Source organism: Puma concolor, chromosome E4 (genome assembly GCF_028749965.1).
Source record: "Puma concolor isolate L17-30 chromosome E4, mPumCon1.1.hap2, whole genome shotgun sequence".
Taxonomy (NCBI): domain Eukaryota; kingdom Metazoa; phylum Chordata; class Mammalia; order Carnivora; family Felidae; genus Puma; species Puma concolor.
Genome location: NC_141683.1, coordinates 7,450,905 through 7,522,791, shown reverse-complemented (window position 1 = coordinate 7,522,791; position 71,887 = coordinate 7,450,905). Strand labels below are relative to the sequence as shown.

Genomic DNA, 71,887 nt, shown 5'->3' with positions numbered 1-71,887 from the left:
GCTGTGGTTCCATACAAATTGCACTATTATTTGTTCTAGTTTTGGGAAAAATACTGTTGGTGTTTTGGTAGGGAATGCATTGAATCTATAGACTGCTTTGGGTAATATGAACATTTTGACAATATGAATTCTTCCAATCCATGATCATGAAATATCTTCCCACTTGTTTGTGGCATCCTCAGTTTCTTTCATCAGTGTTTTATAGTTTTTAGAGTACAGGTATTTTACCTCCTTGGTTAAGTTTATTCCTAGGTATTTTATTCTCTTTCGTGCAATCGTAAATGGTGTTGTTATTTTAATGTCTCTCTCTGTGACTTCATTGTTGTGTTTAGACATGCTACTGATTTCTGGGTATTAATTTTGTATCCTGACACTTTACTGAATTCATTTATCACTTCTTGTAAAATTTTGGTGGAATCTACAATTTTCTAAGTGTAGTGTCATGTAATCTGTGAATACTGACAGTTTAACTTCTTTACCTATATGAATGCCAATTATTTCTTTTTCTTGCCTGATTGCTGTGGCTAGGACTTCCAGTAATATGTTGAATAAAAGTGAGGGGCACCTGGCTGGCCCAGTCAGTTGAGCGTCTGACTCTTGGTGTCAGCTCAGGTCATGATCTCACAGTTCGTGAATTCAAGCCCCTCATCGGATTCTACTCTACCAGTGCAGAGTCTGCTTGAGATCTCTCTCTCTCCTTCTCTCTCTGCCTCTCCTCTGCTTGCCCTTTCTCTTTCAAAATAAATAAACTTAAAACAATTTTTAATTAAAAAAAAAAAAGTGGCATGAGTGAATATCCTTGTCTCCTTCCTGACCTTAAAGGGAAAGCTCTCAGTTTTTCACCATTGAGGATGATGTTAGCTGTGGGTTTTTCATATATGGCTGTGATTATGTTGAGGTACGTGCCCTCTAACTGCATTTTGTTGAGAGTTTTTTTTTATCATGAATAGATACTGAATCTTGTCGAATGCTTTTTCTGCTTCGATTGAGATGATCGTGATTTTTACCTTTCATTTTGTAGGTGTGGTGTATCAATCACATTGATTGATTTGAGAATATTGAACCATCCTTACCTCCCAGGAATAAATCCCACCTGATCATGGCGAATGATCTTTTTAGTGTATTGTTGTATACAGCTTGCTAATATTTTGTTAAGGATTTTTGCATCTATGTTCATCAGGGATATTGGCCTGTAGTTTTCTTTTTTTGTGGTGTCTTTGTCTCGTTTTGGTGTCAGGGTACTGCTGGCCTCATTGAATGAATTTGGAAGTTTTCCTTCCTCTTCTATTTTTTGGAATAGTTTGAAGAAAATAGATATTAACTCTTCTTTAAGTATCTGGTCGAAATCACTTGTGAATCCATCTGGTCTCGGCCTTTTATTTTTCGGGAGTTTTTTGATTACAATCCCTTTGGTATGTAATTGGCCTATTCAGATTTTTTCTCTCTTCCTGGTTCAGTTAAGATTGTATGTTTCTAGGAATTTATCTGTTTCTTCTGGGTTGTTCAGTTTGTTGGCATACGATTTTTCATAGTGTTGTCTTATAATCCTTCATATTATATGTAACATGCATTATTGCCTTGAAGCCACACAAGAACCCTGTGAAGTGGAAATTATTATTATCCTAATTTTATAGTTTTGGAGATGGCGGGAGGGTCTGCACTCCTTACCCGCTGTGATATCTGGCCTCCTGTGACAAACACAGTAATTTCAGACACTGCACTAGATCAATCCAGGCATCCTGCCTTTCTGAGAATGAACCTTTTTTACAGCTTGAATTATCTGTCACCTGGACAGAGATCCACCTGGCACGATTTCAGGGACATCCCTGTGAGAATGCAATGTTCCCAAATGACTTAAGAGAACTAAAGCAGGTTTGGGCTTTGAAACGCTCCTATGTTACAGTAAAACTAAGTTGTTTCCTCTGAACAGTTGTATGTTCTGACCCCAGTGGACCAGGTGGGAGACAGGGGTGTTGCTGAAGAGCTACTGGTGGGATCAGGGTAAAATCCAGTGATTTTCATTTAGAGAAATAGTTTCCCTCCTCTTTCACTCCCGGTGGCGACAGTGAAGAACTTGTCTGACATCCCATCAGTGACAAAGTGGCCCTACTCACGGTCTTCTAAGATCTCACACTATCGTCTGCAGAAAGCTTCTTACACGGTCCCTAATGCATGATTTCCTCCAGCAGGTGGATTTAATACATAAATTTCTGAAAGAAGAAACTGGTACCAGTAGGAGGGTGTAAATGATTGGTATTTATCCATGTTGAAAATTGTGTGGGATTAAAGTGGGAATTTAGGGCTATTACGGTCAGAAGACCCAACGTTGCCTGAAAATACTCTAACACATGTTCCTATTCTGGCCAGGTTTTAAGCTTCGCTAGCAGAAAGGAAACCAAGAGTAGTTCTGTTGGTGTTGGTGCTGGTGTTGTTAACAACTTTGCAAGTGCTTGGTTCCTCAATGAAAACTTTGTTAAGGGTCTTGTGACAAACTTTTAAAATACCGGGGTTTTACCATGCTTTGGCCGGCCACATGGAGAAAGTAAGTTAAGAAGAAAGAATTGGGGTTTTGAAAAGTTTATCCACAGGGATATATAGCAGAGAGGAAAGCACAGAAGAGAAGCAGCCAGCAGGGGGTCCCGAGGACACCATCTGTCATGAGGTCACATGGAGGAGGAGGGAGGAAGACGGGAGGAAGAGGGAAGACTGCAGGGGAGAAGAAAAGTTCTCTACCTTCTTGGGACCCCTGGCTGGGTCTGAAAATTTAACTGACAAAAACAGATTAACAGGAGAAGAGCATGCACATTTATTTCATATACGTTTTATGTGACACAGGGGCCTTCCTAAGCAAATGAAGACTTGAAGATTTGGGGAGGCCCGAGTATTTTGATGCTGGGATTGCTGAAGAGTGGAAAGCCATGGACAGATAGGATAAAACAAGGAGCAAAATGTGGCAAATGGGGGAACCTGGCAAGACCTGTTCCTTCCAATTCTTTCTGAGCGCCTTCATCTCGGAGAGACGGATGGTCCTTTCCTCCGGGTTTAGGAAGGGCACGTCTCATGTGAGGGTCTTATGGCTGCTTGAGGAGAACAGGCAAGGGGAAGGTCAGAGAGACTTTCCTGCCTCTGCCATCTTACTCTAATCCTTTAGTTTAAGGTATTCAATATGCCTACGTGCTATATTTTGGGGTAGTGTGTCCCAAATCCCACCAGGAAGGGGGGCTATGAGAGGGAATAAGAGGAGCACACACTAAAAGATCATGTCTTGCTTGAGTCAGCTTAGCACGTGAAGGCAGGCCACACACAAAGCCCCCTGACCACAGCCACCCATACCGATCCACACCCCGGAGCCTCACCAATCGGATTAAAATCTTCTCCTCCGGTGAGAAACAAACTAAAGAAAAGAAGAGTTCAAGTTTGGGCCTAAATATAGAGAGAAGGGCCCTTACTTTACGCCTTTTTAAAGGTTACTTACACGTCTTTTGGTCAGATGATACAAACAGTACAATACATCAGTTGTTCCTCTTTCAAAATTTGTCTAAGAGTTTACAGGTCAAACGGACAGAGGAGGTGAGACGGCATTTTGAAGTGCGCACTTTCAAGTACAACTGACTCTTGGGCAACACACGTTTGAGCCGCACGGGTCCACTCACACGCAGATTGTTTCCTACCAACACGGTACAGTGCTGTGAGTGTATTTTCTCCTCCTTACGATTTTCTTCGTAACGTTTTCTTCACCCTAGGCTACTTTGTTGTGAGAATACAGTTAGTAATCCACATGACGTACCAAATATGTGTTCATCAATTCTTTATGTTATTGGCAAGGCTTCCGTTCTACAGTAGGCTCTTAGGTGACGGGGGAATCAAAAGCTATACCTGAGTTTTCGACTGAGGCGCCCCAACCCCCACGTGGGCCTAGGAGTGGTAACAGCTTCCTCTATCCCCCGCTGCTACGGGTTACTGTCCTATTCCTTACGGTTTATCGAAACTCTGCCTACACTTTTGTAATTAGTCCTTTTGACAAGCAAGCCCTCTTCCAATTATCCCAATTTGAGTGTGCCATCTGCTTTCTTACTGACACACTAGTATTGCGTGCTTGATATAGGCCAGGAAGCTCCTAGGGACTTCGCATAAGTAAACTTGTTTAATCCTCATTGAATCCAAAAACTAGCTACAGTTATTTAACTCGATTTCCATAGACGAAGTAAGGGACGTCAGAGAGTTTAAATAACTTGCCTAAAGTCACATCGCCAGTACATGACAGGTGCTTGGATTAAACCCAAGCAGCTCAGCTCCAGAGCCCCTGCTCTTAGTCACCATACAATACTGCCTCTCAAGTAAATGATTTTGGATCCATGTGATGGGATACAATACAGTATTTACGATGAACGACATAGACAAATGGGAATCATTATGAGAGATCTCAAAAGTCTATAGTTGAGGAAAAAAGAAAGTCTCAGAATCTTTCCTTCTTATGCGTGTTTTTAAAAAATGTACAGAACTAGATTTAGAGTGTTTACAGATATATGTGTATAGATATGCTTATACATAGTAAAGCATATGAAATAAAAATGATATATATTTATATGCAGCAAAGCGTAAAAAATGATTTAGATATGGGACGCCTGGGTGGCTCAGTCGGTGAAGCGTCCGACTTCGGCTCAGGTCACGATCTCGTGGTTTGTGAGTTCGAGCCCCGGGTCGGGCTCTGTGCTGACAGCTCATGGCCTGGCGCCTGCTTCAGATTCTGTGTCTCCTCCTCTCTCTGACCCTCCCCTGCTCATGCTCTGTCTCTGTCTCTCAATAATAAATAAATGTTTAACAAAATGATTTAGATACAAACTAAATGTATCATAATGATTTTCTTGGTAATGCAAGAGAATGTGTCTAAAGAAGAAAAGAAAGGGGATTTCAACTTCACCTGTGATGATTTATTTGTTTTAAAAAAAACAAAACATTAAAGAACCTGAAAAAATAAGACAAAATGTTAGCAAGTTTTGATTCTAGGTCATGAGTAGATGACCCAGTAGATGAGCGTTGCTATGTTATCCATCACACAAAAACAAACCTTTATAAAAGCCCAATGTCAAAAAACAAACAGCAATATACAAACGTTGTTGTATAGATAAACAAACGTGAATAGCAAATAAGAGGTGAAGGTATGGAGATTGAATGTGGAAAAAATTCTTTAAAGAGTTTTGATCACAAGGGGAGGAGAGGTAGAGGGATCTCAGCACAGGGAGCTGAGATCAAGGGTAAGTCCTCGAAGATGAGGGACACTACGGCAGGTTGAATGGTAATGGAGAGTGAGCCAGAGAAAGGGGAAGACTGATGATGGAGAAAACAAGAGGCGGGTTATCCAAGGGAGCAAGGCCCCTGGTAGCTTCAAGGAAGTAGGTATTTGAGGACGGGAATACAAAGGAGTTCATTTTTGAAAGTTTCAAGTTCTATTTTGTTCTCAAATAAAATATGATGCCAGACCTTGAGGAGAAGGGGTCAGATGGTTCTTTCAGCAAGTGGGAAAAGGAACTTACTAGCACAAGCGAGGAGACTTGCTGGGGAGAGCTGAGTACCATTGGAAGGTGTGGATCACAAAATTGACATGAAACCTGTCTCCCCATGTGAAAACCTATACAATTCTCAAGGATGTGCGATTGCTCAGTGAAATTGGACTTGGGTTTTTCCATATGAACAAATAGGAGGGAGCAGGTGTCAACAGTGTGGGCAGTGTTTGCCAAAGAGCGATCATACTTTAGTTTCCTGAGGTCTCACCTGAGAGAGGAGGGGGGCAGGCTAGTGAGGAAGTAGAGAGTCCAATAGACTGGTGATTGGATGAGGTCAAAAGATTGTTTTAATGGGGTTGCTCCAATCAAAGAGAATGAAATCTGGCCATTTGCAACAACATGGATGGAGCTAGAGTGTATCATGCAAAGCGAAATAAGTCAGTCAGAGAAAGACAAATGCCACATGATTCCACTCATACGTGGAATTAAGAAACAAACCAGATGAACATATGGGATGGGGAGGGGAAGAGAGAGGGAAACAAGCCATGAGAAACTCTTAAAGGTAGAGAACAAACTGAGGGTTGATGGAGGAAGGTGGGTGGGGGATGGGCTAGATGGGTATTGAGTATTAAAAAGGGCACTTGTCGGGATGAGCACTGGGTGTTGTACGTAAGAGACGAATCCCTGAATTCTATTCCTGAAACCAACATTGCACTATACGTTAACTAACTAGAATGTAAATAAAAGATTGGAAGCAAGAAAATAAGGGGGTTACTCTGTTAATTAATCTTGTAGAAGAAGAGATGGTGGCATGCCAGGAAATTTTCATTTTCTTTCTTTCTTTCTTTCTTTCTTTCTTTTTTTTGGGGGGGGGGGGGCTGGGAATACTGCTGTTCCACACGAAATCCGTTTTGTGTCCTGGAGAGACAAAGATAATGAGTAGTGCTCAGTGTCTGCCAATCTTAGAGGATGAGTTGGTCTTGTGAGAGCAGGGAGGTCTATGAAGCCACGGTGTATAAAGCAAGGGAGAAAATGAAATTACCTCCTAATCCTGAAATCCACTGAATGTGAAGACAGACAAGACAAGACAAGACAAGACAAGACAAGAGAAGACAAGACAAGAGAAGACAAGACAAGACGGAAGGGGAAAGGGAAAGAGAAGGGAGGGGAAGGGAAGGGAAGGGAAGGGAAGGGAAGGGAAGAGAAGAGAGAAGAAGAGAAGAGAAGAGAAGAGAAGAGAAGAGAAGAGAAGAGAAGAAAAAGAAAAGAAAAGAAAAGAAGAAAAGAAAATCCTCAAATTCGAGGAACAGCTCCATTTCAGTTAAGCCCAGGAAGTGGCAGGAAGGGTAAGAGAGGAAGCTAAAGATAAGGCAAGCACGTGAATGTGTCAAGTGCGACAGAAGAGCCAGCAATATGAACGGGAGAAAGGGTCAGAATAGCATGAGGTTAATAGTTGACGAACAGGAAGGCTTTACTTCTGGACGTGCCTGAAGTCAAGAGGATGTGAAACATGGTGATGTTGAAGCCTGGTCGTATCTAAGAGGAGGGGGCGTGGGGTCTGTGGCTGAGTTCTGGTTGCTTAGGTTGGGTGGCATACCGGTTCCCAGGACAGGCATCCCCTCAGGTTACGTGCAGACCTTTGGGGGAGTGATGAGCACGTTGCTGTTCAGTCTTCACAGAGGGTCTGGCGATCTACGACAACAGCAGGGCCGCCTAGTACAGCTGTGGGGGTTGCCCTCTGCACAAGAGCACACGGCAAGAAAGGAGGCTGGGGGTGAGACTCTGCCAGATCCCCACCAACGAAGCTGTGCAGTTAGATGTTTCTCCCCCCGCCCCCCAGAACGGCCCCTCTTTTCCAGTCCTCACGAAGGCGCTAGCCCTGGGCGATGCTATAATATTTGGAGGTATTGCCATTTATTTAATTGACTCACTTTGTATTTTCAGTCACAGATATTTACTGATACAAGTACTCCATTCTACATGCTTTGGGGGACTCGGAGACAAGACACGCTCACTAGCCTCAGGGAGCTGACATTCTGCTTCCGACCTAGGGCACAAATGGCTGTACCCTCCCAGATTCAGAAGCGCAGCATGCTAGAAACAGAAGAGCACTTGGAGGCCTTCTCTCCAAATCCCTCACTCAGATGTGGGAACCCAAACAAAGCAAACAAGTAAACAAACAAAAAACCCCACAAAACCACGAAAACAAAACAAAAAAAATACTTGCCAGGAAGACGGAGGTAAAAGATTGGAAGATACACCCTTCACCCAAAAGCTCCTGTTTATTTCGTAGAAGAGGGAATTAAGTCCAGACATTTTGGCTCAGGAAGTTCAAGAAAGGCCTTGTTTTTAAAATGTCCTCCGGTGCTAATTTGGATAATATTTGTAGTGAGAACGTGGACTTACAGAACGTTCTCCCAACAGAAATGATTTGTCAGGGGAGGAAGCTGTTCTCCAGGGAAAGGACAGCCTTTTCAACAGCCACGGCTGACCTTGAGGATAAATACTACATCAGGGTAATGATAGCAGAAAAGCAGCTCTCACAGAATTATGTTGGCTGTCTGTGCCCTTTAGAGACAGAGCAAGGCTCCTCGTTTTCAGTGTCTTCTAGAAGCAAAAAAGCATGGAGTCTGGACCCAATTCCATCCTTCTTCTGATTTAATATATGTAGTGAGAGACCCCTGCAATTTCCATGGGAATTATCCTGTTCTCCCGCTGAGTGCTGTTCAGATACAGTGAGGCACTCCCGTATCTGAACAGAGAGTTCTAGCCATCAAAATATTTAATAATTTAATAAAATACGGGGTTGCCAGTTCCAATTCTTCCATGAACCAAGTAGAAAGAGTGAATGGGAATATTTCCAAAGCTTCTGTGCTCCCACCTCCTCCTTTTTTTTTTTTTTTTTTTTTAAATTTTTTTTTTCAACGTTTATTTATTTTTGGGACAGAGAGAGACAGAGCATGAACAGGGGAGGGGCAGAGAGAGAGGGAGACACAGAATCGGAAACAGGCTCCAGGCTCCGAGCCATCAGCCCAGAGCCCGACGCGGGGCTTGAACTCACAGACCACGAGATCGTGACCTGGCTGAAGTCGGACGCTTAACCGACTGTGCCACCCAGGCGCCCCTCCCACCTCCTCCTTAACTGAGAAGACTAGGGCTCCAAAGACACCTGCTCATCTTCTGTTCCCTTCATCACACATTTTCCTAGAATTCTTCTTTCATTTTCCTTCCACTCTGTCTCAGCCAGATCGGCCTCCTTTCCCAACCTCAGCCGGCCCACCCCACTCACCCTGTAGACATACTCATACCTCATTCATCCTTTTAAAGATAATTCTTATCCTTAGTGCTGCTCAAGTTACAGACACTTTGCTCCTTCCAATCACCCCCAAACCTCTTGAAAGAATAGGCTTTACTCCTGGCTTCAACTCCCTCAACTCCCATTCGTGAGCAAATTTCTTAAAAGTGGAGTTCTGCACACACAACTTCGCAGACATTGTGATCCTCAGGATCAGGCTACCAGCGGGGATAAAACGTGTGACAAAGTGCACCCCACTTCCTCCCGCTTCATCCCAGCTCGGGGTGGGGGGGGACTCTTCCTGTAGGCCTTCCATATGCACAATCCAGATTTAAACTATTTATTCCCCATCCCATCCCCCATGTTCCACCAGCACAAGACAAGACGTGCTTGAAGACTAGTGCATCTAGCATAGCCTGGCAGACAACAGAGGAACCTGTCCATCCTACGGCCTCTGAAACCCAGGACACCTGGTTAAAAATTCCCACAGGGGGCACCTGGGTAGCTCAGTCGGTTAAGCATCTGACTTTGGCTCAGGTCATGATCTCGCACTTCATGGGTTTGAGCCCCACGTCAGGCTCTGTGCTGACAGCTCAGAGCCTAGAGCCTGCTTTGGATTCTGTGTCTCCCCCCTGCCACCCATTCCCCACTCATGCTCGCTCGCTCTCTCTCAAAAATAAACATGAAAAAAAATTGTTGTAAGTTTCCACAGGAGGTTATTCTACAAAAGAACTAAATTCTATAACCAGCCCAACTTTTTTTTTAAGAAATATAAAAATTTGTAAAATGTACTCCCATAGATCTTTGCTGAAAAAAACTACTAAAACAAGAAGGAAAATGAGCTGACAAAGAGTGGGAGACAAAAAGCAACATAAGCAACAAAAACAACAGAAAATCAGTGTGACGTAAGAATGTACTGGAAGGGTAAACTTCCATTAACTTACTAATTCATGGATTTTTTTTAGTATAATTTATTGTCAAGATAGCTAACATACAGTGTATCCAGTGTGCTCTTGGCTTCGGAAGTAGATCCCATGATTCATCACTTACATACAACACCCTGTGCTCATCCCAACAAGTGCCCTCCTCAATGCCCATCACCCATTTTCCCCTCCCCCACTGCCTCCCCCTATCAACCCTCAGTTTGTTCTCTATATTTCAGAGTCTCTTATGGTTCGACTCCTTCTCAGTTTGTAACTTTTTTTTCCTTCCCTTCCCCCATAGTCTTCTGTTAAGTTTCTCAAATTCCACACATGAGTGAGAACATATGGTATCTGTCTTTCTCTGCCTGACTTATTTCACGTAGCATCACATTCTCCAGTTCCATCCACGTTGCTACAAAGGGCCAGATTTCATTCTTTCTCATTGCCACGTAGTACTCCATTGTGTATATAAACCACAATTTCTTTATCCATTCATCAGTCAATGGACATTTGGGCTCTTTCCATAATTTGGCTATTGTCCATAGCTCTACTATTAACATGGGGTACAAGTGCCCCTATGCATCAGCATTCCTGTATCCTCTGGATAAATTCCTAGTAGTGCTATTGCTGGGTCGTAGGGTAATTCTATTTTTAATGTTCTGAGGAAACTCCACACTGTTTTCCAGAGCGGCTGCACCAGTTTGCATTCCCACCAACAGTGCAAGAGGGTTCCCATTTCTCCACATCCTCGCCAGCATCTGTTGTTGCCCGAGTTGTTAATTTTAGCCACTCTGGCTGGTGTCAGGTGGTATCTCAATGTATTTTGATTTGTATTTCCCTGATGATGAGCGATGTTGAGCATCTTTTCATGTTTTTTTTTTCCTTTAGCTGGAAAATACCAACAGGTGAGAAGGAAGAATTATACCCAAGTAAGGTTTTTGTTTTATTTGGAGGGTGGATAGAGACAATGAGTAATGTTGAGACTGTTAAAATTAATTGACTGTGTATTAAAAATCTATGAGTGGCCATTAAATAATAAAATGTATAATTACCAAATGAGCAAAGCATAATAAAAGGAATAAAGAAACTCTGTCTCAAATAGAAGGTTAGAAAAAAGGAAAGTGTTAATGCAAAATAAGATTGTAAAAACACATTCAAATATATTATTGATCAAATGGAAAAAAACTATACTTACCAATTATTAAGGGACATAGTTTATCAGATTTGAAACATAAAGAGATATGCTATTTAATTTTAAATAAAGTAATAAAGACCCAGAAACGGCGAACAAAGGCAAGTAGTAACCAAAACAAAGGTGAGGTAGAAATGTTAATATCAAACAATACAGATTTTAGAGCAAAATTAATTGGGAGAGACAGTGACAGATTTATAAACAGATTTTTTTTTTCAACGTTTATTTATTTTTGGGACAGAGAGAGACAGAGCATGAACGGGGGAGGGGCAGAGAGAGAGGGAGACACAGAATTGGAAACAGGCTCCAGGCTCTGAGCCATCAGCCCAGAGCCCGACGCGGGGCTCGAACTCACGGACCGCGAGATCGTGACCTGGCTGAAGTCGGAGGCTTAACCGACTGCGCCACCCAGGCGCCCCAAAAACAGATTTTTTTTTTAATTAAAAGGTATAGTGCTAATGATCTGGTGAGCATTTAACAATATAGTTTCATAACATACAAAGCAAATACTATCTTAGTCACTGGAAGAAATTGAAAAATCCATGTTCAATTGGGAAGTATTAAAATATCTCCATCAGGAACTAATAAAGAGACATAATGAGTAAGCATGGATAAGGTTTGAATAAAAGGGATAATTATAAGAAAGATGCGTAGAACCTTGTACACCCAATAAAAAGAGCACATATATTTTTCTAAGCGTATGAGGAATATTTACTAAAACTTGACGTATACGCAACAGATTTTAACAGAATTAAAAATCAAAGACCATATTATCTCAACTGCCATGTCATCAAAGTCCATAATAAAAAATTTTACGTTAAAAATTGTACTTTTAGAAAGTAAAATGCAGTAGGGGGCACCTGGGTGGCTCAGTCGGTTGAGCATCTGACTCTTAATTTTGGCTCAGGCTATGATCTCACAGTCGTGAGATTGAGCCCTGTGTCAGGCTCTTTGCTGAGCAAGGAGCCTGCTTGGGATTCTCTCTCTCCCTCTCTCTGTACCCCTCCTCCAAACTCTCTCTTTCTCTCTCAAAATAAATAAATTTTTTGAAAAAAAGAAAAAAGAAAGAAAGTAGAATACAATAACTATAAGAACCCACACTTTTTTTTTTAGTAATCCTGGTTAAAAGGATAGTATACTTAAAAATATAAAATACTTGAACTAAATAATATATCAACATTGCATAGTGCAGCTAAAATAATATTAAAGATCAGACAATTAATGCCTTTGAGTAGAAAAAAAAACTGAGTACAATCTAGCCAAGTGTTTAAATTATAAACTAATTTTTAAAACGTACACGATAGGGGTGCCCAGGTGGTCAGTCAAGCATCTGACTCCTGATTTCAGCTCAGGTCACGATCTTGAAGTTCGTGAGTTCAAGCCCTGCGTCAGGCTCTGTGCTGACAGTGCAGAGCCTGCTTGGGATTTTCTCTCTCCCCTCTCTCTCTGCCCCTACCCCACTCGCATGCTCTCTCTCTCTCTCTCAAAATAAATAAACTTAAAAAAATAAATAAAACATACTCAATAGAACAAACATTTAAAAAATAGAAGATAGGAAACAATAAAGATACAAACACCGAGTAATAAAATAGGAAACAAAAGACATAACAAAAAACATAACAAAAATTAGTTGCTTGAGAGGCTAACAGATAGAATAAACTTCTGGAAAGAAAGGAAGAGAGGAAAAACAAAGAAACAAAGAATACCAGGGTGGAGCGGCATAAAAACACAAAGTAGAGATTTTCTAAAAATTAAGACGTGATACAAATAAACTTGGACACCTAGATGAAATGGACAACTTTCCAGAAAAATGCCAATTGCCAAAATTGACCCGAGAAGAAATAGAAGACTAAATTAAATTTGTGGCTGTTAGTAAAACTAAAATGGCAATGTAAAATATACTCTTTCAAAAAACCCGAAGTCCAAGTAGCTCTTCAAGTTTTATTTACTACATTTTTACAGAACAGATGTGGACCTCTATCTTTGTATTTATTTTTCTCTGTCTCCTGTGCTAAGAATGGTGTATTAGTCTCTGATGATTAAGGTGTTTCTATCAAACAGAAGGGTGGTTGCTGAGTTTGTTATATGGTATAAAAAAATCTATAATTTTAGCATTTCCATCATGAATTGTGGCTGTTAAGCCTTAAAAAGTATTTTCCATTGCCACGTTTGATACTTTTTGGCTTGAATTCTTTGTATTAGATCAGAATCAGTTCTCCCACTTTGCTGTTTTTGTACCTCCCTTTAGGCCTTGGTCCTTCTCTTTGTTCTTAACTTTTCTCAATAACTTTGTGTGTTCCTCGACTACAGAATATAGTTGGGTTTTACTTTGTAAGTCTAACGAGAACTTTCCTTTTAATAGGAGATTGACACCCACTCACATTTACTGATACAACTTAAATTTTTGGTCTTAACTCTGTCACGATATTGTATGATGATGTGTGTTTTGTAGCATTTTCTAGTTTTCGTTCTCTGTGAAATGTCTATTCTCTGCTCTTTAATCTATCATCTTTCTTTTCATTTTGGTATGTAGAAGGGTTTGTGTTTTTGTCCTAATGGTTACCTTTGTATGTGTACTGTTCTTGGTGCTTTCATTCCGTTTCTTTATTTCACCTGTTCCTATCTCGCTTACCAGATTTTGTGGGGATCCTTTACCACTGACCCGTTGCCTCGCCAACAGTCAGTGACCCAATTCTACTTTTCTCTTTCGTCTCCTTTCTCCCATTTCCAGTTCCATCATTTGTATAAAGAAGTTTTGCATAGCAATATGGAAAAGCCAATCGGTGAAAGAACAGATTGTTTTAAAACCGAGAATAAACTACAGGAAGAAAACAAGTGTTGCAGCCACAAGTATGAACAGAAGCTCAAATCCACGAGGCATTAGAAAGGTACAAATTAGAATGGTACGGGGTTTTTGTTTGTTTTTTGGTTTTGCCTAGCCAAAAAAAAAAAAAAAAGGGGGGGGGGCAAAAAACTAAAGCCTGGCAAATGTCGTATATTGGGGAAAGTGAGAGGAAAATGATGCTTCCGTGCATTCCCTGCTGGGGGTCCAAATTGGTCTGACCGCTTTATAGTTTTGTAGTAGAACATCTACCAATTACACTTTGTAGAATACATTGTAGAGCGACTCCTCCCTCCAGGAGACGTAGTCAGGAATATTAATTGAAGTCCTTTTGCCAGAAGCAAACACTTGGAAATGACCCGAGTGCTCAATAGTAGGTCTGCAGAGAAATGCAACTATGTACGCATATAATAAATTCTCTCCAGCAATTGTAAGAGATAAACTGGAGGTAGAGCGTGACCTCCTACTTGCTGTGTTAGTATTGATGCTTTTTAACCCTCGACAACTTCATCTTCATTTAAAAGATCAGAGTGGGGGCACCTGGGGGGCTCAGTCGGTTGAGCGTCCGACTTCATCTAGGGTCACGATCTCTCAGTTCGTGGGGTCGAGGTCCGCGTCAGGCTCTGTGCTGACAGCTCAGAGCCTGGAGCCTGCTTCGGATTCTGTGTCTCCCTCTCTCTCTGCCCCTCCCCCGCTCATGCTCTGTCTCTCTCTCTCTGTCAAAAATAAATAAACATTAAAAAAAATAAAAAAAAAAATAACAACCTGTTGACGGGGCGTACTTCTGGGCGGCAGATTTACAAATTGAGCCAGTATATCAATTAAAAAATTCATCAGAAAGAAAGAAATCGGGGCGCCTGGGTGGCGCAGCCGGTTAAGCGTCCGACTTCAGCCAGGTCACGATCTCGCGGTCCGTGAGTTCGAGCCCGGCATCAGGCTCTGGGCTGATGGCTCGGAGCCTGGAGCCTGTTTCCGATTCTGTGTCTCCCTCTCTCTCTGCCCCTCCCCCGTTCAGGCTCTGTCTCTCTCTGTCCCAAAAATAAAATTTAAAAAAAAAAACGTTGAAAAAAAATTTTTTTAAGAAAGAAAGAAATCAAGCAGCTATTATGGGCGCTCTTAGCTGCCCTTAGGGCGAAACTCAGAAGCCAGAAGAGGGGGATCAGTGGGTGGATGTCTGTTCACCATCCACAGGAGCCCAGAGGTTTCCAGATCAGAGATCCTCCCCACCAAGCGCCATCGTGGGTTACAAAAGGCATCTCGGGACACGTGGGTGGCTCAGTCAGTGAAGCATCGAACTTCAGTTCAGGTCATGATGTCACAGTTCTTGAGTTCAAGCCCCACAACAGGCTCTGCGTTGTAAGAACAGAGCCTGCTTCGGATCCTCTGGCTCCCTCTCTTCTCTGCCTCTCCCCTGCACATTCTCTGTCTCTCAAAAATAAATAAATGTTTTTTAAAAATTAAAAAAAAAGGCATCTCAATAAATGTGTTATCAATAATAGTTACACAGGAGCACCTGGGTGGCTCAAACCATTGAGTGTCAGACTCTTGATTTTGGCTTAAGTCAGGATCCCGGGGTCACGGAATCCAGCCCTGAAGAGGGCTCTGTGCTGAGTGTGGAGTCTGCTTAAGATGCTCTCTCTCTCTCTCTCTCTCTCTCTTTTTCCCTCCACCCCTCTCCTTCATTCACCCATTCTCTTTCGAAAATAAAAAGAAGATGCGTCTCTAAAAAATAATAGTCATAATAGTTCAATAGCCAGATGCATGGTTTAGTTAAGAAAATGAATCACGGCCGTTCTGTGGGGTGGGCGGGAAAACTTTCCATTATCCCCACTACTTCCGGTTCCGTAGCCAATTCCTGCCTCTGAAGTACCTAGCGCTTTGCGGTCTGTGCCTCTGTGGCATCCTGCAAAACACACGGATACCTTTTGGAGTTCTCTGAATTCTACTCCCTGCTTCTTTAGTAACCACTCCTAACCGCCCCTCTCGGCCTTTTACAAAGACATCGAAACCGCTCCGAATGTGACCCCCTGTTTCCCTCTCCCTGTGGTATTATATAGCTTTATATATTTTTCATACGTTTACTATCATTTTGAGGGATGTGCAGGCGGGAGAGGAGAAGAGCATTGTTTTATTTGTTTTACAAAGAACTCCAAACTTATTTTACGAGTGTAATGGTTAATTTTATGTGTCAACTTGACCTGGTCACAGGGCACCCAGATATTTGAGGAAACATGATTCTAGGTGTCTCTGCAGGGTGGTTTTGGAAGAGATTAACATCTGTTTTTTGTTTTTTTAATTTTTTTTAATCTTTATTTTTGAGAGAGAGACAGCGCGTGAGCAGGGGAGGAGCAAAGAGAGGGAGACACAGCATCGGAAGCAGGCTCCAGGCTCCGAGCTGGCAGCACAGAGCCCGACATGGGGCTCGAACCCACGAACTGTGAGATCGTGACCTGAGCCAAAGTTGGATGCTTAACTGACTGAGCCACCCAGTCGCCCCCGAAGAGATTAACATTTGAACCAGCCAACCTGTTTGGCCTCCCCAGTGTGGGTGGGTCTCATCCCTAAGGACACGAGAATTCATTCTCTCTGCCTATCTTCGCTGGGCCCTGGGTCTTCTCCACGTCTTCAGATTTGGACTCAGACTGGAAGTCTAGCACAGGTTCTCCTTCTCAGGCCTTTGCACTAGGACTGTATGTCACTGGGTCTCCTGGGCCTAAAGCTTGAGGAGGGCAGGTCTTGGGATGTCTCAGCCTTCGTAATCACATAAGCCAATTCCTTGCAATAACATACGTGTATATTTATATATGTGTATATATGCCCATGTTTCTCTGCAGAACCCTGAGTAATACAATGAGCAGGCTCAGTTGCACGCGCTCAGGCTATGCCATCCTTACGGAGTTTTAGAAACAAAAAGGGACTGACTTCTTATTTATTTCTATTGCATTTTTGCATCTTTTTGTGTTTTGGGTTCCGGCCCACCTTTTAGTATGACTGAGACCATTTTGATTCTTGAATACCCCACCCGTTAGTCACATGAGTTCCGGATCGGCCAGAAACCTGCTTTGATCTTCAGCCCTGGCTAAGACATCACCCTCCATTGCTCTACATCGCTTGTTTTTCGTATTATGCTCTCCTCGAGGATCCTTAAATAGCAAGCGGTAACTTAAGCTCTTGCCCCAAAGAGTCTCCTCTGCTAGTCTAGATACGCCCAACCTGAGACTCAAGGTCAACAACACTGTTCGTAATCTCTACGAACACTGCGTTCCATCGTGCGCATGAGTTGACCTGCAGGTGTTTGCGCAGCCAGGAAATGGCAGAATCTGGACAGTTGCATTTAGCGGAAGCAATATCTGTAAATGTCGACATGCCTGATGTTGTGCTAAGTGCTGGGGTTACAAAGGTGAAGGTGACAGGGTTCCTCGCTAATAAATATATGGTGTAGAGCTGTGGTCCTCAAGCCTTTTTGATTACAAAGTATAGTCAGAAACACAGCTCATCTAACGACCTTGTTCATACACCCACATTGATAATTAAAGCAAAAATTTCAGGAAACAATGTTTAAGTTTCTTCATGCAATGTACTTGCAGATGTGTCTGCTATAATCTATTTAATTTAGAACGTTAGATCACAATACGCTTATGTTGATTTTACAAGCCAACAATGGGCCCTGACCAACAGTGTAAAACAAATGATTTCAGACAACAGGGAACACTGTGAGAATCATCTTGAGCTCTAAATGTAGAGCTTTTCTTCCAGATGCTAATGGTGATGTTTATTTTTAGCTTGGACGCCTGCCCACCCCTCAGGGCATTGTGTTCATTTATCAACCCCCTGGGTCCTGACAGGACGAAACACAAGTAAGGTAACTTTTAGTGGAAATAATCCTGGAGTGAAAGGAGGCAGGGAAAGGTTGAAGGGCAAGGGAAGGCAGCCGGGCTCGGCCGGGTAGTGGGGGCTGGGTCCACGGAATTACCTGAAGACGTTATCAAAGTAAAGAACAATCAGAAGACCAACTACAGAATCAGGGGGACTTGGGGGTAACACCTGGTGGATAGAACGGTGTGGGGTGTTTTATCTCTTATGTCACTAAGCTCGAGGCTCATTTCTTCCCGCACATCTTGTCTGGCTGCCCTGGAGAGCTTGCACATCTTGGTCGTTCCTCCATGGCTCGCTTACGTTGCATTGATGTGATGTTTTGGGGTCTCGAGAGCAGGGGGGTGCCTTTCTTTGAACCCCTAGCATCCCGCTAAGCGCCTGGCAGCCTGGCACACGGAGATACTCAGGACGCGTCCTCTGGGCTTTTCGAAGTCTTGCCTTCTGCACCGTGACGCGGAGTTGGGGGAACTGCTCTCCAGGGCCCTTGCAGTCTGAACAGGCTATGATTTGGGCAGATCTGGGGTGGCCCCTGGCACTCTGCTCCTCGGTGGGCTCACATTCACGTGTTAAAACCTGAATGACCAGTGCACAGGGGAGGTTCCTGCTGGAGCAGCCGGAGGCTAATGCTGCAGAGACGGGATTCCAGCCTCCTCCTCCAAAGGCTGTGCCCCAGCCAGCGATTTCCTCTGAGGTCTGGATTGGTCCAGGGAGCAGCAGAGGGCTGGCAAAGAGCCTCTATATATCCCTCGGAGGGAAAGGCAGTCCCAGACAGTTAAGGAGTTCTCAAAGACTCGCTCTGCTGTGCAGAATCTCGTGTTCAAAACAGAGACGCTGAGCCGCTTGCCACAATGTGCAAAGGACTCGCGGCTTTGCCCCATTCGTGCCTGGAAAGGTGAGAACCAAGTTATTTTGGCTTAAGAGATGGAGATACAGAGAATGTTTGCGCAGGGGTGGATATCCAGAGGCGATAGAGAGCTGTTGTTGTTTGTGCGGAAACAGGTGTGGGATTACAGATTGGGGCTCGCCTCCTCTCTGGTAACAGCACAGAGGCTTGTAAAATCTGAGCAACAGGAGACAGATAGATGCACCATGGGGTATTTCGTGCATCATTTAAGATCTCGAACTTCATTTCCTCCAAGGAGATGCCTCGTCCATAGGGTGCTTGCTCAGAGTCAGAAGTGTATGGTTAAGAGCAAGAAATACAATATCGAATCGCCTGTGTTTGAATCCCGGTCCTACTGTTTTGTGGGGTCGGGCAATTTATTTACTCTCCGTATCTCAGTTTCCTTCTCTGAAACGGAGATGCCAGTAACCTACCTCGGGGGCTGCTTATGAGGGCTGAATGAGTTACTGTATATTAAACCCTCAGCCCACTCCTTGGCACCTAGGAGAACTGTGTAAATGTTAACCTTCATTGATTAATGTGCGTGGACAGAGAGAGAGGCAGGTTTGCCAGGAGGAAGAGGGGATTTCTCATTGTGCTGTGTATCTTGATCCCACTGGATAAAATTAGCCGGAACCCTGGCGAGAAGAAGGCGGTTGGGACACAGGTTATTAATTAGCTAGCCTTCCTTTTTAGATAAATGGGAAAATACCTTTGAGGTTCTCTGGTTATCCTTAAGGTAGACAATATTCTGGAGGGAACCCTAAGCATCTGGGCCAAGTAAATAGAAGAAAACAAATATCGGACTTGTTAGAAAAGTTAACCCAACAACCCTACCTGACGCACAGAAGTAGGGATGTGTATTTTCCTCTTATTTCTTAAGCATGGATTTGATCACATTTGGTGTGAGGCTTCATTATTTAAAGGAAATAAAGTGATCTGTGTGCAACCTAACTCCATCTCTAAAGGCTCTGGCAGTGTTTGCCTAAGAAGGTTGTGTTCCATGGGCTATTTATGATTTCTCTTGTCTCTTACAAGCTCAGGTCTGACCCCTATTACTGTTTTATATCTGATTCATGATCAACCTTAATATTGAATCCCTTTTTGTATCTTTGAGTGCACAGTGACATCCTATGCTCCAGGATATAACTAATGTGCACGTGGCATACTTGAGGCTGGCCAAGGAGCAAGCATGTTTTCCTGGATTGCCTGAACCTTCTCATTCACTGGCATGTGGTAGAATCTTCGAATTGTGTCCTACTCATTCTTGTTTTTTGTGGCCCATTTCCATTGCAAATAGAGTCTGATTTCCAAGGACAATGCTGAGAGGAGTTTTTAGAGGAATGGGATTGTGCAACTGTTAGCACACGTTCGTGGAAAGAGTCTGAGACTATTGGGGCTCCTGGGTGGCTCAGCCGGTTAAGCGTCCGACTTCAGCTCAGGTCATGATCTTGCGGTCCGTGGGTTCGAGCCCCGTGTCGGGCTCTGTGCTGATAGCTCAGAGCCTGGAGCCTGTTTCAGATTCTGTGTGTGTCTCTCTCTCTCTCTGACCCGCCCCGGCTCATGCTCTGTCTCTCTCTCTCTCTCTCTCAAAAATAAATAAATGTAAAAAAAAAAAAAAAAAAAAAAAAAAAGAGCCTGAGACTATCTATTCTAAGGGAAGCATGTTGCTTGAATGAATGCATCCAAACCCATCATCTTTGCTCTCCTCTCTGTCTCTCACCTCCCTCTTCACCAGATGCCCACCCCCCCCCCCCATTTCTCTCCACATTACAAGAGGAACGTGGGTAGGTCTCAATGCTTAAAGATATCTGAAGACTCATACATAAGAAATTAGGACAACATACATGCATACAAAACTAATCTGTTTATAACGCAAAGCTCTGCTGAAGAGTGAAATTGCACCTTTCAGTTGCTTTGGAAATAAAATTCAGTTTACCGAAACCAGATTAGCGTGTTGTGATTTATCCTGGTGGAAAGAGGACCGGTGAAGGAGTTAGGAGCAGATTCAGTCTTGTCATTATCTACATTTGCACCCATGAGCAAGTTCTTTCACTGCCCCGGGATTCTATCTTCTTATTGAATCAAGGAGACTTGGATTTGCCATTCTCCAACATCCTTTTCCATTCTAACATAGTTTCAATATGTTCAAAGCACAGTTGAATTCTGTGGCTAGCAAGAGATGCAATTAAAGGGAAATTTATCAAATTGATCTCTCTCTAAACATTTGGGAGCCAAAAAGACTCAATTAATGAAAAATCATCAAGAACCGAACCCTGTGCTGAAATCATGGCTGTGGCAGAAGCAACCTGCTCATAAGAAAGCAAACTTTACTTCGTGTACCGGGAGATTTAATCCCAGAACATACTTCTTTTTTCAACGTGGAGGGAAGCATTAAACCAGAGTCAACTTTTACATAATGATAGAAGCTATTCTTTCTTTCTTTAGATCTTTAAGATCACTGCTTATTAAAACTCAAAGTTGACCTCACGTATTTTTATATATTTAACGAGACCAGTGGGGCGCCTGGGTGGCTCGGCAGGTTAAGCGTCCGGCTTTGGCTCAGGTCATGATCTCACAGTTCGTGAGTTTGAGCCCCGCATCGGGCTCCGTGCTGGCCATGCACACGTTGTTTCTGTCTCTCCCTCCCCGTCCCCTGCCCCCACTCTCTTTCTCTGTCAAAATAAATAAACTTAAAAAAAAAATTAATAAATATGGCTCTTTGGGAGAAGACAAAAATATTCTAAAATGAAAAGTGTTATGATGATTCCCAAAAAGTTGTTAGTGTAATATAAGCAGCCGGGGTGATTATTATAATTGTTCTCCCCCAGTGCTGACTAGTCCTGTCACCACGTTCACGGTTCACACCAACCCAAGAGGGGAGGAAACAAATAATGAAGACTTGGCCTCTGACAGAGAGTTTTTCCCTGGGATATGAATGAAGTGTCATGAACTCCTTACCTCTGCCAGCGTCTGCTGTAGATCTCTTTTTTTATTTCTTTTTTTATTTTTTTAATGTTTATATTTGAGAGAGAGACTGAGAGACTGAGTGCAAGCAGGGGAGGGGCAGAGAGAGAGAGGGAGACACAGAATCCAAAGCAGGCACTAGGCTCCGAGCCATCAGCACAGAGGCCCATGCGGGGCCCGAACTCACTAAACGGGAGATCATGACCTGAGCTGAAGTTAGACGCTTGACCAACTGAGCCACCTGGGCGCCCCTGATTTCTGTTTAAGGTGGTGAAAATATTTTCAATCCACAGTTCACAGGGAAGCTTCTGGTCATCTCCAGTTTGTGGGAATTTCAGGAGCTGTGCAGGGTTAATAACAAAGGTGATATTTTGGTACTTTTCGTTTATATTTATTTTTAGTACACATTCCATTTTTTCCTCCTCTTTGATTTATATGGGTCTAGGTGTGGATAATTTAGAATAGAAAGGCATCTAATAAGCAGGGCCATTAATCAACTAATCTTTTAAGGTTGTTAAGCCACGTGGAAACACCTTGCTGAGTGGGCCAAGGCTCCTGGGTCTGCAGGATTAAGTAAACCCAGCTTTTTCAAAGGCATGAACACACCCTTGGGCCAACCGTGGAGAGAACACTGTAGCAGTGAAATTGAACAAGTCATAGAACCAGTAAGAGATCACCAAAGAAGCCTACAGAGATAGGGGTGGAGCCTCCAGTTAACGTTAGGATCATGCTTTCTGCGAATAAATATGAATTTGAACCCTGTTGTAGCTCATCGTCTTGTGATATAATCGCCAATATCAATCGCCAATTGAAACACTATAATGTTAAGGAAGTAAATGAACTAAATTGTTCATAAATTTCAATAAACTAAATAGTTCAATAAAGTTGAGGGGTGGGGAATCACTAAGAATAACTTTGTTTTGATTCTTATTGATGCCACAGTATTGATCAGTTCTCTGGATTGCCTTTCAAACCTCCATACTTGCCTTAGGCGTAAGGACAGAGGACCCAGACCCTGCTCTCAAGGAAACTGCAGCCCAGTTAGGGAAAGAAACAAGAAAGCGTATGGAAATTAGCTGAGATCCACTATGAAGGAGTAACTGCACGGAGTTTCCCTGACCACCAAAAGCTCTCTGAGCCCCCCCCTCCCCCTTCCCCCCCAACCCCACAACAGCTTTCGGTGGTCAGGGAAAATTTGCAGGAAGTTGCCAGAAACGATACTTAGGCCAGGCTCATGAACTGAGTCTCAGGAAGGAGTTAGCCAGGCCTATATGGGAAGAGCCCAGAGGAAGAAGGTGTTCCAAGGCCATCTGTGGAACCTACCTGGGCAAAGTCAAGGAGGGGAGAGGGCCCAGGGAGCGTGACTGCTGTTCGGACTCCTTTGTACTCTTGGTGTTATCCTCCCGAGACAAGCACAGAGGGAACTTTGAATTTCTAATCAGTTACCCTCCTGTGCAGCATGTCCTTTTTTACTGTCTCCTGGGGACCTGTCAATTTCCCATCCCCTCCTGTCTGTGAAGATTGAAGAGATCTGCTCAGGAGGAAAGATATCCCCACCCCTTTGCCTAAAGAGTTTATTTACTAAAAAAGACAATCTGCCCTTGGCATATAGTAGGTACTTAATAAATATTTTTGTCTAGAGAACGCATGAATAAATTTACAAGTGGAGACAGACTTGCTCCCAGGGTGGCCTGGTGCTTCCTCTGCTTCCAAAGGGATCGGGAAGAACAACAGTGATATTCGGGGGCTTCCAGGGGACAGAGTGTGCATGTTCCAAAACAAAGAGGGATTTCCGGGGTGGCGGGGATGGCGGGGGGCGGGAGGGGAGGAGTAGGAGAGGGAGGAGGGAGGGGAGGAGACTCCCTCCAGCATTTCTGCAACTTCCATAGGAAAACTGTGTTAAAGAGGTGAGTGTTCTTGTTTCTAGTGAGGGTAGATGCAGCTGTTGGTGAAGCTTCTAACACCCTATGACTTCAGCTCTTTCTCGAGCAGTTACTACGCCAGCTTTTCTGATGAAAAGCTTCCTTCCCTAAAGGAGGCACCTCTTCCTCGTCTTTCGGTCAGCCTGGCCTATGTTGAAACACCAGATATCAACTCAAAACACGCTTGGATCCCAGAACCTTCAGTGTGGAAGGATCCTTGAAAGGTCATCTAATTTTTCCGGGGCACCTGGGTGGCTCAGCTGGTTAAGCATCCAACATCAGCTCAGGTCATGATCTCACAGTTTGTGGGTTCGAGCCCCGTATTGGGGTCTCTGCTGACAGCTCGGAGCCTGGAGCCTGCTTCGGGTTCTGTGTCTCCCTGTCTCTCTGCCCCTCTCCTGCTCATGCTCTGTCTCTCTTTCTTAAAAGTAAACAAACATTAAAAAATTTTTAAAAATTATCTAATTTTTCCTTCTTTCGCAAACACCACCCACTGTTATGGGATAGCTGATATCTAGGGATGGGGTTAATGTTTCTCCGGCTCTCTGTTCATGGCTTTTGTCTGTCCTGCTGGCCAGAAAGCAAAGGAACTAAACTTTAATTAGTTCCGTCAGAATCAATCCTTAGTAACAGGAACCAGACTCTGGCTGGAGGCCAGAAGATAGCAGGTTCCTATCTCTTTCTTTAAAGTTCCAATCAGTTCTCAGATAACATTGAGCCTGCACTGTATTTTAAAGGCTGAGTCACCCAGAGGATAAAGACAGCGAAAGCCTGTTTTTGACTGCCTGAGATTACACATTTTAGGAATGCTGAAAAAAACCCAGTCAAGTAAACCCAGAGAAGGACACAAGCTCACAGTCTGTTCCCTGCCTCCACATTAGTGGTGAGGTGGAGTAAAAAGAACACCGTGCTCGTAACTCTACCTCTGTTATTTCCTAGCTGTGTGAACTCGAGAAAGTCGCTAAACCTCTCCGAGCTTCATTTCCTCATCTGTAAATGAGGATACTCTTCTTGTTGGGGAGAGATGCTATAACCCCTATGAAAGACTTCATTGCCTTCCATCCTTCTTCCCCTCTTGGTGGGTGATCGGGAGTTAAGTCTCAATTATGGGCCAAGGCCTTTGACAAAACTTATTGACTTTCATCCTTCCTCATCGTAATCTCATCTCTTTTGTTTTAATAGTGAAGACGAATTTGTCAGTTAGTACGGTATTTTTACCATTTCATCTACAATTCCTTCAGCAGGTGTCTCCTTTAAGAACAGACCGGCTCTCCACAGAACATTAAAAGACATTAAAAACCAGGACCATACTTAAACATGAACAACTCTTGAATATCTGTAAATATCCAGTAAACATCCAAATATCCTCAACGGTCTTTGCAGTCGGGTTGTGTGAATCGGGATCAAACAAAGATCATACTTTTGTATCGCTATTACTGAATTATATTATTAGGTGGATAAGCACTAGCCATGGATCTAGTGTTCTTTCTACAATTAACCAGGCTCAGTTATGTAAAAGCACTTCTCACAGAAGCACCTAGAGACTGAGAGGCCAGCGCTTTTATCTGGTGGAGAGACATTAGCAATTGTTGGGGGGGGCTGGTGGGAATTAATGTTTTATGTTTGAGAGAGAGAGAGAGAGAGCATGAGCATGAGCAGGGGAGGGGCAGAGAGAGGGGAGGGACAGAGGATCCAAAATGGGATCCGTGCTAAAGGCAGTGAGCCCGATGTGGGGCTCGAACTCACAAACCATGAGATCGTGTCCTGAGCTGAAGTCCGACGTCAACCGACTGAGCCACCGAGGCACCCCAGAAATCCTATTTTGAAGCGATCTGACAGAGCAGGTGTGGCGAGGTGGGGTGCACGGTTCACAAACAACGTTGACGTGAGGGGTTTGTGTCCGGCGCCCTTTCGCCCACCCTTCCTGTCCCTTCACGGACTGCAGAAACCTTGTCACAGAGCCTGCCGGGCTCAGATCATGTTAACTAAGCGCCTACTGCACGCAGCACACCATGCCAAGACCTGGAAGCTAGATCTTTTTTCTACTCTTTTACTTGTCAGTTGCAGGGGGTGGGGGGCGGGGTGAGGAGCCCTCTCCCCCATGGGCTGCTCCAGTAGCTCACGTGCAGTTGCCTCAAGACGGAACAGATACCCCTAAATCTCCCCCCAAGCACGGATGACACATAAACCCCAGGCTCACACGTTGGGATGGATTGAGAGACCCTTACCTCACTCCTTAGTCATAGGAGTCATAGGAATAGGCTTCCTGTCTTTTACTTCTCTTTTTCTTGCAATTATTTGTGGAACACAAGAATCTTTAGATGCACGTGCAAAAGGCTCTACACCTCCCGGAGAGGGTACCGGGTGGGGAATACAGGGGTCCTGAGCTGTAACCTTCACTTCTAATAAGTAGCAGAGGGTGAGTTGTGAGTCAGGTGCCTCTTGGAATGGTGATGAGGCAATTAACACAACCCTCTTCCTTTCTTCCAGCTTTATCACTTTGTTGTGCTTAATTTGGACACCATGTATTTTGAGGAAAGAGTGTACTTTTATTCTAATTTTGCATCTCCTCCCAAGTCCTGCAGGAAGGCCAGGGAAGTAACTTCGGGATGTAGCTTGAAAGCAGCAATCAATTAAAATGTGCAGTTTTCTTCCACCCACTTTGGATCTCAATGGACTAAATTAAGAACCCCATATTTCTTAAAAATACTCGTGACACATCCAGAATAAACTTTCGGTTTGTGAAAAATCTGTATTTATGTGCAGTGGAATGTGATTCTTTTATTTTGGTGAATTCCATGAAAGGAAAAGATGGTTTCAGTCTCTTGTCAGATCCAGGGGTAATGTAGGTTCAAAGGTCGTGGATTCTAACAGTCTGTGATTTCGGTACTTTGTTTACAGCTAACCTAAGGAGTGCAAGCTCCCGGAGGGCAGGGAGGGGAATGCGATATGAAGTCACAGACCCACCTGGCCTCGGGGGTGTGGTTCCGTCGATTGCTTTCACACAGTGTCACGTTTTTCGCCAGTCGGTGGAAAGAGTGGCCCTGCCCACGCCCTTCCAAATGCCGCCCGGAGCAAGGCTCATCCTTTGCCTTAACAGTGAACTAGTTTCCATCCTTGAGGCTAGAACGAGAAGGGTTGAATCGGGATTTCTAGGCCTTCGTATCTGTAACCAGTTCTCATCTACCAGCCGAGTAGATCCTGGCGTCCTCACAGTTCTTGGGGACTGCTTTGGACCCCAAGAATCCATGCCAGGCATACAGTGCACGATGGCTGCAATTTCTGCCTCCATGAGGACATACAGCTTGCCTCTACCCCAAGCATTAGAAATTGGGTCTGTCCTGGAAAATCTGAAGGTGCAGTCAACCTAATCATAGGATGCCTGTGTCATCAGCACAGCTGATGCACATGGGACTGGGTTTATTGGCTCTGACCAGAGGGCTCCTGGTGAAAGCTCAGACAGGCTGTTTCTTTGCAAAGCATTCTATCCAGTTCCCAGGTCAGGATAAAAGAACTTGGCCTGACATTCTTTTTTTTCTCCTTCAACAAGGAAATAGTGCAGGGTTGAAAGGATTCAGCCAAGCAGTCTCTAAATGCTTTGGGCAGTCAACATCTGACCATCCCAATGGCCCCCTGAATAGTAAAAGAGGCCAAGGCCATCGGTCTATATTCTACCCGTTCTTCTCTCTCCTATCGGACTGCTTCCCGGGACACTTCTCAAATGACACCTAGCCCGTCTGGACAGAATCTCACTCAGATCCTCAAACTCTGCCTTCCAGAAAGATGTTGGAACCACCACACTCAAGTCAGATGAGGAGACGCAGCATGAAGTAAAATACTTGAAAAATGTAAAGTGCTCTCTCCTCTGTAAGTGCTTATTATTGGTAGCAAAGTGGAGCTGTTTTGGTCAAGCTGCTACTTTTTGACATCTTCTTGTGCAGAACATCTGTTTCGGGAGGAGGCCCTTGTCTGTGGGGATTCGGGAAGGTTGGAAAGGATCAAGATGTTCCACTAACAAAGTCATTTGTTGTGTTTGGCAACGTATTTGAAGTGACAGTTAACAAGAGATACCTGAGTCAAGACCGTGGGACCGAATGACCTATGCACTTTGGGACGAGGTCAACAGTGCAGGTCACACTGAAGACTTTCTCCAAAGAGCCCACCGTCTAAGATCTGGTGCTGGTGCTTTCGGAATGACAAGCTTCCAGAAGCTTAGACTTCGTTTCCCAATCCCCCTAATCTAAAAACACGTATGTCAACTTGAACATGCACATTTATACATGTGCACCTGTGCGTGCACACACACACACACACACACACACACCCCTCTGATATTTTCTACAACTTGACAAAGAGACGGATTGTTTGTTGAAATCAGAGATCCACGCAGACAAATCGAAAGCAAAGCTGTTCGCCGAGATGGGCGTAGATTGATGGGGATTTTTTCCTTTTCCAGCAAACATGTCTCCTACCTTCATAGTTAGCGTTTACACTTCCTCCTTTAGCTGGCAGTATTGAAGGGAAAACCTCTGTAAGTTGGGATTTTCTCCAAATTCTCAACCGAGGGTTCGAAAGCCTTTAGATTTTTTTTTTTTAATTGCCCCCTAACTTTTATTTTCCAGATTCACTGAGAATAGCTTAACCTTTGCCTCTCTTCCTGAGCCACACAGGGCCCTTCGTAATTAAGCCAGAATGAGTACCAAAGGCTGGAAGGGTAGGGAGGGAAGGAATACGTGACTTTCGTCGGCCACTCATAGAACACGTTTTATTAAATGCATACTGGCTTAAGAGCAAGAAAAAGGCAAGAATAGCAGAGACTACAGATGGTTATGACCATCTAGAAATGAGTGCCTTGTACAATCTTCATTGCTCAGATGCACGCAGTAAAGCCAAGTGCCCAGAATTGATGGATTCTGCTTCTTGAGGGGAGTGTGGTATGTTTTTCTCTCTCCTCTATTACCACCAACTCAGAATCAGAGACTGAGAATAGGAGCAGAGTCACAGACAAACCCCTTCTTTTATAGATGAGAAGACAGGTCCAGACCTTTTGACGACTTGTCCAAGATCACAGAGCTGGTTGGAGTTGGAGCTAATTCAAGGTCTGCAGCTTGACTTTTCACCTTTGTTTTATCTGATGGACTTTAATTTATGAGTTTTGTACGCCTCCACTTTTAAAATACTTCTTCTTCCCTAGACACCATCCTTCAAAAGATTTTGGCTACCAAATAAACTGTCGTCTTTAAGAAAAAAAAAAAAAAAATGTGTCTCCCCATGTCAACTTGCCAGATGCCTATAGCTGCCAGTGAGAATAACCGAACAGGACAAGTCAGGCTTATCACATAGTGATTAAGGGCCCAGGGGCTGAAAGGAGATTGAGTTTGACTCCTACCATTGTCATTGATCGGGTGATTTTGGACAAGCTTCTCTGTAACTCAGTTTTCTCATCTGTAAGGTGGGGATAATATCGATACTTCCTTCACGGGGTTGTTATAAGCACTAGGCAAGGTTATGCATTAGATGCGTTGAGTCAAACCATTTAATTAGTGGACATACACGTGCTTTGTCTTAGTGCGCGATTTTTCTCAGTCACCTTCACGTTGGGAAAGCTTTGCCGCCAAGTATCAGGATGGGGCTACAACAGGGAACCGTGAAGCATCCAAAGGTAAATGGGACAACTCCCCGTGCCAGTTTCCCTTCTCCGTCTGTGCCTCTTTCGTTGCATTGCAGAATGTTCTGCCCTCTTCAGCGAACATTTCTCAGGCCACATCTCAAGGGTTTAACTAGATACTCGACCATTTAGAAGACACTGTCCTTCCCATCTACTTTCTGTGGCATGGCCCTAGCCCCTCTCTGGCCCTGCTTCCTCGGGTCTTTTGTCCCTTGTTGTGTTTTATATCCGACGGTCTCCTATCAGCCGTGACTTGCATTTGCGATACATGAAATGACAGGTGCATTTGTCTAAGATCCCTTGTGCCTTCTGTCTAGAAGAGGGTGCTCAGCCCGGGGATGCCCGCTTTGCCTCTCGCTGGTGACCAGCGAGACCTGGTCCTTGTGTCTATCCCGAGCCCAGATCTCTAACTTAGTCACTCCCATCCAGTCCCAGCAACCACACAATGTGGGGCATCCCATTCTTCGGTTCCCGGTGTGTGCGCACCACAAGGCAGACTGCGTGGCTCCCTGAAGGAAAATGAAGGAGTGCCATAAGCACGCTGGAGAGAAGTTTCCAGGATCGCGACCCCACAACACACCCTATACGCTTCGAAAGCTTCTTTGGAATTTTCGGAAAACGTCTTAGGAAGACGAGGACGTCTGTAGTAAACTTGGGGAAGGATCCCTGGGGAGCTGGAGGAAGCACAGGTAGTGAGTATCTGTTTGGGGACGCAAAGCAATACTGTCACAGGGTCTATCACAGACCTCCTATCACAGACCCCCTATCACACAGGGTCACAGCCAAATCATGCACCCCACCCCCCAACCAACCAACCATCAACCCTGGGGAGACTTTCTCTGTTTCTCCCTCAAGGGGAAGGTGGCCCTCCAGCCTCTGAGCTCTCACGGAACTTTCGCATCTTCCTTGTGGCTCATTCCACTTTTTCCCCACTTTTGGGTATTTAACAGCACCTACTTTAATTCTTATCCCAACAAGGGAGATGTTATGCAAGGGAGGTGTGATCAACATCACTGTTTTACCAATGAAGAGGCATGGTAATTTAGGTGTCGGGCCCAAGGGCAGACAATACACTCTGCATGCGTGAGTCCCAACGTGCTAATTTCACATCTAGAGCTTATCCCAGCTTATCACAGCCGCATCCTATAGACACATCTGCTCCATCAGATGGAAGGTGAGGAACAATCTCTTAGCAATTGCGTGGAACATTCCCCTGTGCTCTAGTACAGTGCCCGACAGACTGGGGTTAACTCTATTAGAGTCTGAGAAGTGAATGAATATAGAAACGAATGTGGGAATCCATGAGCAGACCGTTCCTGAAAACAGAAATCTTGAGAAGATTAAGGAGCTGTTAGCAGGATGTTGGCGGCAGGAGAGAAGAAATGGCGTGAAATCAAATTCCGGGCCTCAGACAAAGAAATAGTCCTGTTCCTCACAGTTATGTTATTATTTCGCTCAACGAACCCTCCTAATAATTTGCCAAAGATAAATGTTAACCAACTGGTTTTGATTATTTGAGGTAATGCATTTGGATCCAATACATAAATTCACGGGGAGAAGACACGTTACATTGTGGGAACCATAATTTTATTAAGTGATGTGACACATGTTACTGTTGAGTAAGGTCTCAATAAATAGAATTTCACTCTGTTTCCTTTCTTCCTTCTTCAATATTCTTTATGACTCATCTTATGTCCTTCTTTTGTAATATATAAAACAAGTTAAATAAGGCAGGGGCCATGTGCAACTAGAAACGTTCCGTCTGTAAAGTCCCTTAAATTATAAAAGTTTAAAGCAGAATGGCACGGAGATGTTCGAAGGCTACGGCTCACACTAGTGTTCAGAGAAGCTCTCGTGGGAAGGTCGCTGGCCCCTCTACTTGGGGAATTAAAATAAACCATAAATTTCTGTCGTCCTCAACTTGAAGACAGTGTTCCCACTACTTATTATCTGGCTTCCCAACTGAATTACCAAAAGTCCAGAAATCCTGCCAACAATATTTCGAATAAGACAGGGAATTGAAGGTCAAAGGGAAATAATCTGCTTCTATCTTGTCTGTCTCGTCCCCCCACGGCCTCTTTCATCACCCCCAATAACCTGCTCCGCATGATGGATGTGTCAGGCACAGGCCATGAAAGCATGGGAAATGTCTCAATTTCCACGGGAACCCTTGGTACGGAATAGCCAGTGCTTGGGAAAAACAATATATTTTTTTTGATGCTTATTTATTTTTGAGAGACAGAGACACAGACTGCGAGCAGGGGAGGGGCAGAGAGAGAGAGGGAGACACAGAATCCAAAGCAGGCTCCGGGCTCTGAGCTATCAGCACAGAGCCCGGTGCAGGGCTCGAACCCACGAACCGTGAGATCATGACCTGAGCTGAAGTCGGACGCTTAACCGACTGAGCCACCCAGGCGCCCCTCTTCCATTTTTAAATAGCACAAGGGAGGTGGTATTGCCACATAGCTCTGAGCCTCACCAGGCAGCAGCAGACGTCTCTAGATTGTCTTTCCTTGTTACCCCATAGAAGTGTCCTCCAGCTGTGTGCCTTTGCTGTACCCTCAGAATTAGCTGCACTATTCCAAGGTAGAAGCCTTCTGAAAGGGGCTCATCTGGCATGTTAGTCACCCAGATCTTTGTTGAACATATTTTATTCTGTTCCATTCCATTCCATTCATCCATTCAATAAACATTTAGTAACATGTGCAAGATGCTGTGATAGAGATAGGAGGGCAAATATAATTAGGCAGCAATAAGAATAGGTAACACTTACAGAATATTTGCTATGCTCCAAGTGCTATTCTAAACATTTCAATGCATTAATTTATTTAGCTTCGTATCATAGATATGAGATTGAGTGAGATATATTATCACCATTTTACATAAAAAAATGGAGGCTCAGAAATTAAGCAACTTGCCCAAAGTCACCCAGCTGGTGAGAAAGAGTTGGAACATAAACCCAAGCAATGTGGGCTTGTGCGCTTAGGAGGTAAAGCAACTTTAAAGTACTTAGTTAATTTCAAGGTGCTCTAGGAGACCAAGGACGCAAGATTCAGTACTCACCCGCAAGAAACCGGCTATCTCGCCGGAAGCACATACATATGGAGCTGAGATGTACATTCGTGAGGGACTAGAGTAATTGAGTGAAAATGGGCCGCCTGCAGCTTTGCAGAAAACAATGTGTTCTGGGGTGCCTGGGTGGCTCAGGTCAAGATCTCGTGGTTTGTGAGTTTGAGCCCCGTATCTGGCTCTGTGCTGACAGCTCAGAGCCTGGAGCTTGCTTCAGATTCTGTGTCTCCCTCTCTCTCTGCCCCTTCCACTCTCTCTCTCTCTTTCTCTCTCTCTCTCTCTCTCTCTCTCTCTCTCTCTCAAAAATAAATAAAACATTTAAAAAATTTAAAAAACAAAACAAAACTACAATGTGTTCTATCCCTGGCTCCAGAACTTCTTAGAGATCTTGGGATAAGATCTCCTGAGATCTTATAAAAAACCTTTTAATTTCCATAAGCCTTGGTGTTTTGTGTTTTCTTTTAAAATAAGAGGAGGGTGGGGTGCCTGGTGGCTTAGTCAGTTAAGCAACCAACTCTTGATTTCGACTCAGGTCACGATCTGCTGGTTCATGAAGTTGAGCCCCACATCGAACTCTGCACTGACCGCTCAGAGCTTGCTTTGCTCTCTCTCTGTGTGTCTCTCTCTGCCCCTCCCACCCTCTCTTAAAATAAATAAACAAACAAAAAAGTAAGGGGAGGGTAAATTAAAAGCCCTCTAAGGCCCCTTAACTATGCCTTGATTTTGTGACTTGTTACCAGAGAAGGCAGAAAGAAGTGTAGGCTGGGGTAGTTACTTTTCAGGAAAGGAGTGAGATTCGTTTGGCTCTTCAAGTAGTAGAACAGCTGTAAATTGCCATTTCGACAGTGGGAGAGCAAGACCATGTGCGTGGGAGATAATGGGGAGACCAGCAGGAATAAGATAGACATTTTCCGCCACTGGCATAGGAGTGTTAGCAAATCATCATCATGGTCACTGTCTTCATCCCTGCCATGTGCAGCGTGCGTGGTAAATATTTCAGGCACTAATCCAAGTGCTTCATATGGAGTAACTCAGTTTATCAGCATAAGAACCTTTTGAGGTAGGTGCCATTATTGTCTCCATTTTCCATCTTACAGATGAGAAAACAGAGGAGAAGTAAGGTTTAAAAACTTGCCAAAAGTCACAGAGGTAGTGGGTAAATCTGGATGGTTTGGCTCCAACATCCATGCCCCTAACCACCATGCTATTCTGTCTCCTGCCTTTTAGTTCTGGTATTAATTTGATTCTATGGGTAAGAGCTCAACGTTCCGCTTTGCTCTGCAAACTCTTGGCAGTTATATAACCTGAGACGGGCTTTTACCACAGTTGGGAGGCGGACATTTTCTTTGCCAAGGGCAGAGAAGAGATTTAACACAATTCAACATGCTATTTGTCACTGTAATCATGGAATTGAGATCTGAAAAGTGTCTTCTGAGATCCTCTGGACAGACCCAGGTGGTTATATATGACTTAAGTTATCCAAAACAACTGGTTGCTTTTCTTTTCTTGATGATTCTTATTTTTTTTTTTTCAGCAATGGAAACTTTGCCACATATAGTTCACTTTTCCCATGGTTTCATCACCATATGGTTACTGAGTTCTCCCGAACATTTACTGTTTTAATTTAAGCAATCCTGTGTTTGTGTGGGGGGTACTTTTTCACACTTACAGGTGACTGGTTTTGAACAATTTTAAAATGGATACATCATTATTTATATTTCTTATTTGAAGCTTCATAATGCTGTGGGGCCCTTGCTTGGGTCTGGATACCATTTTGGATAAGCTAGGAGCTCTGGTGCTAAGGGCAAGTCTCATGGGCACCTTATTTCTTTGCCCTTCTATGGTCCTACCAACCCCCCTGGAGTCCTGCGGTGTGGGCTGGACAAGGGTGGTGGTTTGATGAGTTGGAGAACACTGGACAACCGTCCTCTGACTTGCTTCAGGAATGCCCTCTTGTCCCTCTGTTTTTCGGTCTCTTCCTTTACCATTCATTAAAAACAATTCTCTTCTCTGAGAAGAAGCCACCCTATTTCCCTGGTGAGTTTAGGGTCTTGGAAAACAAAGGCCAGAAATGGAGTACTGCCTTCAATTAATATCTGCTTTTGGCCTTACAGCACAGCTTTGTCAGAGGTAAGAATGCACAAATGCCTGAGTACCTCAAGCATTGTCTCAGAACTATGATTGAGGGAATACGGATTCTTAAAAGTAAGAGGAAAAACTCTATGGAGAGGAAAACACGAACTAACACCTCGGTAAATTAATATTTTGTGTAAATCACTGTTATTATCTTTTTTTTTTTAATTTTTTTTTTAACGTTTTATTTATTTTTGAGACAGAGAGAGACAGAGCATGAACGGGGGAGGGGCAGAGAGAGAGGGAGACACAGAATCGGAAGCAGGCTCCAGGCTCTGAGCCATCAGCCCAGAGCCCAACACGGGGCTCAAACTCATGGACCTCGAGATCGTGACCTGAGCTGAAGTCGGCCGCTTAACCGACTGAGCCACCCAGGCGCCCCTAAATCACTGTTATTATCTTTAAGAGTTGCTACAGATCACTTGCTTTCTGCCCGTTTGCTGTGGGGAGGAGTGAGCTCTCGGCCAGGTAGAGCGCTTACACCTAGATTGTGTGATTGTTAAGGAAAGTCCGGTGACCTCGCGTGGTCTTCCACACTCACATGTATCAGGGATCTGGGGGGACAGAGTGTCTCTCCCCCATGTGACTGAGGAAGAAGATGCATCACCAGATAGGGCCGGACTCTATCAACCTGCCCACGTCCAATCTGCTTTTGATCAGTAGGAAGCAAACAAGGGTGCCACAAAGATAGAGCTTTCCACGCCACCTGTAGGTGAGTCAGGCCCTCCCTTCTGTTTTTGGTCACTGCTAAGACCCTCCTGTCTTCCCCAGAGTAGGGCCACCAGAAATTGCTTCTGACTTTTCCTAATTCTCTCAGTTCGGTATCTTTGTCATCTCGCCAAGAAAGTCATGTTGAAGGTACCAAGAAAAGAGGCAGAGCTAAAATAAAACGAAAGCATTTATTTGGGGTCTCAGAATTGCAGCTCAGAAGGTAAAGATTCGGGTAGCAACTCAGATTGTCATTTCCTCCTCCCCTCCCCCCCTTCTGCCAGGGAACAAAAGTCAGGGGTTTTTAAAGACAAAAGGGAAGGCAATGCTTGTATATGTTGTTTACAAAGAATTTCGATTGGAGTTGGTGGCAGGGAACAAATCTTGGCCAAATATAATTGGTTGCTAAGGCAATCACTAAGCAAAACCTCTTACTATCGAAGTAGCAGGTGTTCAGGCTGAGTCCTTGGAATATTTGCAGCTAGTTCAAGGTTTATGATTTCATCCTGTGTGAACGTGCATAAGGCCCAATACTTTAATGGCGTCCACCGCTCCACTTTAAAAGCCCTGGACAGAAGTAACTCCTTTGCATTTCACCTTTCACGGCATGAGGTTCATTCATCCGACCAAGAGAAAATGAGCTTAATGTGATCAAATACTAATATCCCCAAAGGTAAAGGAAACTGCTACAAACCATAATCCTAGGTGGTATAAAGTGAAGTTTCCTGAGTAGAGGTAATGAAGGCCGTGGTGATGATGGTGGCGACAGTGAAGGTAATGATCGTTACAGGAGGGTGGGAGAGACACTGGTCCTTGTCTCACGGAGTCCAAGAAGGAAGCTCGTGGACAACAGAGGGTGAGCCAAGTGAGGGAGTTTGTCGAGGGCAAGTACAAAGCTCTCGAGCATGAGAGGGATCCCGACTGGGTTGCCGCCGAAGATTTTTGTCTCTGACTTTTTATCCGGACCTTACCAGAAGGGCTGTGAGACTCCACTCACGGCGCTTAGCCCAGGCAGGTCTGGGATGTATGTCTCCTTTTTTTCTCCCCAAACCCCTGCCAGCAGCTTCAGCCTCCCACTTGCAGCTGCGGCCTGCCTCCCCGAGGTCCCTTATCTATCCCTGCCTAATGTTAACCCTTTCCCTACTCAGGATGGTGGTGATGATGGTGATGATGATGGTGATGGTGATGGTGGTGATGATGGTGGTAGTGGTGATGAGGAGAAGGACGACCACCACCACCGTGTATTCCATGACATTTATGTTCCAGGCACTATGCTAACTTTCACATACATTATCTCATGCACTCTTCGCAGAAGGCTTTGCACGGGCAGCACTAATGTTGTCCTTTTTTAACGGACGATGGAACCGAGGCCAGGAGATGTTACGGAACTTGTATAAGGTCACACAGAGAGTAAGTGACTGTTGAAAACTAGCCTAAATCAATTTATTCATATCCAACTCTCAGGTTCGTTTTGGTAGCTAAACATAGCCATTAATGGTGAGCCATGGGTGACGGCTACCTGCTTCCCTACGACTTTGCTACCAGCTTATGAAAACAAGACCACCATTCGTAACGTGAAACCCAAACGGGCCATACTTACTTGTGCGAATAAATATTAACGAGCTGGTGCGAAAAGGTTTCTATAACTTGTTCTCCAGTCTCAGTAAAGTCCTCATTCTTTGTGCTCTGACCACAACTGGCGGGAAAGATTCAGCCAGGCAATATCCTGAGGCCCTTGTGGGTGATATCAGGCAACAAGAAATCTCCAAATCAAGGCTTGAACGCAAGACTATTTTAGGGATCAAGCTATGGGTGCCGTCTCTAAGGGTGAAGAGATCATTACATTTGTATAACCTTTCTATGAAATGGGTGCGGGTTCCCACAATAAGTCACCTGTCCAAATGACTTGAACACCATTATTGTGCCCGGGAGAGCCAATTATCTACTGAACGAACCTGCATGTAAAAACTCATTGCTAACATATTCTGCTAACTGGCAAAGCAGCTGATGTTGATCTCAGGAAGGACAGCTGAAACACTTACAGAGGTCACTTCTGCAGCACGGTCTTGGTAAAAAGCTTGCTGACCGCCAGGATAACGTGAGTTCCTTATTGGGGCATGTAGCTGAGGCGAAAGCCTACACACACAATGTCACATCGTAGCAATTACAACCGGCTGGGATTTTTAATTTCATTGTTTTGATTCCTTGTTTTGTGTTTGTCCTATTCAACTAAAATACAGACTCCATGAGAGGACCTTGTCTTTTTGTTTCACTGGGGATTTCAAAACCGGTAATAGTGTATGGCATAGGACAAGCATTTAATAGTCTGTTGAATAAATAAGTGAGCAAAAGGCGAATTCTACGGAGGCCTGTCTTTTCTATCTCAACTATGATCTCGGAAATAAGGTCAGCTTATTTGAATAAGCACCCGCGTCGACTCCCTAGCCTTTACTGTGCGCTGCCTGTGCGGGACCTGAAAGTAACAAGTCAGTCCGGGGTAGTTGAGGTAGGAGCTTGAACACAAGCAAGGCATGAACTGTCTGTAGTTCATATCGAAGTAGGTTAATTCAGGAAAATGGTAGATTCCAAACTGATACATTTTCTCTCTACTGGAATGACCCGGCACCGTGGGTCTTGATTTTAAGAGGCCATGTTCCGAGCATCTTGGGGAGTTCCGAATTTTAGTTCCTGCACTGGCCTGATTTTCCACTGTATTTCTTTCTATTCCACTAAGGGTTTTCAAGGTCATTTACTAACCCCTGCCTCTCATGAGCCATCGATGAGTAACAAACTCCATTCATCTCAAGCTCTACAAGAGCCGCCAACTGGAAGGCTTTTGCAGCCAGATGAGGCTTTCCAGATGGGTCTTGCCTCGTGAACACACACCCTCCGGGCTCCCTTTTCTCTGTCAGCCTCGGCTTGGGTTCTGTCTGTGTGATTCCCACCTTGACCACAGGAGCTCAGAGGACCCCACTTCTTCCCCTGCATCTCAGGTTAGCTGATGGCTCTGGAGGCAGTACTCTCAGGCTGTGGAGACTGGCTGCGAACAAGTGTTTTCAAAACTGTTGTTTATCTTTTCTGGGTATTTGTGACACTTTCAGGAGCCAAGAAAACGCGTGTCTTTTTTACTTCTGTGCCACCAAGCTCTGTGGTGTTTCTTCAGCAAGCAGCAGCCTGGAACACTGCCTTCTGATCTTCTGATCAGCTACAGGTCTGCTCTCTAGAGGATTCTCCACTGATACGCACACTTTCCCACAGCCAGCAGGGGGCATCTACGACACAGATTTAAACTGAATTGACTTTACATTGGATTGTCCCTGAGAGGGGACGGTTTGGGGACACCTCTTTGGGAAATGTAAAATCCCTGTTCTATGCTTCCCCATCTTGGCTTTCCTCTTGACCGTTCCCAACATACGTCTGGAGTCTGGAATGAAAGCTGTGGTTACCACATGTCTTCCAACCGCAAGACTGGTCTTTGCCTCCGGGCTACTTCTGTTTTTAAGTCCTGATAAATTATGGCCTCACAATAGATTCTGATCAGACCCTTAGGGGTTGTGATTGCCTCCCCCACCTCTTCTCCCAGGAGTAGACCCTACCTGGCTTAAGAACTGACTGAGCATGCTTAGTTTGAGCCTTACTTGCCTTTCATCCTCTTTAACAGCTAAAAAAGGAATTTCCTTCCTTTAGAGTCCTTGTAGTCATTCAGTGGCTTTTCACCTCTCCCCGTTAACCAAATTAAAAAACACCCGAGTCTTGGGCACCTGAGGTGGTTTAGTCGGTTAAGCGACCACCCCTGGATTTTGGCTCAAGTCATGATCTCACGGTTTTGTGGGCTCGAGCCCCAGGCCAGGCTCTGTGTGCTGACCACACGGAGCCCGCTTAGGATTCTCCCTGTCTCTCTGCCCCGCCCCCGCTCGTAGTCTCTCTTTCTCTAGATAAATAAATAAGCAAATTTAAAAAAAAATTCTGGTTTCAGGGATATATTCTACGCCACACCCCGGTATTTCACTTGCCCCACCCCAAAATGCAGTTTTACTCTAAGTGAGCAATTCATGAATTCATTTACTGGGTCTTCAATTTTCATAGCAGATTTTTTTTTTTTTTGAGCACCTATTTTTTTTAATTTTATTTTTAATTTTACTTTAATTTGTTTGAATTTTGTTTACTTTTGAGAGAGAGACAGACAGAGAGAGAGAGGGAGAGAGAGAGGGAGACCTGGAATCTGAAGCAGGCTCCAGGCTGTGAGCTGTCAGCACAGAGCCCAGAGTGGGGGCTTGAACTTGGGAACCACGAGGTCGTGGCCAGAGCCAGAGTCTGACGCTTAACCATCTGAGCCACCGAGGCACGTCTTTTTTGAGCACCTATTAAGTGCCAGGCCCTGAGCAATGACGTGCTGACATTGGAATCATGAACAAAACAGATATTGACCCTGCTCTTGGAGACCTGTCACTCCAGGGGGAGACGGAGACAAGACCCAAATAAACATACAGAGATGCATGTGCAAATTGATAAGGGCCGAGAAGGAAAAATACAGAAGGCTCTACAAATACAATAGGGGCAACTGTTAGAGTTTCGTCTCCCTTTGCACTGTCTTCATGTTGTCACATGAGTACCCATTTGAGCTCCCTGAGGTTAGGGCCTGTGTCCATTAATTGGTATATCCCAAGCACTGTGGTCAGTGACTAGAAAATTATCGACCATATAATTTACACGTATGTGCCCTACATTCACCTATTCCAAGTGTCTCCAAAGCAAAGAACCATCTCTGTAACCCTTGAAACACCTCGCACAGGACTTTATATATAGTTGGCTATTCTATATCCTATATTCTACTTGAATATAATTGCATTTTTATTTCATTTTATTATTTTTGATTAAAAAGATTTTTTTAATGTTTATTTTTGAGAGAGAAAGAGAGAGAGTGTGAGCAAGCAGGCGAAGGGCAGAGAGAGAGGGAGACATAGAATCCGAAGCGGGATCCAGGCTCCGAGCTGTCAGCACAGAGCCCGACGTGGGGCTCGAACCCATGAACTGCGAGATCATGGCCTGAGTCAAAGTTGGACACTTAACCAACTAAACCACCCTGGCACCCCTATAATTGTATTTTTAAAAATCCAGCTATAGTTCTGTTTTGATTGATTGCTTCAACTGTTTTTCATACGTGTGCACCTTAAGGTAGTATCTCTGACTCAATTCACGCATAAGAAGGAAGGACTTAGGTGGCCCAGGGCCTTTGGAAATTTGATTTCCTGGCCAGTATACCCACAGTAAGGCACAGATATAAAACCACAAACCCTACAACTATTCCAACCCTTTTCAGTTTGAAATCGCTAACATGAGTCATCTACAAAAAGAATTATCTCCCTCTGAGCCTTTAATTAAAATCTCACCCAGGCATTTCCAATTGATTTTATTTCAAAACAAGGTTTTCTTTGTAAAACAAAAGCGTACCGAGACGGGGGTGAGATGGGAGGAGATAAAAACTGCTTCCTGTTCACCAGCATTAATGTAATGTAGCCAGAGCGGTCAAACCGAGCGGAGAATGAGTGGAAATCATAAATGTGTTAGAATGTCTTCTTCTCTAGATGGAGTTGTTTTTGACATTGAGTTAATGTCAGATACATTCAAGTTGATTTTTAAGAGGGGGAGTAAAATGATAGGGTTGAGCTTTTGTTTTGTTTGATTTTCCACTTGGTTTATGTTGATCACAGACGTGTGTGTAGCTATGGTGGGGAGGAAGAGGCAAGGGGGAATGCGTCCGGTCTGTTCCAGGAACTCCTGGGGAGAAAAACAAATGTAGTAACATTGTTTATTCTTGCAAAAAAACATAGAAGGTTTCAAATAGCTTCGACTGCAGCATCTGCCAACGGCTTCATCCTTAAACTCTTAGTGTTTTGTAAGAGATGCAATCGTGTTATTCATTCTCCATATTCCTGCAAACTCCTAATTAAACCAAATGGACTTCCTGACTTAAGGACCCTCTTTAACATCTGATATTTGAACACACATTACGCCAAGATTTGAAGCTATGGGAAGAAGTATTTCCCAAAGCCCTGCATTTCCTTTCTCCTTTACATCCCCAGGGCAAATATGAGGAAAAGAGTAACCTGACGTTCTGGTATATGTTTATCAACTCTGAGGAAATGGAATGTAATTTTCTATAGGCAATGTTATAAATGGCCATTGATTTCTAGAACATCCCGTGAAAAGCTTATTTAAGCAGTGATGCAGATGAAATTGTACTAGGGTTCTGATTGATTCTGGTTTTTAAATTTATTTTTTATTTTATTTTATCTTTACATTTATTTATTTTTGAGAGAGAGAGAGAGAGAAACAGAGTGCAAGCGGGGGAAGGACAGAGAGAGAGGGAGACACAGAATTCAAAGCAGGCTCCAGGCTCTGAGCTGTCAGCACAGAGCCTGACTTGTGCTCGAACCCACGAACCGTGAGATCATGACGTGGGCCGAAGTCGGATGCTCAACTGACTGAGCCACCCAGCACCCCCCCCCCCCGGATTGATTCTGGTTTTAAAAGGCTTTTGTGGGACATCTTAAAAATTTGACCACCTTTATAAAAAACCATGTATTTTTATGGGAAAGTACATCCTGAAAGAGTTAACAAAAGAAAAACCCAAGACAGATTGAGTTTGTATGCCACCTGTCTACACCCAGTCTTTGAAGGCACCTTTCAATCACATCACCTCTTTTTGTTTTCCTACCCAAACTGCGGCAGGCTGAGCGCCGTCCAGAGGCTCCTCTGCTATCCCTGTCTTCATCAGGAAGGGGAGGCAGAGCGAGCCGGCTTCGTCTAACCCGCCTGTCTGCTCTCCCTACTCACCCTTGACACTCGGCAGCGCAGACCCACTTGGGCCTCCCTCCGAAGGACGGGGCACACCCCCCTCGTTTTGCCTGGAAGGGCCCATCTTTGCTGCTCCGCTTTGCCTCCTCGGAGAAGCCCCCCCTCGCCCCGACTTGCCCTTGTGGGCCAGAGATCTGCTGCCCTCTGGAGCCCCTCCTTGAAAAGCTGCTTGTGAGGGGCGCCTGGGTGGCGCAGTCGGTTAAGCGTCCGACTTCAGCCAGGTCACGATCTCGCGGGTTCGTGAGTTCGAGCCCCGCGTCAGGCTCTGGGCTGATGGCTCAGAGCCTGGAGGCTGTTTCCGATTCTGTGTCTCCCTCTCTCTCTGCCCCTCCCCCGTTCATGCTCTGTCTCTCTCTGTCCCAAAAATAAATAAACGTTGAAAAAAAGAAAAAAAAAAAAAGCTGCTTGTGATCGCTTACAAGTTTGGGGCTTCAGTGGGCTAGAAGCACCTTGAAGGCAAGGACCAAACTCTGTATGTGTGCGGCGAGCTGCTGACACAGTCAACATGACCAAGGAGGAAATTAACGGGGTGCCGGTGGCTCAGTCGGTTAAGTGTCCGGCTCTTGACTTCGGCTCAGGTCATGATCTCCCAGTTTGTGGGCTCGAGCTCCGCGTCGGGCTCTGTGCTGACAGCCCAGAGCGTGGAGCCTGCTTCGGATTCTGTGTCTCCCCCTCTGTGTACCCCTCCCCAACTCATGCTCTGTCTGTGTCTCTCTCAAAAATAAATACACGTTAAATTTTTTTTTTTTTAAAGGAGGAAATTAAAAAATGAAATTTAACAGAACTCCACTCCTTGTAACTTACCCCTTCGTGTCCAACCTGCTCTTTGGCCAGCAATCACATACAAATATCTCTCTTCCTTTTACAAAAAGCAATGGCTCAAACGGAGCAAAAGACACAGGGAGAAGAAAAAGAAACAGAAACTGAGAGGGGGAAAAAAAAAACAACCCCCAAACTTCAAGAACCTTCCAAACAAAAAAACCAAGCATATGAGAAACGTTCTAAATGTTGGTGTGTGAACTACTGAGTCAAGGTTGAGACTGAAAACAGCTGCTTCATGCACCAGTTTACTTAAGGGTGGGGAGTCAGGGGATATGGGGCCAGAAGGAGAGCATATTATGGGTGAAGTTCTTCAAGAACTGAGTGGGATATTATGACCTGACCCCAAAAATGGACCTGGTGTTTCCGGCACACCAGCCAGCAGAGGGTAGCTACAAATACAGCATGCATCGCCCCTGCCCCTGCCTTCGTAATATCTTCTTTCTTTTCCAGATAAATATTAAATTGGTGACTCTTGTCTCCAGAGCTAGAATATGGCAGGTGGTGGGTGTAGAAATTCTTAGTAACTGGTGGGAATCTTTTTGGATGTTTTAATTTGGTACTTGAAGCTAGGGAACATGGATGAGCTTAGTTGGAAAAATGATTATGCAGTTAGAACTAACTTTGAAGAAGCAGTATTATATGCCAAACACTGTGCTGATTCACATGCATTAGCATATTTAATCATCACGAGAAAGAGGATGTACTATTTTATCGGTCCCATTTTCTGGGCAAAAAATCCAAAACATTGGTTAATTTAAGCAACGTGAAGAGCTTGGAATCGAAATGACACTTATTCTCATGGTTTATATAAGCTCCCCCCGTGGAACTTTCCGGTTTCGACCAAAGTGCTGTTCTGGGTGCTGGGCTGTGGATCTGAGCTGGCTTCAGCCAGAGGAAGGGTCCTAGGGAAAGAATGGAAGCAGAAAGAAATGAAAAGGAAAGGACATTGAAGTGACTAAATCTAAATCACAGTTTCAAAATTGTATTTATGATACTAAAGGAAACTATGATATGATTCAATATTTATACGTTTTTTTGGTAATGGTTACAGATTTCCTTAATTTTTTCTATCTAATATCCGTGATTGTTAATCTCACACATTTTCCAAAACAAATTTAAGTTTATTTATTTATTTTGAGAGAGAGGAAGGAAGCACACACACCAGCATGAGCAGCAGAGAGAGAGGGAAAGATAGAATCCCAAGCAGTCTCTGTACCATCAGCACAGAGCCAGATGCAGGGCTCAAACTCACGAACCCCAAGATCATGACCTGACCCAAAATCAAGAGTTGGTTGCTTAATCAACTGAGCCACCCAGGTGGCTCACACGTTTTCTTTACTTAAATTGTCTCATCACTGTCTCCACGTGAATGGATGAGGAAAGTTTATTTAGAGCAGCCAAAGCCCATCTGGCCACAAGATGAATCCCATCATAGCTCTTGAAGACTTAGGTTAGGACCAGCATTGATGGGGAGAGAAATGTTAGCAGATTTGTCGGGAACAAAGTCAAGATCTCTTCAGTTCACTCTGGGTAATGTTTTTGAGTGTTGACTGGGTGGCCGGGCAATAAGCTCCCACAGGACTGACAGGTATTCAGGACTCAGAGCTTACCTTCACCTTCCAGCTGGGACAACAGACACATGAATCAATAACCATAATGCAATGTGATCAATCCTATCTTCAGAGCCTGTGCAAAGCACCAAGACGGCAGTGAAAGAACAGTTTTTTGGATCTATCAATATACAACAGCTTGCCTTACGGATTAATGCTTACAATTTGCTGGTGCTCTTGGAGTTCACGCTTGCCATGATAATTGATAACTTAGAAGGTTAGTTTTGAAACTCGGCATGAAAACAATTGCGTCCTATGGTCGTGGAATGCCCAGAATTCTGACTTCATCAACTCACTGAAATGTTGAGGATAGAAAGCAATGGTATGGTGCTGCTATGGTTGGCCCATTGGCAATTAATAGTCATCTACTGAAGGCTTACTGCATGTAAGATACTCCAGTAGCCATTATAGAACAATGGGCAAGTGGCTGGGGAAAAACCAAATCCATCTAAATAAAGAACACTTTATAGAGAATACATCTTCAGGCAGAATCATTTAATTATATAGCTCAAGATAGCTGAAGAAAACATCTAGGTTAACTCTGTCATTTTGCAGATGAGGGAACTGAGGCCTGGTGGTAAAAAATGATAAGTTTTTCAAATATTCTACATCCAATTAATGACGGATCTGGGACCGGGGTCCTCAGAGAACAGATAGGCAATGCAGTGAGTAGCTCACCTGTGAACTCTAGAGCCAGACTGTGTGGGCTCCTGTCCCATCTCCAGACTGGCTGGGTTATCTTAAGTTTTTATAAACACTCTGACTTTCAGTGTCTTCATCTGTAAAAAGGAATAATACCATAGTATCTGTCTTATATGAAAATGAAAGGATACATATAAACCAGTAATTAAGAATAAAATGAGGGGGTGCCTGGGTGGCTCAGTTGGTTGAGCGTCAGGTGTTGATTTCGGCTCGGGTCATGATCTCACTGTCACTTGGAGCCCCATGTCAAGCTCCACGTTAGGCATGGAGCTGCTTGAGATTCCCTCTCTCCCTCTTCCTCTGTCCGTCCCCTGCTTAAGCTCGATCTCTCTCTCTCTCTCTCTCAAAATTAGATTATGCGTATTAACCAGGAACATAATAAGAGCTTGATAAATGTTAATTATTAGAACTCACGTGTCCCGGTTTCTTCACCAGTATTCTTTCTGCCACAACAGTACAATGGGCTTTCGTTCATTTTTGTTTCTCTGACACAGAAAGAAATCTATGTGCCAGATCTGTGTGCTCATATGGTGTTTCCATTGCCCCTTATATCTTTTCTAGGGCCAAGGAGATTAAGACCAAGTTGGGAATTCTCCTCCAGAAGCCAGACTCAGCGGTTGACCTTGTCATCCCATACAGTGAGAAGCCGGAGAAACCAGCCAAGACCCAGAAGTGAGTCACAAACATGGGTTCTGCTCCTTTTCCTCCAGAGGATGGCTATTTCTCAGGTGTCCAGGACCAGCCCTCCTGTGTACAGCTCCCCGCCTTCGATCACTCGCCGAAGGTCATAAGATCCCTCAGAGAAGAGGTGGTTTATAAATAAGTGTATTTTTACCCTTCCATGTCTGGAGCATCATATTGGGTATTGGCAGGTGACTTAAAAAAATAAAGATAAGGCCCTGCCTTGGGACCCTGTTGGAGAGGAGGACAACACCAAGGCAGCCGATTTAAGCCAACTAGCTCCTTCTCTAAAATACTATTCCTTCAGGGTCCAACAGAGGAGCAGAAGACTCTGTTCCCTGCCAGAGAAAGGAAGGAACACTCGACCAGCCGACTCTAATGTACATTAAGAGTTTTTAACCCCGATCCGTAAATTAATATTCTTGACTGGACTTCTCTCTCCTTTCCCCCCACCTCCCCACTTCCATCGATTCAGGCCTGGAGAGAAACTAGAATTCTCAAGATTCAAGCTGTCATGGTAGAGTCCAGCCGACCACTGGAGGAACTGTCCTCATAGCACCCACGTCATTTTCATCTCCATCCACCCCCTCGAACATTTTCACGGGCATGAAAATCAAGAAGGGCAAGTGGGTAGGAGAGAAAACAGATGCAGTCGAATTCCTTCACTCTGCCATCTAAAAGCTTTGAGGAGATCACAGAAGCGTGGTGGAAACACAGGCACCCCTTTATACCTGAATTTCTTCTTAAACGTAACATACGTATAAATTGGCCAATCATTTCTTTGTCCAAATGCCCTTCGAGCTAAGATAGCCGGGTGGGTTGGGAGAGGAAGAGACGGGTTATTCCTCTTAAATCTTTTTCCTTCAACCTAAGTGGATATCTCCATTCTCCTCTTATTACTTCAAAGTGATTCCACACCGGAAGTGAGGCGTAATTGGGTTTTCTGCATTTAGAAAGGGGAAGCTAATTCAGGGTGGAGTGGCTCGCACCAGGCACTGGCAGGGAATGAGAAACACATTTCATAGCAGCGACAGATCAAAAAAGCCATCTATTTTGAAGAAAACAATGTAGCGGTTATGGATCTGTAGGAATTCACTTTCGGAAATAAATATAGTACTACATTTCCTGCTTTGATTCTCTGTTTTAATCTTGCACACAGACACTCGAGCTATTTGGCTTAACAGGGATTCAGAGTGAAGCAGTTTTGGAAGAAAACCTGGGGTCGATATTTATTGGATGATTTTCCTCTCTTGTCTTCTGTCGCCTTTCTTCTTCCAGGAGTTTAAATTGCTTTTTGCGGGGGGGGGGGGGGGGCGGGAATCCTTCATATCCCTAGAGACTATTGTGTCTCTCTTGCATTTTTCACGGTGACCATTGCAAGGCTTTCTCACCCTCTGTCAAACCCCTCAACGCCTTCCACCTCTTCATGTTTGGCCAATTTCCTTGCCTTTTAATTATCATGAAAAGACTGTGTTCTGCATGAGCTCGGTCGATCTCTCTTCTCGCCACTTGAAATTTCTCTGCCTTTTTGTACCCATGTTCCTCTCTCAGAGAAGAAAATAAACCTTCTCCAGACTGAAGATATTTTTAACCCCCTCATCTTTAAAAAAAAGCAATCCCTTTTTAAAAAAGCATTTCTACTTTTTCAATGTTTTTCCTTTTCTTCTTTTTCTTTTTCAATTTTTTTTTTTTAACATTTATTCATTTTTGAGAGAGAGAGACAGAGCACGAGGGGAGGCGGGGCAGAGAGAGAGGGAGACACAGAATCTGAAGCAGGCTCCAGGCTCTGAGCTGTCAGCACAGAGCCCGACTCGGGGCTCAAACTCAAGAGCTGTGAGATCATGACCTGAGCCTAAGCCAGACGCTTAACCGACTGCGCCACCCAGGCGCCCCACAAGGTTTTTATTTTTCTCATTAAGAAAACAGAAATCGAGGGGCGCCTGGGTGGCGCAGTCTGTTAAGCGTCCAACTTCAGCCAGGTCACGATCTCGCGGTCCGGGAGTTCGAGCCCCGCATCGGGCTCTGGGCTGATGGCTCAGAGTCTGGAGCCTGTTTCCGATTCTGTGTCTCCCTCTCTCTCTGCCCCTCCCCCGTTCATGCTCTGTCTCTCTCTGTCCCAAAAAATAAATAAACGTTGAAAAAAAAATTAAAAAAAAAAAAAGAAAACAGAAATCGAAAAAAATAGAAACGAAAAGTAGACAAGAGCTGCCCACATCCCTACCACCCATAGCTGGCGTCTGTTACCATTTTCGTGTTCTTAATTGCTCTGTTCCTTCTGGGGCCATGTTCCACTCTGAAAAAACTCTCTCAGTCCCCCACTCCCACTCCTATCCCTTTCAATGCTTTCATGGGGGTAATTCTAGAAACAGAAAGGGTTAATCATGAAGCCCGTAAAACAACCAAAGCATTTATTTGGGGTCTTAGGGATGGCAATCTAGGAGATACAGAGCCTACCCAAATTGAAAATGTGCTCCGGATCGCCAACGTGAAGTGCAAGCTTATGAAGTAAAAAACCACAAGGTTACGTAATTTGTTTTGAAAGAATGGTGATTGGTGCTGGCACAGTTTTAACTAATACACAAGTGGCTGATCAGCTAACAGGTGTTACCTTAGCTCTATTTCGGTCCAAAGTAGAAGGATGTGTCCTGGGAGGTGGTCCAGGTGCGCTGACCAAAGTCACACATTTGTGGTGTCGGGAGATGTACCTGCTTCCTCAACGTCTTCTCGACTCCATTCTGGGTCACTCCTTACAATGCTTACTTGGTTTTGAATCTTCTTTCGCAAAAGTCGCCGCTTCCAGGATCTTCTCTTCACTCTTTCTGGTCAGGTTGAAACCTTACTACCCACAGGAACCCTCTCGAAGGCCTCGCCTTTGACTCATCACCAGGGGTTGACTCTGCTCAACGGTCTTCTCTCTCTCTGAGGACTCCCACTTTTGTTCATCCTGTCCATACGCGAGCATTTCCCCAGGCTGTGCCGTAGGTCCTCCTAATGAATAGTAAACAAATTAGCACAACACATAAATTTAGTTTGCAATAACTGTTATCATGGCTTGTCATATAATCAATTGTAAAATGCTTAGCAGCTGATACAGATAATCTTCTTTTTAAATTTAATTTAAATCCAAGTTAGTTAACATGTAGTGTAATAATGATTTCAGAAATAGAATTTAGTGATTCATCATTGACATACGACATCCAGTGCTCCTCCCAACAAATGCCCTCCTTAATGTCCACCGCCCACTTAGCCCATCCCCCCATCCAACACCCCGCAAAGCAACCTTCAGTTTGTTCTCTGTATTTAAGGGTCTCTTAGGGTCTGCCTCCCTCTCTGTTCTTATCTTATTTTTGCTTCCCTTCCCTTATGTGATACAGACATTTTGTAGTTCATTTTATACTCTAGATGTTCCTTTTCTCCTTCCCTCTGCCACTAATTTAAAAATTTTTTTTTCAACGTTTTTAATTTTTATTTTTGGGACAGAGAGAGACAGAGCATGAACGGGGGAGGGGCAGAGAGAGAGGGAGACACAGAATGGGAAACAGGCTCCAGGCTCCGAGCCATCAGCCCAGAGCCTGACGCGGGGCTCGAACTCCCGGACCGCGAGATCGTGACCTGGCTGAAGTCAGACGCTTAACCGACTGCGCCACCCAGGCGCCCCTCTGCCACTAATTTTAAACTACACTTTGCTGTTGTTGTTTGACCACTTTATAACTCTAGAATGACCACACAGAAGCAGGCTCTAGCTGTGAACATTTACCAAGTGTTCCCATATGCAGACTCTGACCTGGTGAGCTGCTGAGTGAACATCATGGCCAGGATTACGGCCGTATGTACGATGTTTGGGCCAAAGCTAGACAACGAAAGAGCATGAGCAGGGGAGGGGCGGAGAGAGAGAGAGGGAGACACAGAATCCGAAGCAGGCGCCAGGCTCCGAGCTGTCAGCAGAGCCTGACGTGGGGCTGGAACTCGTGAACCGTGAGATCATGACCTGAGCCGAAGTCGGAGGCTCAACCGACTGAGCCACCCAGGCGCCCCCAGATGTTTTCATCTACATCCCCATCATAGGCGCCCAGGTCACTGTTGGCCATGGGGTAAGGGCTCAACAAATGTCCATGAAAGGACCTGAGCTGAGTCGTGAGCACAATGCCCTGCGGGGAAGGAAGGGAGAACAGAGCAGGCACATCAGGGCCGATAAATAACTGGGATTTCATGTCCCTTGTCAAGAAGAAGAGGATGTGAGAACATTGCCAGGAGTGTTCCAATACGGGCCAGGGACCGTGTGGATTAAAAAACAAGGAAAGAGGAACCCACAGTGTTTAGAGAGGTCAAAATACTTTCCCATGGTTACAGCTAGGACGTGTCAGAGTTGCCAACACTCGTAGCAATGGTTCACGGGGCTAACATTTTTGAAATCGAAGGTTCAGTGTTATTTACGGCTTTCATCAACCAGACTGACTATGGGCACGCTGAATCATTGCTCATGTTTGCATTCGTTTGATGCACACTTATTGCAGGGTAGATTAATGCTGTAGGGGATGCACCATCGGACAGGTGGAATGGGAAAAGTTCTCCATGACTCACCGACTCTACGTTTAGGCAGTGAGTTGCCACATAAGCGACTCAACGACTAAGTGGCTAAGAGGACAGTAAAAGAGAGAGAAGACTTCCGGTCGAGATGGTCACTTCCTGGACCAGGTGGCATTTACACTGGGCATTAGAAAACACACAGTTCATCATCTCTGTAAATGTTTGTTTTGCCTTTCATGTGAACTGGCTCCCTCCCTTTCCCCCACACCCACACTCCGAGACCATGCCCACTCTCTGTGGTCAGCTATGGCCTTGCAAACCGGGGCACTTATTGGCCATTTAGATCTGCATCTATCTTGTTTCCAAAGAAGTCAGACTTAACGAGGGCTGGCAAATTCTGAGAATCGGGACAGGATGAACCTCCGTTACCTCCTAGGCTGGTAATCAGAACACTGGGCTGAATGCTGTGGGGTATGTGTCCTGCTCAACTGTGTCCTTGAATCAATTTGGACTAATTTAACCCCCAGGCGGACTCTGCACATGTCCTTTTCAGGAATTTAATCTTGGCTGTGATGTACCGCTCATATTGGTCATTAGTCTGGTTCTAACAAGACCATTTGGGACAAATTGGATCGGGCAGCACGCTTAAGTCAGGTGCACCTGCTTATGTGATTTCTTCTGCCTGTGTTCCTCTAGGCTAACCAGAGGAAAAGCGGGGAGAGGAAGGTGATTTCATTTTAGGAGAATATTTATGAAGTGAGAAAGAGGTTCAGTGAGGGAACCAGGCCTTTCCCTTGCTCTCTTTCTTTTGTCCAATTATTGAATGTCCTGCTCTTTCTGTCAACAATCAGTAGAGACTTGAAGGGGAGTCTTTTATTTTCAGAACATCACACCCACTGTAGTGAATTAAGATGCAGAAAGCCTTATGGTAAAAATGTAGGTATGAAATAACATATACATAGGAAAAGTTCTCAGTAGGGGGGTAATAGAGAAGAGCCAAAAGGAGTTACGACCTCTAGAAAGCAGGTCCTTTTCTGGTTAGAAATAAAACGAGGCAGCAAAACATAGGGACATACTTGCCATCCCTTTTTCATGATTTCTCTTTCCTGAGCTCCTTTACACTAACCAGAAGAAAATGGGAGGAAGGAAGGCTGTTCACATCTTAAAAATAAATTTCCGAGGGATTAGTGTGGTGTTCTTGATCTGTGACACCTGTGTTCTTAGCCAGGAAAAAGAGAAACCACCTAAGATCGTTTCACCAGGTTTGTTATTCTTATTTTTGGCATGTTTAATCTTCAAATAGTAAAAACAGAAAACATTATGGATAATTGAATAATTAAGACCCCAAATCTGCCCATATTCCATGATGAAAAGTAAAGAAGTGAAGGAGGGGCACTTGTGGGGCTCCGTCGGTTAAGCATCTGACTCTCGGTTTCGATTTAGGTCGTGGTCTTGCAGTTCGTGAGTTCAAGCCTCACGTCGGGCTCTGTGCTGACAGTGCAGAGCCTGCTTGGGATTCTCTCCCTCTCCCTCTCTCTCTCTGCCCTTCCCCCATTCGCTCTCTATGTCTCTCTCCAAATGAATAAATAAACTTAAAAAAAAATGAAGTGAAGGAAATACAGCACATTAGCCAAAAAAATCTACTGCCATATTGGACTCCCTACGTAAATAAAGTGTATCTATATAGCAAAGCCTGGGCAGCAAAATGAAGAGTGGAATTAGCAAGTGTCTTATCAAGCTCAGCTGCTAATCTTAATACTTGAAACCCCAAGATAATATTAAAAAAAAAAAAAAAACAGAAGCAGGCTCAGTCCTGGACTGTCTGAACAGTAGATTAAAAATAGTGAAGAGCTAAGGAAGTTCCAATTTAGGAAAAATACCTTCACTGGCCTTGCTATTCTAAAAAATGCCTTGTTACTTTCTTTTGATTTGACGAGGAAGGACTCCCATCACAGTGCAGGAGCGAGAGCAGGGGAGCCCTGGGGAGAGCACAGTCAGCCATATTTCCCAGACTGCACCAGCCGGACTTGACACAATCCTGCGGGGAGAGGGGAATTAGTGGTTATAATGAAATAGCTGCAGGGTTGCTGCATATATAAATGTTAAAATAAAAACAGCCCAAGGGGAAATTATATGTTAGCTATCACCTTCTCCTTTTGAGTCAGCATCTGGAGCGTTTATGGACAACATTCCTAGTCACGATGTAGACCACTTTTCTTCTCAGGAGGAAATCTTGCAAAAATCACTATCTGTCCTAACAGGGCAGGAAAAATGCACCCAGGTTTTTAAAAACGTAGACATACTCTGATCCCATTTCCCGTGTGAGGCAGCATTACACCTTTCGTCTTCCAGCCTTAATGATGGCAATGGGATGTGGATGTGGAATCAAATGCTCTTTGCTGATTAAATTATGTGGTTAAAGTGAAGCATTGGGGAGGCAGAAAACATGAGTTCAATCCCTATAACGGGGCCATTGGATTTTGTTCTGTTGCATTCGGGCCACAAAGGGCACAATTGGAGGTACTGTCATCGGATATACGAGAATATCAAGACACAGCTTCATGATGAATGATGAATGGACTTTACTTCCAAAAAGAGGCAGACCTAAACAAATTGCTCAAAAAGAGATGAAAATACACTATACAGATGAGGGACAGCAAACCCAGCCCACCAAACCCAATTGCTAGAAAGAAAATAACTCACACTCCCTTGTCCTGAGGATGGGTCACTGGTTGTAGCTTTTCTGCGAAAAGCAGATCCAGGACATGTGGTTAGTACCCTTCTCATGGCGGTCACCTTTTTTTTTTTTCTCCCCCTTAATTCTTGATGAAGACCCCCGCTGGATGAGGCTCTGCAATGGCGTGACTCCCTGGACAAGATCCTGCAGAACAACTGTAAGTTGGAATTGTCTTTTATCAAAGGTCAGGGGAGGGAACAGAGGCAAAAATCGCCTTTGTGTTGCTGGTGTCCTTCTCCAATTTTGACACTTCTTCAATTTTTCGTTTTTTCTTTTATTTATTTATTTTGTTAATTCTTGAGAGAGAGAGAGAGAGAGAAAGACAGAGCACAAGCTGGGGAAGGGCAGAGACAGAGGGAGAGAAAGAATCCGAAGCAGGCTCCGGGCTCTGAGCTGTCAGCACGGAGCCCGATGTGGGGCTGGAACCCAGGTACTGAGAGATCATGACCTGAGCCAATGTCAGATGCCTAACCAACAGAGCCACCCAGGTGCCCGCTTCAATTTTTCCATGTGGACTCAACAAGGGAAGGATGCCCAAGGAGTGTGGTTACCCAGATCACAAGAAGACAAAGTTCTACTGTACTGTGAGAGAATGTGAAAAGAAAGTGGCTTGAGGACTCATGATCGCAGATTATTTTCCCATCTATCCTACTTATTCTTATGAGCCAGAGCAAGTGGCTTGACCTGTGTGTTTCTCAATATTTTTTTAAAGTTTTTTAAACGTTTATTTATTTTTGAGAGACACAGACAGAGCACGAGTGGGGGGAGGGGCAGAGAGAGAGGGAGACACAGAATCGGAAGCAGGCTCCAGGCTCCGAGCTGTCAGCACAGCCCGACACGGGACTCGAACCCACGAACCATGAGATCATGACCTGAGCCAAAGTTGGACCCTTAACCGATGGAGCCGCCCAGGCGCCCCTCAATATTTTCATCAGTAAAAGAGAGACACTGCCCTTTCCATCTTAGCCTCATCATGGCTTGGTAAGGACTGGTTACAACAGCATGAAGAACAGTGGATTAGGAACCAAGATCGGGTAGGTACGTCCTAGTCCAAGCTGCTATTGACGGCTCTGGTGGCCTGACATGCGTTGTTATCTCCCACAGCCTTAGTTTCCTCTTCTGGTGCTTGCCTTCCTTCAAGACACGACAGAAGTGCCAGCAAGAACCCGTTCCCACGCTAATACCAACAGAGCACTGCTTGCCTCTCCCCTAATCCAAATCCTTACTGATCCTCAAGGCCTGCGGTATCGAGGTTAAGGTTCCCCATGATAACAAGATGGCTGGTCTGCAGTCAAACTGAGGTCTTCTTCCTCCCCCTTATGGGATTTCTACATGTAATCCCTGTGGCCGGAATACTTTGTATTCCCATCTCTGTCTGTTGAAATACTTCCTCTCCTATGAAAGCAGATCTGAATGCTGACTGCCTAGTCTTCCTTGGCCATCCAGAATGATTTATCCTCCCTCTGAGCTTCCAGAGAACCTGTCTGCACATCTTTTCTGCTGCTTGATACTACCTACTGAGTACTTCTTCACTGCTGTCTCCCTCCGATGATAGATTATAAACTCAGGGACAGCCAAGGCTTAGCCTTTTGATCTGAACAACTTCCCAATAAGAAGTGCACGATATGGGGAGAATAAGTATTTATGGAATAGTTCATTTTAAGAATATGATTCAATTTAACGTATCCAACGTGTATTTCTTCATCTTTGCCCCAAGAATGGCATATGAAACTGTTGGATGCTTTGCAAAAATAAGAATTTAAAAAATGCTTCTTGCAGGTGCATCATTATTAATAAGCACAGCATAGATAACAAAGAACATATGTTGAATCGTGTATGAAAAATTTTTTATGGCTCAGTTGGCTACGTTTCTGACTCTTCGTTTTGGCTCAGGTCACGCTCTCACGTTTCATGGATTCGAGCCCCGCGTGGGGCTCTGCACTGACAGTGGGGTCCTGCTGGGGATTCTCTCTCTCCTTCTCCCTCTGCCCCTTCCCCACTCGCACATGCGCACGCGCTCTCTCTCTCTCTCAAAGTAAATAAATAAACCTAAAAAAAATTATGTCTTGTTTTGAGTAGGGCAAGCTTCTGCTTACCTGATGTAGAATCATTACCTCTTTGTAACTTTCTTAATCTTATCCACTTTGATTCTCTTTTTATCTCTTCGGCTAAACAGAATACCATGCCCTGACACATATAAAGTGTTCAGTAAATGTTTGTTAACCTAACGGGTGAATGAGTTCATTCATTTTGCTTCTTGGATCCAGAAATTCCACGAGGTTGATTAAGAGAAAAATATTTATGTTTCTCAATTGACTTATTTATTGTCTTACACAATGGTTTTGGGGCCAATTGCAACCAGACAGATGGTATATTGCTACATTAAGAATACTAAGTACCCTGGGTCCAGGTATTTATTGCTAATGTCAAGAAACCTGAGAATTAGCAGACCTATTTTCATGTTTACAAAACCATGAAGGAGAAGGATATATATTTGTGTGCCCATATCCAATCCTTTTCAGTCCCGCTAATCCTTAGGGGCACGTGTTCATATATTTCAGGCTTTTAGGGACGGGGAGCTATTTGGTATAAGAAAGATAGGGGCAGAAGTTAAATCAGAGGCAATTAGTGTTAACACCTTAGCATTTGTTGAGGGTCTGAAGCCTTTCAGCTTGAGGCCTGAGACTCACAGTAATATTTGCTACTTCTCAGTGGAGAGAATATACATTCACGTCAGTGTTGTGTAAATATGTATATATAATATTCACATTTTACTTAATTATATACGTTTCAAAATTACATATGCATATAGATGTGTTACACAGTATGTATCTGTGTATACGTGTGTGTACGTATAATCTTAAGTTCTACGTAATTATCCTCCTAAGTAATTAACGTTTTTCTGTAAATGTGTTTTGTCACTTCTGTTTTTTCGTTTTTTTAATGTGTGTGTGTGAGAGAGAGAGAGAGGGAGAGAGCAGGGGAGGGGGGCAGAGGGAGAGAGAGAAAGAATCTTGAGCAGGCTCCATGCTTAGTGCAGAGCCCATCTCGGGGCTCGATCCCACAACCCTGAGATCATGACCAGAGCCGAAACCAAGAGTCGGAGGCTCAACCAACTGAGCCACCCAGGCGCCCCAGGAATTAACATTTGAAGACTGGGGAAATTAATTTCCCCTAGTGATAAATGGAAAAGCACTTGATAACCATTCAGGTCAAAATTCTTCCTTTGAAAGGGTCTTTCTTTATATTCAAAGAAGCTCAGGTGAAAAAGAGAGGTTCTGGTATGAATATAGAGATCTTGCAGAAAGAGTGGAGACCCATGCCCTAAAGGGAGGGGGGTGCCATTAGTAAATAAGACTGCCTCTCTCTCGAAGTTTATTCCTCTGCCCTTACTCTCCGTGTCTCTCTCTTCCTCTTTATTTTTCCATTCCACCCTCTCCCCCAGCTTCTCTCTATGGCTCCCCTTTTTGCTCTGTGTGTCCCTCTTGCCATGTTGTCTCTGCCCTCCACTTCTCGCTGTCTCGTTCTCCCCAGAGAAGGACTAACAGAACACCAGGCACCAGAAACCTGAAGAGACGTTTGACCTATTCTCCCGAACACCCGCTGTTGTGCCTCGTGAATAACTTTAAGCCAAACTTCAGCAACTCAGCTCTCAGGAAATGTTATTTGAATCTACTAAAACTCATGGTCTGGGATCAGAAATAGCTAACATTAGCTGTGAATGATGCAAAATAGGTAACCAAGAAAGATACGTTTGAGAAATCTATGCGTTTGAAACGCCACAATCTCTGCTTGCATGTTTGATTGGATAAACTAAACCATTTCACCTCGAGGAGTGGCATCTTCGTTGATTTACAGAGAACATTTGGCATTCTGTTCTGCTCATGCAGGAGGTTGCCTCACAATTGATATAGTTCCCCAGTATTCCTTAAATCCACATTTTTCTTGAGCGGAAATGAAGTCAATTGGTACCTAACCTCTTAAAAATTAGACAATTAAGGTGCTATTCAATCTTTCCCAACTAACAAGCTTTCTCTTGCTTTTCCTCATTTAAGAAATCATTTTTAAGACTCCAGTGTATTTAACTCTGTTTTGACAGTACGTCAATTTCTTACCTGTTTTGTGTTCAACTCTGCAGGTGATGACACCTGTATTCATTAGGTCTGTGGGACAAATGACCAGTGTGCTGCTCATTAAACACAAACACGGATTGCACGCGGAAGTCTAAATAAAACAGTGACATTAGGGGCACCTGGGTGGCTCAGTCCGTTAAGCGTCTGATTCTTGGTTTCGGCTCAGGTCGTGATCTCACGGTTCATGCGTTCGAGCTCTGCATCGGGCTCCATGCTGACAGTGCAGAGCCTGCTTGGGATTCTCTCTCTCTCTCTCTCTGTCCCTCCTCTGCTCACTCTTTTATCTCTCGCTCTCTCTGAAAATAAATAAACTTAAAATGAAATAAAAAAAAAAAGACCGTGACATTAAATTCCTCCACCTGACTGTCTTTAAGAGCCAAGGAAGGGGGCGCCTGGGTGGCTCAGTTGGTTAAGCCTTGACTTCAGCTCAGGTCATGATCTCGCGGCTCGTGAATTCGAGCCCTGTGTTCTGTGCTGACAGCTCAGAGCCCGGACCCTGCTTTGGATTCTGTGTCTCCCTCTCTCTCTCTGCCCCTCTCATACTCTGTCTCTCTCTCTCTCTCAAAAATAAAAAACACACATTAAAAAAAAATTCTTTTAAAAAAGAGCCAAGGAAGAATGAAACACAATCCAGTAGCAGCGGGAAAGTTTATATGCGAATTCTTTTTTTCCCAGGAGCTCCAAAAGGTCAGAGCATTTCCTGAGACACCCTTGAGATTTGGACTTGTCCGTGGGGAATGGAACAGCCCAGATCTAGCCTTCTCTCTCTCTCTGTGTCTCTTTTCCCTATCTTTGCCTTCTCCTCCTGCTTCTCTCTCTTTGGTTTCCAATATTCTCCTTCCTTTTTTGTCTGGCTCATCTATGCCCTCCTCTGACTCACTGGCAACCACAAATTCCTTCAAAGCAATAATAATAATAGTATCAGCAATAGGTTACTTGTACTGTTTGTTCACGTGTTGGGCGTTGCCCAATGCGCTTTGCATGTAGTGCTTTATTTAAGGAGCGTAATAATTTTAGGGCTTCGATATGATAACAATTTCTACTTTTCAGAAAAGGAAAGTGAGGTTAGGTAATGTGCTCATGAAATAAAACACTACCGTGGTAGATTTATTTTTCTTTTAGCTCTCTGTCCTTCGGCTCTGCGATGTGGGAGGAATGGCGTCCCTTAGTGGGTCTTATTTGGCTCAGCGTCTGTCTATTCGATGTGAGGCACAGATGTGAGGTGGGCGGGAAGGAGAGGCGAAGGTACATGAAACTCAGACCTTGAACGCGAAGCCTGAACGGCCTCCTGGAGAAGACAGGCATGTCAGGGAACAGCAGCAACAAAAGGATAAAGAAAGCTCTTCTCCCATCACCATCCAAAAATCTTCAAGAGCAAGGAGAAGGCAGTGTACCTCCCGTCTGAGGCAACCTGGGAGCTGGCTTTTGAATGATGGCAAACACTGATTTTAAATTAGGCATGAATACAAATGATGAAAGACAGTACTTCCTGAGCTCTCATTATGTTCGACACCAGGTAAGAGCTTGACGTGAATTGCTGAGTCCTTACAACAACCTTATCACGTGGGTTCACGTGGGTTCCATGATTATATCCGTGTAACAGAGGAGGCAGTTGAGGCTCAGAGAAGGTGGGTCACTTGCCCCAGTTACCGAATAGTGACATTTCTGAGTGGTGATGTGGTGAAACAGGACCCACCCGAGGGTACCTTGACTCCAGAGCCCGTGCTCGGAACCGGCAAGCTATGTAATGATACCTGTCACCTATCCACTCATGACATTCCACCATTTTTCCTCTAGGAGGGGAGATTTATTCTAATCTCCCCCCTTTAATATTTTTTTAATATTTATTTATTTTTGAGAGACAGAGAGACAGAGCATGAGTGGGGGAGAGGCAGAGAGAGAGGGAGACACAGAATCCAAAGCAGGCTCCAGGCTCCGAGCGGTCAGCACAGAGCCCGACGTGGGGCTCAAACCCCTAAACCGTAAGACCCTGACCTGAGCTGAAGTCGGACGCTTAACCGACTGAGCCACCCAGGCGCCCCTCGCCCTTAATAGTTTTCCTTTATATACCCAACTGACTTGGATTTGTCTCACACTCCTTTTATTTTCCAAGTGGTTTTAGAGCTGGCTTCATTTCGTCCTTTGGTAGGGCTGCTACGTTCTTTTGCTTAGATGTCAAAAGTGACACCATTCCTTAGGGCCAGCTCTGGGGCCGTAATGTCGGTCAAAACCCAGACTGTTCCCACAAGACCGGCGAGCAGGAGGTTTCCTCTGCTTCCTAGTAGGGGATGCCCGAAGAGGTGTGTTGAGAAGTATCCTGGGGTTCTGTGCAGGCTCAGCAGGGGAGGACGCAGGGATTTCTCAGGGATGTGTGCTGAGGGCCCCGTGCGGTGGGTGTGGAGTGCGAGGGCAGTGGTGTGGGCCAGAGATGATGTGTGCGTTACTTGAAGACTAGACAAGTTTCTCCTGGAGTCTCTTTGGCTCTGACCCAAGAGGACTTCCTCAGGGCTGATGGGAATTGAACAGAGAGTCAAGGAATGGCCCACTGGAAAACCAGAGGCGAAGGAGGAGAAGGTATCTGGGGAATGATTTGAAGGTCCTACTAAGGGGCCATCCAGAGAATTCTCAAAAGCCAGGTGAGAGAAAGAATAGCTTTAAGCATCTCCCCGGACAATAGAGTGAGTTTAAAGCCGGTTATGAGTCTCTGATCAAAGTGTGTGCATTGATAAAAAGCCCTGAAATAGTGTTGTAGAATTCAGTGAGAGTGATAAAACCAGTGCCCAGGAAATGGACTGACTTCACTGGAAAGTTATTTTCCGAGCTCAGCCCCCGGATGCCTGGAAAATGTTAATATTGTTCTGGAGTCCTGGCGTGCGTCCTCAGGTCATAAATACCAATGCTTGGGAGGACTGGGATTTTATCTGTATCTTTTATAAAGACTTGGAATGGGTGATTCAGAGAGACAGATAGGTTGTGGGGACAGGGGCCTGATGAGAATACAATGGCCACAGACTTAATTCTGTGAAGTTATAGTTTCCTCCAAAGTCTTGCATGGGTGTTCATAAGACTTCACTCCTGCTATCATTTCCCGGCCCCTAGAAAGTCCTGGGCGTTTTTCCATTTCAACAGAGGCTACCTGACACATTTTGTTTAAGAAACAGTGAAAACTTTAACTATGACAGAGAGAGAGCTCTAGGCTTTATTTCTTCTTTCAGCATATATGGTGACTCCTGTGTCACTAAATTATAACAAATGGTGCTAGAAATAGAGTGCAAAATATGGAAAGGGAGAGAAGAAAAACACACCCGATTTTATCTAGATATGTGTTACCAAATGGTTTTACAGTAACTCTCCTAGCGAGGTCTCCAGAGCAAATTGTTCATCATGCCTACCATTGCTCCCAGCTTATTTTTAGATGTCGATCAATAAAAAAGGAAAAAGTCTGGGGCACCTGGGTGGCTCAGTCGCTTAAGCATCCAACTCTTGGTTTTGGCTCGTGTCATGATCTCCCGGTTCGGGAGTTCGAGCTTCGTGTCGGGCTCCGCGCTGACAGTGTGGAGCCTGCTTGGGATTCTCTTTCCCCCTCTCTCTTTTCCCCTCCCCTGCTCATGTTCTCTCTTTCTCTCTCTGTGTCTCAGAATAAGTAAATAAATTACAAAAAAAATCTTAGGTGAAGTATAAAAAGAGGGGACTAAAATGCAAAGTGTTTTTGTTTGCATCTAGAAATTGCTGAGGACTCTAATCCAAGTTACTTATCACCTAACCACTCTGTTTCTTTAGAATTGAATGTGGCTGCAGGGGATGGTAAGGGGCGTGCAGACAATAAAAATGTATTGAAGGTAAATTGACAAAAATAGACAACTATGTATCCTGGTTTAATCGGCACCCGTGCTGGGTGCGTGTTCTATGAAATCAGTGAATTCCCACGTATCACCCCCTATGGAGGGTAGGGAGGAAAAAGAAACACAGCATCAGGCCTAAGAGCTTCTCATATACACATTTGTAACAGACGAATGTATGCATATATATTACATGGATGGATACCTATTTTGAAACAAGCTGGAGTCCACATGAGCAACAGCACACCGAAAACACAGTAGTTGTAATTATATTAAAGCTAACGTGTTTTAAAAAACTGACGTATTGGGGCACCTGGGTGGCTCAGGAGGTTGAGCGTTGACTCTTGATTTCAGCTCAGGTCACGATCCTCAGGGTCATGGGATCGAGCCCTGCATCGGGCTCTGCACTGAGTGTGGAATCTGCTTAGGATTCTCTCTCTCTCTTTCCCTCTGCCCCCGCCCCCCTCAAAAATAAATACAATGAAAAAAAAAAACCCACTGACGTATGATTGACAGGCATGGTAACTCCTCGGCGGGTGGTAACTTCATTCAGTCCCTTCCTGCCTGTCTTCAGGTCTCAAACAGAACGTCCCTTTCTCATGGGGCTTTCCGCCAACTTAAAATAAAGTTAAGTCCCTCCTGTTACTCCGTTACTGTCTTTCATATGGTTTTTCCTTTTTTGTGTGTCAATGTTTCTTGCGTCTCTTCACTTTCTTCCTACTTCCCCCAGAATCTGGAAGCTCCATTAGGGCAGGAACCTTGACAGCTTTACCTACCGTTGTGACTTATCGTACTGCCTGGAGTCTAATAACGGCCCAAAAATCATCGATAGAAAGAAAAAAAAAAGAATTGTCATGCACACGATAATCAACGTCAGTATTACAGTGCCAAATCAGGTTCCAAATGTATCTTTTTCCTTTTTGTGATTGAAGAGTATCCAGAGTGGCGTTAGTGTTCCTAATATTCCTAGATGGTCTTACAGGTAAACCTTTGTCACCAAAGGCAGGTTCCTGGATTTGAATCCTGCCTCTGCCACCGACCAGCTGGTTACCTAAGAGCAAGTTACTTGATCTCTCTTTTATTTTTTTTTTTTTCATTTTTTAAATGTTTATTTATTCTTGTGTGGGTGGGTGGGAGACGGGCAGAGAGAGAGGCAGACACAGACTCCGAAGCAGGCTCCAGGCTCTGAGCCGTCAGCACGAAGCCCGACCAGGGGCTCGAACTCACGAGCGTGAGACCACGACCCGAGCCGAAGTCGGACGCTCAACCGACTGAGCCACCCAGGCGCCCCTTGATCTCTCTCATGTCATTTTGTAAACATAGGACACGAATAGCACCTGCCTCATGGTTCATAAGGGGAGTAAGTGAGAGTTAATACGTGTAAGGTTCTTACATGAGTGACAGAAATATGTAGTAAATAAATCCAGGCCATACGGCAGGATACAGTGTTGGTAAGCAAGCGGGCAGATTTATAATTTATAGTTTACAATTTTATAGTTTACAAATTTATAATTTACAATCTATTTTGGATAAACTTCTAAAAAATGTATGGATAATGTGAAGGACGCATGTATTTATCCATCCAACCAAACTTTCCCCTGGCTAGATGGGCTTGCCAGCTTCAAAAGTTTCCTGAAGTCTGAATTCAGTGAGGAAAACCTCGAGTTCTGGCTGGCCTGTGAGGACTACAAGAAGATCAAGTCCCCTGCCAAGATGGCTGAGAAGGCGAAGAAAATTTATGAAGAATTCATCCAAACGGAGGCTCCTAAAGAGGTAGGTCTTGATGGGTGAGTGAGGGTGGTCACCGTGGGCTGAGCTGCACGTCAGGGAGGATGGGAACCCCGCCCCGGGCTCATGGGCGGTGGTCAGCAAACATTTGTGAGGCGAATGGATGCGGACATTCCAATCCCAGGCCTTCCTCCGCGTGTGACTTCGGACGGGTTCTCCTATCCTCGGTACCCTTCGCTGTAAACATCTCACGTACGTGTATGTGTGTGTGTACCTAGAGCATGCTTCAATGTTTATTTATTTGGGGGGGGGGCGGGGGAGGGGCAGAGAGAAAGGGAGACAGAGAGAATCCCAAGCAGGCTCCGTGCTGTCAGCGCAGAGCCCGACTCGGGGCTCCATCCCACAAACTGTGAGATCAGGACGTGAGCCAAAACCAAGAGTCGGACGCTTAGCCGACTGAGCCACCCAGGCGCCCCTGGCACTAAGATTTTATTTTTTTTTTTATTTATTTTTTTTTTTTTTTAATTTTTTTTTTCAACGTTTATTTATTTTTGGGACAGAGAGAGACAGAGCATGAACGGGGGAGGGGCAGAGAGAGAGGGAGACACAGAATCGTAAACAGGCTCCAGGCTCTGAGCCATCAGCCCAGAGCCCGACGCGGGGCTCGAACTCACGGACCGCGAGATCGTGACCTGGCTGAAGTCGGACGCTTAACCGACTGCGCCACCCAGGCGCCCCGGCACTAAGATTTTAAAAAGAGAAATGGCCACGCGTAGTTGAATGCGTGGATGATGTGGACATTGCCGATTGTCAGGCGATCATACCTGGTTACCGTAATCGTATTTTCCTGGCTCAGCAAACATGTGAATCTGTATCAGAACGATTCATTAGAGGGGGCCTGCGCACATAAAAGTAATAAAACCAGTAGAGGCTGCACGTCGCTGGATACAATGTGTTAGAGAGAAGTAAAGGCATCCCTTCTTTTAAACATTAAGACTAGGAGAGCGTTTTATACTTTTTTGAAATTCAACCATTCTGTGTAGGGTTGCCTACCTAGCTCAGTATATATTCACGGTGAGAGAGGAAGAAGCATTGCTTTAGTGTGGCAAGAGGAATAAAACGAGGGGCGCCTGGGTGTCCCAGTTAGTTAAGCCTCTGACTTCGGCTCAGGTCGTGATCTCGCAGTTTGGGAGTTTGAGCCCTGGTGTTAGGCTCTGTGCTGACAGCTCAGAGCCTGGAGCCTGCTGCGGGTTCTGTGTCTCCCTCTCTCTTTGCCACTCCCCTGCTCATTCTCTCTCTCTGAATACAAATAAACACTAAAAAAAAAACAAAAACATCGGACTCTCAATTTTGACTCCGGTCATGATCTCACAGTTTGTGGGTTCGAGCTCCGCATCGGGCTCCATGCTCACAGTGTAGAGCCTGCTTGGGATTCTCTCTCTCTCTCTCTCTCTCTCTCTCTGCCCCTCTCCTGATCGCACTCCCTCTCTCAAAATAAGTAAACATTTTTTTAATTAAAAAAAAGAAGAAGAAAAGCCTGGGAACAGAGAGGTATACATTACAGCGTCGCCTCCATCCTGTCCCTCCTGAGCGTTAGCGGGCATGTAACTTGACCTCACCGGGCTGGGGTCCCCACATGCAGAGTCAGGCCCTGGACCTCAGCTCTGAGGCTGTGCTGCATCGTTTCCTCCTGCAGAAAGCACTCCGGCCCCTCTCACCATGGAAAATCTTATCACAGTCTCAACTCCTTTTATCTTGGAGCTTGGGGCCCAGCTCACGCCCGCTGTCCGGCCCATCCTGGCCTGGCACTCTCTGCCAGGCCTTTGTCCCTGACTCTGCCTGCAGCCACACCCACATCCTCTGAGCGCAGAGAGCTTTTCCGGTGTCGAGGACCTCTAGCAGCCCAGGAGCGATCTAGGACGTTTTGCGACGCTCCAATTCAGAACCACTGGCCAATTTGGATTCTGTTTCTTTCTCTTACAGCCAGGTAGCTTAAGGGTCCTTAAAGCCCACGAGATGATGAGCAGCGAATCCTCCCAAGTCACACTCAGGCAGGCCCGTGCAGGGCTGTGCCCTGCACAGTCCGGGGGACCATCCACCTGGCACCTGGCCCCTAATACGAACGGTGTCCCCCCGGGGACTTGGGCGATGTGTCGCTAACTGCACGCAGGACATCAAGCCGCGACGCCTTCCAAGGCTGCAGTCTATTAGTGAAGGGTGACACTGCCTGGCTTTTTAATCTTGTCTCTCCCACTCGTGACCTGGAGCGAATGCCTCGCATTCTGCCCCTCGGTCGTAAGATGGACATGTGGGCGTCCCGCTCAGAGCGGCGAGGTTCAACGGGAGCCTCGACCCAGAGCCCGTAAGACTAACGTTCCCGGCCAAGAGCCTGTGTAGACGAAGCGCCCGATGAACACTAGCCGCTATTCTTATCATTTGTCTGTCAAAAACACTGTTGCCTGGTTTGTTCCGGGAAAGACCCCATTTCCTCGCTCTTCCAGATCCGTAAAAAAAGCTTCTGGATCGGGTCAGAATTCCCTTCTCCTCTTCCCTGTCTCCATCAGGCGTGAAAGCACATGTGGCCGAAGGAAGGTTGAGGGATGAGGTGTCAGGACACGCGGATTCAAACTCTGAGTCTCTGACTCATATGCACGCCTTAGCTCGGTGCCCTGGAGAAAGCCACTTAAGCTTTGCCTACACATGTTCTTGGGGTTCTTGTGAGGATCAAAAGCCTTAAGCACAGTAGCTGCCGGTGGAATTCCGACACGTGCGTTATTTGGATCTTAATCCGACTCGTGCATTTTTTAGAGTATCTCTTGCTTCACCCCACTGCCTATAAAACAGAAATGACATTTCTTCTCACTTCTTAGGAGCCCCTTCCCCTCATGAGTTTATTGGTGACCAATTCCTGTCCCTCCCCACCCCCCCAACCCCCCATCAAATCCTGCCACCTGGGCTGACTCGTGACCCTGTTTCCCGGCCCGCAGGTGAATATCGATCACTTCACGAAGGACATCACAACGAAGAACCTGGTGGAACCGTCCCCGAGCAGCTTCGATGTGGCCCAGAAAAGAATCTATGCCCTGATGGAAAAGGATTCACTGCCTCGCTTTGTGCGCTCGGAGTTTTATCAGGAATTAATCAAGTAGTAATTTAGCCGGGCTGTGTGGATCATCCAGTGAGTTATTTCCTCTGTAATAACCCTGCATTTTCCAGCAATCTAATCTACATTAGCTTCCCATGGCTGCTTCATTCGAAGATACCCAAACAGGGGAAAATCCCGGGTGGCATTGTTGACTCTTTTTGTGCACATTATTTTGGATGTTTATCTAGTGACTGAATGCCTTCCTCTCCTGTTTTCTTCTTCCTGCCCCATTCTTAAGGATGTTGTTGTCAACGCTAATCACAGTCATAGGAAAATTCTGCTTATGGCAAGGAAACATAAGAAAAGAATATGATACCGTAGATATGGTTTAGGTAACGGATCTCTATCCACCCAGATTGGTACGAAAAAGAATGTGGATGTGGAAAGACCGATTTCAAATGAGATCCATTGATCTCATTTGTTGTTTTCATTCTGACCCAGGGGGAATTATCCCTCCATTTCTGACCTTGGTTACTAAAAGGTGGTAAGAATTTTATGAGGCAGCCATTATTTGATTTCTAAGCAAAGACATTACTTAAAATATCAATCTTCCCTTTAGAGCCTCTTTGCATTGGCTGGAGATCACTAGCCAGAGATATAACCATAAATATGTTATGTTTATACAAAGTCAAGCTGAACACAATCCATATTGGTTCTTTCCTTGTACCTCTCTCATACCCCCCACCAAGTTACCAAATCTTGTATTAAATCAACAACCTGACAATGGAGTGTTTAATAAATGTGTATATATACATATGCATCTAAGTACGTAGGCCCAAAGTTTCCATTTTCAAATTATTTTAAGTCCCTGTGAGTATAAAATTCCAAACTTTGCAACTCCACTCACGTAAAATACAACAGATGCCGTCCAGCGCGATTTCTCTTACCGCCACATCAGGAGAGCTATCCACTAAAATGGGAAAACTTTGTCAGGCCTACAAATGGCTAATTACCCTATGATGCCATCTGTTTATTTAGGGAATGGCGATTATCTTCAAAAGATCAAATTATCTTTAGAAAAATTAATTCGACTGTGGACGCCTTCTGAGATAGCATTCCGAAGGACCCCACATTTTGCGAAATAATGTGATTTTTTACCAACTCCATCTCTCCCTGCCCTGTTTTGCTGCCCATGTTAGTGGGTTGTACTCGTCTTCAAAGTGCACATTTATATCGTAACGTGACTTGCACACAGCTGATCGATAGGCCGTGGTATTTTTTTAGTAGTTTTAAACTTTTAATTCCGTCTTTCGTTATTATAAGTCTCACTAGATTTTTTTCTTTTCTCTAGTAGATTTAAGTAATGATTTACATAATTTAGTAATAAGGAGAATCAAGCTAAACTATATTTGAAGCTAACCAGGAAGAGGATATTGAGTTAATTTGAAAAGAACTTGTTAAGGATTAATAAAATTCTGAAGTGTTTAAGGAGAAGATTACATTTAGTCTTGTATTTACTCCTTTTATTTCCCTTTCTCTTCCACACACTCCTAGTTTTCCATGTTTGTAGCCTGTTTATTCAATTACTTCCTGAGAATATCATTACCATATCCTTCAGGCAAACACTGGCTGTTTTTGTTGGCTTTTCTCTAATTTTGCTATTTCAAAGGATACCATGCACTTCTGAATACTTGCTATTTATCTCACATTCTGAAAGTGGGCTGGACTAAGTGGGTCCACTGTCAACAGTTGCCAGTGTGGTAAGAGTCCACTTATAGGTGTAGACATTGCTCACTGCAGAGAAGCTTGTCATAAGCAGTCGACAGCTCTCACCGTGAGCATGGAGACATCCTCGCCATGTGCGTTTGTGTAGAAGTGACAGGCGACTCAGATCAAAAATTCCTGGTACTGCCTTCCTCAGCATCCATCTACACTGTCCAGATTAGCATAAAATCTCCAGCCCTTGAGTTTCTCATGCAGCTAGAAAGGGTAAGAACGCAAGGATCTAGGGGAGTTACTGTCCTTGAATGCCAAAACATTTTTCAGAAAAATGTTCGTTGAATTAAAAATTCAAAATTTTTGATTCGCATTATTTGAAAGAGCCAAATGGTTGCAAACGCTCAGAGAATCTACTAGATGTTACAGAGCTCACCCAGATGGTTGATGTTGCACAGACCCAGATCAACTGGATTCACAAACTGCACGCCCTCTGGCGGTGGGGAGGACTTGTCTGTGGACGGTAAAAGGGAGGCCTTCACCTTTCCATAGGCTGAACTCAGGAGGCAGAGGGCAGAAAAAGCACCATGAGGGCAGGGCTGTGAAGGAAAATAAAAATGAATGCTTCCCAGCCAAACAACGACCTGTAAGAGAGACATCTGTATATACTCTTTTAAATTTAAAGTAGTATACACACACAATAGAAACTATTCTAACATATGAAATGAAAAAATTGAAGGGAAAGCAAGTATCACAGCCCCAAATGAGAAAAGCAAACATATCAAAATTGCCCTAAAAAAGTTCTTTGAAATCTTTGAAAAGGGTTTTTAAACTTAGACAAAAGAAAATTAAAAAAAAAAAAAACCCACAGTGTTACTGGAAGTTTCCATGGTAACACAAAGAAAATAACATTCGTTTAATTCTGGGAACTTAGAAAAACTGGGATGATCCTTCCAGGAAAATAAAAACCTGTGTAATGTCTGTGTCTCACTGCCTCCCCCTCCTCCCCCCTCCTCCTCACTTTTTCTTGAGTAAATTGCTGGGAAAGCGTGAAACTTAATGCAGGAGTCCGGTGGTGCTTCGGTTCTCCGTCCCTTGTGAAAATGTAGCTACAGTTGTAAGTGATCTGGGATGTACAGAGGTAGCGGAACCAAATTGTGGTCAATGCGAAGAGGCAGCTACGCCTCTCCTTCTTGAAGGAAACCTAAGATGAGGCCAGGGAATAGCCCACAACCTAACTTTCTCTGCCTGGGTTTGATACAGTTTGGGCTTGGTGTCAGATTACGGTCCCAACTGGACCAGAATAAAGACATAGACTGTTGATTCTAGAGGAAATTAGGAGGCTGTGTTTATCTACCAAAGCAGTACTTGTTCACGCAAGCGACCCCCTGCACACACACACACACACACACACCCTTGCCTTCTCCTGGCTAGACCTTCTGAAATGCAGAACTGAGACATTTCAATCACTGTGCTTTCACATCAATAGCATCAATTGTATGGAAATGTTCTGTGCCTCACCCCCCACACCCAGGGAGGGTGGGGGAGGGACTCCAGTGCTCTAGCAAATGAGCTCTCTGCTCTCCTCTCCGTAGATTTCAGTTTTTCGTGCCTCATGAGAAAAAATTGGTGAAAGGAACTGTTTTTATTTTTATCCTCTACAAATATGTAGCTTTGCTTGGCTGCTGTGTGCTCTCTCTCTACTCGCTTTGGGTAGGATGGCGTTACCAACTGCCTCCCAAAGAATAACAAGTGTTTGGAATGTTTGGAAGTTTCCATAAAACCTTGAGCATCAGCAGATCAACCGATCCACCAGCAATAATTCTCTGCCAGGGCTTTGTCATCTGTCCCATCACAGATTAGATAATAAAAAGTGTTTAAAGGGAAATTCTCTATTTCAGGGAAAAGGTTTTTTTTATCCCTGAAATCATTCCCTCCAGCAATCCAAACATTTCCTGTTTCAGGGAATTTAGCAAGTCTGGGAGATAAAGGCCCAGGAGAAAAAAAGGGAGAGAGGGCAGAGGGCTGCGGTGAAGCAATAAGTGCCCAGGCCTATAAAGTTAATCCATTTCCTAGGAAACATTTAAGAATAGCTCCTCCTGACCAAAACCAAACCATTTCTTTCTGTCATCAACACGATTTGCGGAAAGGCATTTCTTGACTCACAGTGCAGCTCAATGAGAAACTTCCTCTTAAAATCCTAGGGAGTCTCACAGAGCGCCTGGGTGGCTCAGTCCGTTGAGTTTCCGACTCGGACTCAGGTCATGATCTCATGGTTTGTGGGTTTGAGCCCCGCATGGGATTCTGCGTCTCCCTCTCTCTCTCTGCCCCTCCCCCGCTCATACTCGCGTGCTCTCTCTCTCTTTCTCAAAAATAAATAAATATTAAAAGAAATTTTAAAACAATAAAATCAAATCCGAGGCAGTCTTGATTAGAGGGAAGAATCAATATGGTGGATCTGCTGTCCCCACTTGGCTCACCTGCGCCAGGGAGCAGAGAGTGGAGAACCGGGTTTCTAACATCCAAACGTCTAAACCCAAGAGCCAGGCAACTCTATGTAGGTTCCAGACGTGAGGTCTTCACTACAGCCCGACTGGATCGTCATTACACTTCTCTGGTTGTCTGGTCTCCTCATTCTATGAGACAAGTATGTACCTAATGGTTTTCTTGGAGGAGGCCGAACTGCTGCTTGTGTCAAACATACTTTCATGCAAATGGGGCATCTGGTAGACCAGAGTAATTGATACCCAAAGAAAGGCTTTCCCCAGCCTCAATGAGCCATCCTGGAACTGAAAAGATTCTTCCAACTGAGGGGACATTTGCAGCTTTGAATGGAGACTCAGAGCAGAGAGTGAAGGGGGGAAAAAATCTTTGGAATATTATCCTCACCTCACAGCTGAATAACAATAATAATCTTCTTATCTGATTTTTCTAGTAGAGAAGATACGCATCAAACTTTTTCATATCCGGTTTAAGAAGCCTCTTGCAAGGTACTAGTTGTCTCCTGAGGTATTTTCCCTCCCCACCTCACACCTATACCTTCCCTTCTTCTCTACCCCCCCCCCCCCGTAAGAGGAAACATTTAAAATAGGTGAGTGTAACCACAATCTTGTAATAACCGATATGTTAAAAGCATTTAATTTCCTGTCTAAGGAAATGTGTGAGCAAAGGGATATGCTGAGAAATTTTCCAATGGAGGGAAATTATCTGGATCATTTTTTGCCAAAAGTTATATATATATATATATATATATATATATATATATATATATCATATAGTATCAGGGCATGGGAGAACTGAATTTTTAAAAATTGCTGGAGCTTACAACTCATCTCCAGGAGAGACAGAGAGGAGGAGAAATGAAAGGCTGGAAATGCATCTGTCAGCATTTATCCCATAGGTTTTTCATGTAGAAACGGTTGTGTTTATCTTCTGATTTTGTATGCAATATGTTGTGTACTATGCGACTCACACTTCTTGATAAATAAAGCACCCAATATGTGTCTGTAACCATGATCACATACATTTTATTAAACATATATCTGTATCACAACCTCCTGTGAGTCCTTCTTGACTCCTGCGTACATTTGCTGTGAACCTGCCCCTTAAGATAGGCTTCTTTGTTCACTATCCTCCTGACACCAGGTGAGTACTCCTCCCATTGGGATGATCCTTATCCAAACGAGCATCGATTCTAATATAGCCTGCCAGCAAAACTCAGAAAGGGAGATACAAAGTGACCCAGCCTCATGCACTCCGTTGACCACTTTCCCTTGCATTCGAATGACAACTTCTTGACCTTGCTGTTCACTGTTAGAACAAAGCCCATGATACCGTTTGGATCCTGCAGTTTGGGGTGAGTATCATCATTCCTTTCTCCCCTTGCACTCGTGAAAGAGCTGAGATCCCAGTGCCTTCGCAAGCAGCTCAAGTCTATGACCTTAGACTTGGTGCTCGGATGGTGTACCAAGGCTTAAATTAATCAACTAGAGGGATGGGGACTGGGGAATGGGGAAAGTTTGCGTACAGAAAGAAGCATAAATGGGAGAAGATTTGCAGGGAGAGACAATGATGAGAATCCGTGTGTGTGGGAATGAGAGGGATTGGGAGAGAAACTGAAGAGAATGTCTGTCCTGGTCTCTGACAGTTTCCTCGGTCTCCTTCCAAGTCCCCACGAAGCCTAACTCCATTTACTGTAGATGCAATGGCCCCGAGTCATTTCATTACCACCTAATCTCCTCTTTAATTATCTGGGATGCATTTCTGGGAGTTTCCATCAAGAAGTATTACTAGAGGAAAGACCGTTGATACATTTTTTCCCCCGTGGAGAAGAAGTGATGTTCTCAAGATCACTATGAATTAGTGGCAGAACAGAGTGACTGCCTCTCAGGCTCTTGTTTGTTCTACTAGACCAAAGGAACCACGTGCGATCCCTCACAGCATTAGGTTACTAGTTCTTACTTGAGT

The 71,887-nt window shown here is 44.5% G+C and overlaps 1 protein-coding gene and 1 long non-coding RNA gene across 2 annotated transcripts; both read left to right on the top strand.

Annotated features, from left to right (window-relative positions):
• Positions 1 to 18,370: 18,370 nt before the first annotated feature.
• On the top strand, positions 18,371 to 70,973 carry RGS5 (regulator of G protein signaling 5). The gene is made up of 5 exons (XM_086694337.1): positions 18,371 to 18,524; positions 45,536 to 45,646; positions 53,015 to 53,076; positions 62,498 to 62,664; positions 65,607 to 70,973. Exons 1-5 carry the CDS (start codon positions 18,481 to 18,483, stop codon positions 65,766 to 65,768), a joined length of 546 nt encoding a protein of 181 aa, XP_086550463.1. The 5' UTR covers positions 18,371 to 18,480; the 3' UTR covers positions 65,769 to 70,973.
• Positions 53,087 to 61,740, top strand: LOC147572441 (uncharacterized). Its single transcript, XR_015246280.1, has 2 exons — positions 53,087 to 58,568; positions 61,622 to 61,740. It is a non-coding gene; the product is annotated as an uncharacterized LOC147572441 (long non-coding RNA).
• Positions 70,974 to 71,887: the final 914 nt, after the last annotated feature.

What these genes read in the sequence shown, in the direction of transcription:
- RGS5 (XM_086694337.1), top strand. Translation starts at nt 18,481, where the DNA reads ATGTGCAAAGGACTCGCGGCTTTGCCCCATTCGTGCCTGGAAAG. An exon ending in AAACCAGCCAAGACCCAGAA is followed by an intron (nt 45,647 to 53,014) that starts GTGAGTCACAAA and finishes TTCTTGATGAAG; the next exon opens with ACCCCCGCTGGATGAGGCTC. An exon ending in CAAGATCCTGCAGAACAACT is followed by an intron (nt 53,077 to 62,497) that starts GTAAGTTGGAAT and finishes TCCCCTGGCTAG; the next exon opens with ATGGGCTTGCCAGCTTCAAA.